The sequence below is a fragment of the Rhinoderma darwinii genome, chromosome 3 (assembly GCF_050947455.1).
Source record: "Rhinoderma darwinii isolate aRhiDar2 chromosome 3, aRhiDar2.hap1, whole genome shotgun sequence".
Classification (NCBI taxonomy): Eukaryota; Metazoa; Chordata; class Amphibia; order Anura; family Rhinodermatidae; genus Rhinoderma; species Rhinoderma darwinii.
In genome coordinates this window covers 369,933,288-370,005,376 of record NC_134689.1, presented here as the reverse complement: position 1 = coordinate 370,005,376, position 72,089 = coordinate 369,933,288, and the positions used below count along the sequence as shown (strand labels likewise).

The window sequence follows — 72,089 nt, the reverse complement described above, 5'->3', positions numbered from 1 at the left end:
TCCTGCACTTCTTTTGACGAGGCTGTATTTTTACGCGTCGTCGATTGACAGCTGTCAAACGACGACGCGTAAATGACAGGTTGTCTGCACAATACGTCGGCAAACCCATTCAAATGAATGGGCAGATGTTTGCCGACGTATTGTAGCCCTATTTTCAGACGTAAAACGAGGCATAATACGCCTCATTTACGTCTGAAAATAGGTCGTGTGAACCCAGCCTCATATTGTGATTTATCTATTGCAAGCTTTGAGTTCAATAAAACGAGTTTAAAAAAAAAATCTCTAGCCCAATGCTCGATAAGTGTGCGCCAGCACTCCTGTGCAGACCTTTACAACAAACTCCATCTTTCTGTCGGATACCGCCAAAAAATCAACCCCTTTCACAATATTTGCCAGGCCTTGCTAACTTTGCTACTCACCCTTTGTACCGCCCTTGGGAATGCTGCATGGCCAGGACTTCTGTTTTATCATTTCAGTTTAGCCCAGTATAATCCCGGGCTGCCTGGTCTTCTATCCTAAAAATCAGCCTTCATGCTTGCAACCAATACTAGCTGTTTCGAGGTCATGCCCCCCAGCATGCCCTATTAAGGTGTCCGAGTTGTTCCCACCCAGCGCTGCACAGTCTACTCAGCGTTGGCAACCTCAGGTCTTTTCTTCTAATCCCACTTAACCTTTGCAACCCTTCTTAACATAGCCTTTTTTGGACCTCAGGATGCGTCAAATTTGTAATTCCTTCTATGCATTCTGAAAGCCGTAACTTTTTTATTTTTCTGTTGACGTAGTCGTAAGAGGAAAGGACTTGTTTTATGGCACCATGGGTTACATAAAATGTCTTAGAAAACCTATTTAAGAGGTACAAAAAAAAAACAGCAATTCCGGTATAGTTTTTGGGGTTTTGCTTTTACAACGTTCACCGTGTAGTATAAATGACATGTAAACTTTTAGTACGCTGGTTGGAGAGAAGAATCAAGGACTGCACATCCACAATATTAATCAATGAACATAAACAGGAGGCTCTTAGTTAACATTTTGATCAAATTGTATAAGCCCACTTGCTACTTCACGGCGACCTCCGATAAGTAGGTGCCTATTCTATATAATGCAGCACCGGACGGCGGCGCCTGCCACCACATCACCGCAACCACAGAGCGAGCAACCCAGGAGGTCCAGCAGCACCCTTGCTACCAGGCCAAGCCGCCTTGGCTCTGGGCTACGCCCCCCGCAAGTGCAGCGCCATTGTAACGTCCAGGACCGCGGACCGTCGTTCCTACTCACTCCCCGACGGCCGCGGCCATGAACTTTGGAGTGCTGACCGGCATCTCCTTCCTAGGAGATCCCAGCACTCACTTCCGCTCCGCTCTGCAGTGTCCAGTAGGGTGCGTGCGAGCGCTTGTGCCCGACCTTAAAGGGCACATATAAAATATTGTTTATTAGCCAAAATCACTATGGACTATAAAAAGGGCTTTGCCCTTTCACTCCTTGCCTGAGTGTTGTTTGTATTCCTATGTTATTCTTGCAAATGGTCCCTTAGTCGTATCCTATTCCCAGTGTTCCCGTGCCCTGCTACCTGTATCCTGTATCCCGTGCTGTATTTGTTCCTGTACGCTCCCTAGTGTTGGAGTCGTGTTGTGCCGTCTGTTACTCCTGCTGTCATACACCATATCTAATGTCATTTGCCACGCCTGATACTTCCTGACACGTTTTGCATCACCTGCCATCAAAGTGCTATCTGTGCCTACGCCTCTGCTACTGTCTGGACTATTAAAGGTACCCTTGGGCTTGGACTTTGTATAGACTTGGTACACTGTTGTTGGCTAGCTCCTACTCCGCTAAGGTGGTGCGGCCTAGTGGGTCCACATACCCACAGATCGTGACAACCACAGCAACAGACACCACCACACAGCACCACAAAAAGTGAACAGATGGAATGAACTCACCTTTAGATGTGCCCCCAGTGGCCAACTGAGGGCACAAGAGCAGAAACACTTAGGGTATGTGCACACGAGGGAATTACGTCCGTAATTGACGGACGTATTTCGGCCGCAAGTACCGGACCGAACACAGGGCAGGGAGCCGGGCTCCTAGCATCATACTTATGTACCACGCTAGGAGTCCCTGCCTCGCTGCAGGACAACTGTCCCGTACTGTAATCATGTTTTCAGTACGGGACAGTTGTCCTGCAGCGAGGCAGGGACTCCTAGCGTCGTACATAAGTATGATGCTAGGAGCCCGGCTCCCTGCACTGTGTTCGGTCCGGTACTTGCGGCCGAAATACATCCGTCAATTACGGACGTAATTAGTGTGTGTGCACATACCCTTATGAGGTCATTCCTTAATTAAAATCAGCTGGGTTAAAAGCGTGGAGTGCTGGTACCAGAAATTGCAAAAAAGGGAAAGAATTAATAAATAAGCTGCAACCAGTAGAGTAGGGACCTACTTATCGGAGGTCGTCGTGAAGTGGCAAGTGGGCTTATACAATTTGATCAAAATGTTAACTAAGAGCCTCTTATACTTTTAGTACTATTACGGTGATACGAAATGTATATATTTTTTCTGTTTTACTACTTTTGCACAAAAAAAAAACGGTAAAGAAAAAATTGTTTTTGTGTCACCATGTTCTGAGAGCCATTATTTTTTACATTTTCCATCGATGGAGCTGTGTGAGGGTTTGTATTTTTGGCAGGATTTGTTGGTGTTTTTATTGGTATAATTTTGGGGTACACATCTCTATTTTATCGCTTTTTATTCTGTTTTTCTTGCAAAGCGGGATATACAAAACACGGCAATTCTGGCATTGTGGTTTTTTTACGCCATTAAGCATGCAGGTTGAAGGGGTTCCCTGGGTATTTTATATTGATGGCCTATCCTTGGGATAGGTCATCAATATCAGATTGTGAAGGTCCGATTACCGGAACCCGTGCCAATCAGCTGACTGAAGGGGCCACAGCATTCATCGCTGTGCCTGGGAATTGCAGCTCAGTCCTGTTCATTTGAATGAGACCGGAATTGCAATCCCAGGCATTGCCGCTATGGATATGTACAGTGCTTTGGATGTACACTGTGAAAAAGAGGTGGCAACAAATGCCGTGGCCCCATCAATCAGCTGATTGGTGGGGGTGTTGGGAGTAGGACCCCCATTGATCTGATATTCATGGCCGATCCTAAAGACATATGGATACCAAGTTTTTATAATAAATCTATATTTTTTTATGCTTGAACACAGACCGAAACAGAAAAAATACACTTTGCAAGCAATGGTTCCCGATCCCCATCTACCCCATCCGATTAATCCCCTTGAAATGGAAGAAAAAGCAATAATTTTACTCTTTTGACACACCCCATTTTCATTGAAAATTCAAAAAATGCGTCCCTATATACTGTAAAACATAGCCCAGACCTATACCCGCACTCAGTTGTGAGTAATTCCATTCACGCCTGATGTGGCCCCGCCACCTCTCCAATATTAATCAGTTTTGGATCTTGGTATAAAACCAGGGGCATAACTAGGAAAGACTGGGCCCCATAGCAAACTCTTGACTGGGGGACCCCCAGGTGCCATAAGCAGCCCCCTTATAGATAGTGCCCCCTGCAGATTGTGCCATACAGCCCCCTGTAGACAGTGCTATAGAGCCCCACCTATAGACAGTGTCACACCCCACTTGTAGATAGTGCCATAGAGCCCCCCTGTAGCTATCGCCATCAAGCCCCCCTGTATATAGCGCTATACAGCTCCCACTGTATACAGTGCCACACAGCCCTCCTCCCTTGTATATAGTGCCACACAGCCCCCCCTTAGTAGATAGTGCCGCACAGCCCCCCTTAATAGATAGTGCCACACACAGACCACTGTAGATTGCACCACATGCAGCCCCCTGTAGATAGAGCCATAGCCCTCCCCCTTGTAAATGGCGCCATACAGCACCCCTAGTAGTGTCACACAGCCCCCCCACCTTAGTAGTGCCACACAGCCCCTTATATACAGTGGCACACAGCTCCCCCATGTGTATAGTGCCACACAGCTCCCCCTTGTGTATAGTGCCACACAGTTCCCCCTTGTGTTTAGTGCCACACAGCCCCCCACTTGTGTATAGTGCCACACAGCTCCCCCTTGTGTATAGTGCCACACAGCTCCCCCTTGTGTTTAGTGCCACACAGCCCCCCACTTGTGTATAGTGCCACACAGCTCCCCCTTGTGTATAGTGCCATAAAGCCCCCCTTGTGTATAGTGCCACACAGCCCCCCTTGTGTATAGTGCCACAAGACAATGGTGCATCCGAGAATGTTGTATCAGCCAGGGGGATGTCAATCAAACATGGAAAGTTGGTTTTGGAGGCAGGACTATGTGACTCTTCAGGATAGCGGCACCACCCCATGACCCTTTAATGAGTAATTAGCAAATAGTGTGCGCCGTCTTAAAAGTGGATTTTAAAGATTTTGCTGCATCTGAAAAAAACATACATTTGGAAATATTGTCAGGTCATGTATTACCGCATGGTGGCGGTTCAAGGGGTTAAAACTACCAGACAGGTTCCCATGAAATATACAATAAATTGAGAACAATTCTATCTGCCTGCAATATACTGACATTGCAATAGATCGTTCCATCTGAACTTTGACCTGCCGAAGTCTTTTCGCGGTTTTTTACCTAATTGTTTAGTCTGAACTGGCCATATATAAGATTATGTCTTTTTTTCTGTATCCCTATGCCTGATGAAAACGCCAGTTCGGCGTTGAAATGCGTTGCAATTAAACAGTTTATAAAACTCAAAACTGATCTTCTGGATCTGTACCTTGTCCACACTATGCAGCAGCGCCAACATAGATCCTAATTGTTTTTACCTGCATCTCCAGAACCAAGCTTAGTATATAAATACAGCACTAGAACCAAGCTCAGTACATAAATACAGCTCCACAACCAAGCTTACTACATATATACATCCCCAGAACCAAGCTCAGTGTAGCGTCCGTGGCCACTGGCCGTCGGGTTTACTCACCTCCTGACGCCCGCAGCCATGGATCTGTGAGCGCTGGCTCTCATCTCCTTCCTAGCAGACGCCAGCGCTCACTTCCGCTCCAGTCCGCTGTGTCCCGTAGGGTGCACGCGCGCGCGCACACTCGTGCCCGGTCTTAAAGGGCCAGCGTGCGCACATGTGAAACAATCATCATCATCAACTACACATGATTCCTGGACTATAAGAAGGGCCCTGCGCTTCTGATCCTTGCCTGATCATTGTTAGTGTATCCCAAGCCTGTCTTGCAAATGGTCCCTTAGTGTCTTCCCGTTCCAGTTGTTATCCGTGCCCTGTTACCCGTTTCCTGTATCCCGTGCTGTGTTCTCGTTTCTGAGCCTATTAGTGTTGGAGTCGTGTCCTACTGCACCTGCTGTCGTTTGCCACGTCCAGTGTCTTCTGCCACGTCCAGTGTTTTCTGCCACGTCCAGTGTCTTCTGCCTCATCCAGTGTCGTCTGCCTCATCCAGTGTCGTCTGCCACGTCTAGTACTGTCCACTACATCCGGCGCAACCTTCTGCACTTACCTCCATCCGTGCTGAAGCCACAGCCACTGTCTGAACTAGTTCAGGTATCCGTATGTTACGAACTGCTATAGACATTTGAGCAGACTGTGACTAGGCCAGTTGTCTCTCCGCTATGGCAGAGCGGCCTAATGGGTCCACATACCCTGTGATCGTGATGGTATGCTCAGGCCATGAAACCCATTGGCCAGCCCAAGACCGCAGTCCTGAAGATACACACGGAGATGCATGACCTACGCACATGTCAGGATCAACTCTTTGAGGTGGTAAATACTATCATGGTCCATCTGGATCAACTCACTGTTCCACCTCCGGTTCTTCCTCCAGAGGCTGTTGCTGTGCCACTGCCCGTTGCTCCCCTTGTTTGTTCTGGATCAGCAGTTCCTCTGCCTCTTCCTCCTCGCTATGACGGTGAGCCTGTAGAGGATTTATTAACCAATGCACGGTTCATTTTAGACTATGGGCTCGTCTCTTCCCCTTCGAGGAGGCCAAAGTAGCGTTTATCATCTCTCTCCTCGCTGGCAAGGCCCTCGCATGGGCGAACCCAATCTTGGAACAACAAGTGCTTTCATGCCATGTTCGAGGAGCCGGGCCGAACATCCTCTGCCGCAGCCACTCTGTTGACCCTCAAGCAAGAAGGTTCCACAGTAGGGGAGTATGTTATCTCCTTCCGTACCCTGGCAGCAGATCTGGCATGGAACAATGAGGCTCTTTTGGCGACCTGCTGGCAGGGACTGTCCACCCACATCAAGGACGAACTGGCGTCCCGCAACCTTCCTTTTACCTTGGATGCCCTCATCCTGTTAGCCACTCGGGTTGATATGAGAATCCTGGAGCGCATTCAAGAGGTTCGACAGGAGAGCCGGGGTCACAGACCAGCACCCTCTGTCCAGAGACCACTATTGCCTTCCTCTAGTGCGCTACCTGAAGAACCCATGCAGGTAGACAGAGTCCGGTTGTCCGAACAAGAGAAGCAGCGCAGACGCTCCTCTGGACTATGTATGTATTGTGGCCTTAAGGGTCATTTTGTGCGCCAATGCCCACAGAAACCAGGAAATTCCAGCACCTAGGGTTGGTTGGAGAGGCAACTCTAGGTGAGACGTCCCCAAACATTAAAACCTCTTCCAAATTATCGATTCCTGTGGCCATTGTCTTCAGGGAGATGTCACATCCCTCCTCTGCCTATCTTGACTCCGGAGCAGTTGCTAATTTCATCCATCAGGATCTAGTGAATCGTTTACATTTACCCACAGTTCTTCTGGAGGGACCCCTGGCTGTAGCCTCTGTGAATGGTCTACCATTGCCCGATCCAATTATGTTAATCACGGAGCTGTTGACACTACGGATCGGAGCTCTTCACTTGGAGCAGATCGCTTTCCTTGTACTACCTAAGGCTATCAATCCTATCCTGCTGGGTCTGCCATGGCTTCGCCTAAACGCCTCAGTTCTTGACTGGAGTTCCGTAGAGATTCTTCAATGGGGTCCCAGATGCCATAGTCATTGCCTGTCACAAGTTTGTCCTGTTATGCCCCCTCTGCCTCAGTCACTCTCCGATCTACCATCTCAGTATGCCAGTTTTGCGGATGTCTTTAGCAAGCGAGAGGCTGAGACGTTGCCTCCACATCGGAATTATGACTGTCCTATTGAACTGGTTCCAAATGCTTCTCTTCCCCATGGACGGGTGTATCCTCTCTCCTTGCCAGAGACTTTATCCATGTCAGCCTATATCAAGGAGAATTTGGAGAGGGGCTTTATATGAAAATCTTTCTCCCCGGCCGGGGCCGGGTTCTTCATCGTCGAGAAGAGAGACGGATCTCTTCGACCCTGTGTTGACTACCGTGGTCTCAACCAGATCACGGTCAAGAACAAATACCCGTTGCCACTTATATCAGAGCAGTTTGACCGTATACGAGGAGCCAGAATTTTTGCAAAATTAGAATTGCGTGGGGCTTATAATTTGATTTGAACCCGTCAAGGGGACGAGTGGAAGACGGCGTTCAATACCCGAGACGGGCACTACGAATACCTGGTGATGTCCTTCGGACTGTGTAACGCTCCCGCAGTCTTTCAGGAATTCGTCAATGATATCTCCTAAGATCTCCTCTATATCTGTGTTGTAGTCTATCTCTATGATATTTTGATTTTCTCCACAGATCGGATGACCCATCGGAGGTATGTCCGTCAGGCTCTACTGCGACTAAGGGAGTATCGCTTATATGCCAAGTTGGAGAAGTGCGCCTTTGAAAAGAAGTCTTTGCCCTTCCTGGACTACATCATCTCCGATCAAGGTCTCAAGATGGATCCTGAGAAACTAAAGTCTGTCCTGGAATGGCCACCTCCTCATGGCCTGAGGGCCATACAGCGTTTCCTGAGATTCGCCAATTTCTACAGGCAGTTTATTCCAAACTTCTCATCTCTGATAGCTCCCATCTCTACCCTTACCAAGAAGGGTGTGAACGCCAAGGTGTGGACTCCAGAGGCAGAGTCCACATTTATTAGCCTCAAGAAAGCCTTCACTTCAGCCTCAATCCTTCATCATCCAGACGTATCTCTGTAGTTTTAATTGTAGGTGGACGCTTCTTTTGTTGGTGCAGGTGCACTTCTGTTCCAGAGGAGCCCCAAAGGAAAGGCAGTAGTATGTAGCTATTACTCGAGACTTTTTTCTTCTGCAGAGCGCAATTACTCTATTGGCCATCAAATCTACTGGCCATCAAATTGGCTCTGGAGGAGTGGAGACATCTTCTAGAGGGCGCATGTCACCCCACCTTGATCTACACCGACCACACGAACCTCATCTATTTCCAGTCCGCTCAACAACTAAATCCCCGTCAAGCCAGGTGGTCGCTGTTCTTCACCCGTTTCAAAATTCGTGCTCCACTAACGTCCCGCTGACAAGAACGTGAGGGCCAATGCCCTGTCCAGGTCATTTGAGACGGATGACACGGTGGAGCCCCTTTAAAGTATCATAGACCCGTCCTGCATTGTTACTGCCAACCCTTTGCAGGTTAGAGACATCCCTCTAGGGAGGACTTTTGTTCAGTTGGCAGACAGGAGAAGAATTCTCTGCTGGGGACACAGCTCTAAACTGGCAGGGTACGTTGGTGTTCGTAAGACCCGGGACCTGATTGCGCGTCTCTTCTGGTGGCCCACGCTACCCAAAAATGTTGTGGACTTTGTCTCTTCCTGCATGGTATGTGATTCTAACAAGGTTACTCACTCCAGGCCTGCCGGCCTGCTCCAACCTCTGTCTGTACCCAATACCCCTGGCAGCAAATTGCGATGGACTTTGTCACAGACCTTCCTCCCTCAGCAGGATGCAACACTGTCTGGGTGGTGGTGGATCGGTTCTCGAAGATTGCACATTTTATCCCACTGACCGGCCTACCTTCTGTTCCCCGACTGGCGAGTCTCTTCATTCAGTACATCTTCCGCTTGCATGGCTTGCCCCTTCACATTGTGTCCGATCAGGGGGTTCAGTTTACCTCAAAGTTTTGGAGAGCCCTCTGTAAACTCCTGGATGTGAGATTGGACTTTTCCTCAGCCTATCACCCCCAAGTCTAGAGGATCAACCAGATCATGGAGAATTATCTCAGCCACTTTATCTCCTTGCAGCATGATAACTGGGTACAGCTTCTTCCATGGCCCGAGATCTCGTATAACAACCACACAAGCGAGTCTACTACTTCCACTCAGTTTTACATTGTGTACAGTCAACATCCTAGAGTCCCTATTCCTGTGTCGACTACATCTCAGGTACCCGCTGCTGACTCTGCATTTTGGGACTTTTTGCATATCTGGCAACAGACCCGGTCCTCTATTTTTCTGGCAGTCGATCGCATGAAGCGAAAAGCTTCAGTATCTTACAGGTACCAAAGTCTGACTGTCCTCACGGAACATTCGTTGGAAGGTGCCTTCATACAAGTTTGCTCCCAGGTTCTTCGGTACTTTTGATATCCTGCGACAGATAAACCCTGTCTCCTATAGGCTGCGGCTGCCTCCTACCCTCAGAATCCCCAAGTCCTTTCATGTGTCCCTCCTGAAACCAGTGGTCCTGAACCGCTACAGTAAGACTTCCAGTTCCACAATGGCTGCCAGCGGTTCTTCTGATGTGTTTGAGGAGAGGGAGATCCTGGACTGCAAAAGGGTAGGAGGAAGGACTTTCTATTTGGTGGACTGGAGAGGGTTTGGTCCTGAGGAAAGGTCCTGGAAGCCGGAAGAGAACCTCAGTGCCCCTTCTCTCATTAAGAAATTTCTCTCTCGCTCTGGTCCCAAGAAGAGGGGGCGTAAGATGGGGGATACCGTTGCGTCCATGGCCGCGGGCCATCAGGTTTAGTCACCTCCTGATTCCCGCAGCCATGGATCTGTGAGTGCTGGCTCGCATCTCCTTCCTAGGAGATGCCAGCGCTCACTTCCGCTCCGGTCTGCTGTGTCCCGTAGGGTGCGCGCGCACACTTGTGCTCGGTCTTAAAGGACTAGTTCAGGTACCCGTGTGTTATGAACTGCTATAGACTTTTGTATAGACTGTGACTAGGCCACCTGCCCCTCCGCTACGGCGGAGCGGCCTAGTGGGTCCACATACCCTGTGATCGTGACACTCAGTACATATACAGTATACAATACTAGAATCAACCTCAGTACATAAATACAGCACCAGAACCAAGCTCAGGACATATATACATCCCCAGAACAAAGCTCAGTAAATACACTACCGTTCAAAAGTTTGGGGTCACCCAGACAATTTTGTGTTTTCCATGAAAACTCACACTTATATTTATCAAATGAGTTGCAAAATGACTAGAAAATATTGTCAAGACATTGACAAGGTTAGAAATAATGATTTTTATTTGAAATAATAATTTTCTCCTTCAAACTTTGCTTTCGTCAAAGAATGCCCCATTTGGAGCAATTACAGCATTGCAGACCTTTGGCATTCTAGCTGTTAATTTGCTGAGGTAATCAGGAGAAATTTCACTCCATGCTTCCAGAAGCCCCTCCCACAAGTTGGATTGGCTTGATGGGCACTTCTTGCGTACCATACGGTCAAGCTGCTCCCACAACAGCTCTATGGGGTTGAGATCTGGTGACTGCGCTGGCTACTCCATTACAGATAGAATACCAGCTGCCTGCTTCTTCCCTAAGTAGTTCTTGCATAATTTGGAGGTGTGCTTTGGGTCATTGTCCTGTTGTAGGATGAAATTGGCTCCAATCAAACGCTGTCCACAGGGTATGGCATGGCGTTGCAAAATGGAGTGATAGCCTTCCTTATTCAAAATCCCTTTTACCTCGTACAAATCTCCCACTTTACCAGCACCAAAGCAACCCGAGACCATCACATTACCTCCACCATGCTTGACAGATGGCGTCAGGCACTCTTCCAGCATCTTTTCAGTTGTTCTGCGTCTCACAAATATTCTTCTGTGTGATCCAAACACCTCAAACTTCGATTCGTCTGTTCATAACACTTTTTTCCAATCTTCCTTTGTCCAATGTCTGTGTGCTTTTGCCCATATTAATCTTTTCCTTTTATTAGCCAGTCTCAGATATGGCTTTTTCTTTGCCACTCTGCCCTGAAGGCCAGCATCCCGGAGTCGCCTCTTCACTGTAGACGTTGACACTGGCGTTTTGCGGGTACTATTTAATGAAGCTGCCAGTTGAGGACCTGTGAGGCGTCTATTTCTCAAACTAGAGACTCTAATGTACTTGTCTTGTTGCTCAGTTGTGCAGCGGGGCCTCCCACTTCTCTTTCTACTCTGGTTAGAGCCTGTTTGTGCTGTCCTCTGAAGGGAGTAGTACACACCGTTGTAGGAAATCTTTAGTTTCTTGGCAATTTCTCGCATGGAATAGCCTTCATTTCTAAGAACAAGAATAGACTGTCGAGTTTCACATGAAAGCTCTCTTTTTCTAGCCTTTTGGAGAGTTTAATCAAACCCACAAATGTAATGCTCCAGATTCTCAACTAGCTCAAAGGAAGGTCAGTTTTATAGCTCCTCTAAACAGCAAAACTGTTTACAGCGGTGCTAACATAATTGCACAAGGGTTTTCAAGTGTTTTCTAATCATCCATTAGCCTTCTAACACAGTTAGCAAACACAATGTACCATTAGAACACTGGAGTGATGGTTGCTGGAAATGGGCCTCTATACACCTATGTAGATATTGCATTAAAAACCAGACGTTTGCAGCTAGAATAGTCATTTAGCACATTAACAATGTATATAGTGTATTTCTGATTAATTTAAGGAAATTTCTAAGTGACCCTAAACTTTTGAACGGTAGTGTATATACATCCCCAGAACCAAGCTCAGTACATATATACAGAACCAGAACCAAGCTCATATATATATATATATATATATATATATACACATACACAGCATATACAGCACCAGAACAAAGCTCGGTACTTAAATACAGCATCAGAACCAAGCTCAGTACATATATACAGCCCCAGAACCAAGCTCAGTACATATATACAACACCAGAACAAATACAGCTCAATTTAGTGCAAACCCTGCCATATAGCTTTGTACGGCGTAAAACTACAGCTCCCAGCATGGCCCGAACAATAGTAAGGATATGCTGGGAGATGCTGTTTCACAAAAAAAAATCATACCACCCATCATCTCGCTGCAGATCATACAGTGAATACAGTACTGATTAGAGGCAGAATAAAAATTTACATTAAGTGACTTCTCAGATTCTAGTTCTTTTCTTCTCCCTCCTTTCCATACCTCTATGATGGATTTCTTCCAGCCACGACCCATTTCTGCAGTTTTCTGCTGAGATGTCTTCAGCTTCTCACTTTTAAAACCTTTCTGCACATATTAACTATAATAGCGCCATACACTGTGTCCCTGATTATACTATATACCACCAATTTGTACGCATGCAGCACTAATAGGCTATCTCACTGAATGATAGTAAGAGTATCTATACCAGCAAATAATATCTGATAAATAAAAATAAGTACCAATTATATACCATTAAGAGATAGCCATATATATAAACCAAGTATAGCTTGGTGCTTTGACCAAAAACATACAGAAAAACCTATAGAAAAAGTGGTCAAATATTAACCCAGACGTAATAAGTAATAGAAATACAAATACAATTAAAAATTGAGTCATGCAATGTTTAAAAGGTGTCAACCTATGCAGGATATATTGTAGTACTAACAAGGTATGTATAGAACACCAATTACAAGGCGTCTCCCCTATGTGGGATTATGAACCTGGGTATGTACTTGTATTTATCTAGACATTTGGTTTAATCACTCCAGGGCCTGCTTTACTTGCTGCTCGTGTCCTGCATGCATGTTACATTCTTACACATTATAATTGGTGTTCTATACATAGGGAAGCACCTTATATTGCACATAGCACTTTATATTTGCACTGTATAATCTTTGCATGTCAGGCGTAGTGAGCATACATTTTGATATGTCTTTACCCCATACGTCTCTAGTACATTTGTTCATACCTTGTTAGTACTACAATATATCCTGCATAGGTTGACACCTTTTAAACATTGCATGACTCAATTTAATTGTATTTGTATCTGTCTGTTAATAAAATGTATTTCTATTACTTATTACGTGGGTTAATATTTGACCACTTTTTCTATAGGTTTTTCTGTTTTTTTTTGTGTCCCTGATTATAATAGTACCATACACTGTGTCCCACACACACAGACCGTGCCCCTTGTAGATAGTGCCCCCATGGCCCCCTGTAGATAGTGATGCCCATAGAGCCTCTGTAGATAGTGCCCTACATAGAAGCCCCTGTAGATAGTGCCCCACATACAGCACTTTGTAGATAGTGCCCACATATGGAATCCAGAGCTTCAAGGCAATAGTGCTAACCACTAAGCCACCGTGCTTCCCTACATATAGCTTGCCCTATACACAGTGCTCCACATATAGCCCACCCCTGTAGACAGTGCCCTACATATAGCCCCCTGTAGATAGTGCCCCACAGGTACCCCATCCCTGTATATAGTGTCCCGCATATAGCCCACACCTGTAGATAGTGCCCTACAAATAGCTCCCCCTATAGATAGTGCTCCACGTATAGCCCACCTCTGTAAATAGTACCTCACATATAGCTCCCCCTGTATATAGTGTCCCACATATAGCCCACCCCTGTAGACAGTGCTCTACATTTAGCCCCCTGTAGCTGGTGACCTACAGGTAACCCACCCCTGTATATAGTGTCCCACATAAAGCCCACCCCTATAGATAGTGCCCTACAAATAGCTCCCCTATAGATAGTGCTCTACATATAGCCCACCCCTGTATATAGTGTACCACATATAGCTCCCCCTGTATATAGTGCCCCATATATAGACCCCACTGTAGATAGTGCCCCACATCCCCACACATAGACCCCCCCTGTAGATAGTGCCCCACAAATAGACCCCCCTGTATATAGTGGCCCACATCCCCACATATAGACACCCCTGTATATAGTGCCCCACATCCCCACATAGACCCCCCCTGTATACAGTGACCCACATCCCCACATATAGACACCCCTGTAGATAATGCCCCTCACAGTTTTATTAGAAAAAAAGTTACATACTCACATGATCCCGTTCCCATGCCGTTCGATGACAATGGAGATCTGCTCTCTTCTGAGCAGGTCTGCTGGAGGTGAATGACGCGTCGTTCAAAGGCGCTGATTGGCAGGGCAGAATGACTTGCCCCGTCAATCAGCGCCTTTCAAGCACGGAAGCGGCGTGATAATATCATTGTGCCGCTAGCGTTGTTAAAAGGCGCTGATTGGCGGGGCATGTCATTTTGCCCCGCCAATCAGCGTCATTATAAGGCGCTGAATGGTTGGGCACGGAACATGCCTGGCCATTCAGCGCTAATGCATGTATTTGTACCTGCGTGCTATAGACACAGGTACAATTACTACAAGAGGGGGTGGCTGTCGATAGCACCGGGCCCTGAGGGGGCCCGTGTCAACCGGACCATAAATGTTAGAGGCTCGGCGGCGCGGGCACCATAGTAGCGTCGCTACAGGTGTAGCAGCCGTAACGGCTGCTACAAGGGGCACCGGACATATGGGGGGGCGTGTTGGCTAGCGGCACGGGCCCCCTCAAGCCGCGAGCCCCGTAGCAGCCGCTATGGCTGCTACTGCGGTTGCTACGCCACTGTATAAAACATTGCACACCCTTCTGATAGCAAACTTCCTCCCTTCCATTGTAACCCTGACCTACCTTTCTTCGATTCTCCAAACTAGTTCACTCACTCTAAATGCCCTTTCAAGAACTAGAACAAACACAGTCTTGATTGCCACCATAGCGCTTTCAACACTGCGTCCTCTGGATGTCCTTTCTAAAATTGTCTAACTTTGACCAAGCCCTTTTGTAGGCCACCCAGGTAGATGGGGCCATTAGTCCTTGATGAGTTGACCCAACTGCCGTTTCCTATGCCTCTCCTCCTAAGTTCCCACTTTGTACATTCAGGTCCTATGCTGCTTCTGATAAAGACCGCTCCTGTGCAAGAACAAAAAACAGTGGGCCAGCATCTGCAATTCTGTGCTCCATAAGGCCCCAATTTTGGGTCCCTACCCCTATGCCCAGATTTAATGACCTCCTTGTGCACATGCCTATATTACATCCCAAAGGCACCCTGCTGCAAAAGTCTAACACTGAGGTGACCCATTATCCCAAAATGGCTGCTAAAGCTCCTCACCATATGACTCCTTTGCCTATATTCACCTGGGGTGCACCCTTGTACTGCATCCCAATGTAGCATTGATGCGCCCATAACTCTGCCATTGCAGTCTTGATGTGCCCTTGACTATGAATCTTCCTTGCCAGCATGATTGAAATTACTGCTACCGGCTGTGCTCATGCTTCCCCGCTCCCAGAAAGTGCGCTAAGCAATATCTTCTGGGAAGGACAATTTTCCTCTTTGGTCTCCTGGAAATAGTGATAATGACTTCTCCACGATGAAACTTTTCCACACTGACCAGGAAACTTATCTCTAGAAGGAATTGACGAGGATGGCATATGAACCACTGCATGCAGACCACAATGGATTAGCAGTTCATCCTTAATACTGAATAGTTTTACGGTTAATCTTAATCTCGTGTGGTAAAGATTGTAATCGGGGCATCCCTGTTGGTCATGCAACGATATTGACACTATTCTATTATTCACTATTATTCTATTATTTAGGGCTTTTCACGCGCGTCGCACGGACCTATATTAGTCTATGGGGCCGTGCAGACAGGTGTGTGATTTTTACGCTGCGTGCGTCCGTAGCAAAAAACTCACGACATGTACTTTCTTTGAGCGTATTTCGCGCATCACACACCCATTGAAGTCAATGGGTGCGTGAAAACCATGCATGCCACACGGAAGCACTTCAGTGCGAACAGCGTGATTCGCGCAACAGCAGTGAAAAGGATGAATGAAAACAGAAAAGCACCACGTGCTTACAAGCATCCAAACGGAGTGTCATAATGATGGCGGCTGCGCGAAAACCACGCAGCCGCGCATCATATGGAGCTGACACAAAATGCACACGCTCGTGTGAATCCGGCCTTACTGTCATTATTAGATTAGGTGCTGCAGACACCTATTACACACTAGGGCAGCAGCTATTAAAACACCATGGGGCAGATTTAGGCCGGATTCACACGAGCGTGTGCGTTTTGCACACACAAAAAACGCGGCGTTTTGCGTGCGCAAAAGGCACTTAACAGCTCCGTGTGGCATCAGCATATGATGCGCGGCTGCGTGCTTTTCACGCAGCCGCCATCATTATGACACTCCGTTTAGATGTTTGTAAACAGAAAAGCACGTGGTGCTTTTCTGTTTTCATTCATCGTTTTACAACGATATTCACACTAGAGCAATCTATTCACATGCTACGTGATCTATTATTTAGGGCTGCAGGACAACTGTCCCGTACTGTAATCAGGTTTTCAGTAAGGGACAGTAGTTCCACGCAGAGGCAGGGACTCCTAGCGTCGTACATAACTATGATGCTAGGAGCCCGGCTCCCTGCACTGTGTTCGGTCCGGGACTTGCGGCCGAAATACGTCCGTCAATTACGGACGTAATGACCTCGTGTGAATCCAGCCTTAAAGTCAATGGGTTCCGTCAGCCGCCGGCTGTGTCCGTTGTGCAACGGAACCGTTGCTTCCGTTATTATCTTGTTCTGCTCCTGTGACAGAGCGGAATAACGGAATGTCACAACGCAGATGTGAATGAAGCTACGTTTAGACCAGACAGTCAGAAGATTTATCACAGTGGCTGTATGATAACTTTAGTGCATCTTCCTAGACACTTTTCTCTTTCCTGTATCATCTCATGTTTGGCTTAGTTTACGCCCGTCATTTGTGCCAAAAGCTTGGTGTACATCGTTGGAATAAAGCCACACCCTTTCTGGTAGACCACACCCCCTTTTCATTGAAGCCATTCTCTATTGTCTGCTGAGGCACATAAAGTGTCTAAAATCATTAATATATGTGCGCCAGAATTCTGGCTCAACATAAATAGTAAAACCGTCCGCATGTGTTCCACATCCCCTGAAGATGGCAATTCATTGGCGAAACATGTCGGCGGGAGAAGCGTTTTTAATGCACGTTTATTACGATAAGAGCACGGTACGCATGCTAAATTGCAGCCAAATTCGAGTCCTGTGATACAGGCCTAACCCTCGCGCACACGGCGGACTTGTATGCAAGAGAATGTACAACAGCACGCGGAGGCGCTGCGGCCCCTTACTGTGGATTCTTAATCAATCTATAAGGATATATTTAGGCTGTATAAACACATAACAAATTTGTTGCATTTCGTAAGAAACCCAATTCACAAACCCCTTTGTAAAGCATGCTGACTGCCATGTTGGATTTCACTTATTACAACATTGGTGAAATCGTACCAAAATTTGCAACAGAATCTGTGAAAAAATCCACACGTGACACATATGGATAACTTTGCAGATTTTAAAACTAGTTTCACAGCATATTTCAAATTCTTATGCGTTTCAGAGACTTTTCACGCCTACATGGACAGTTTTGAAAAGTGTCTAGAAAAAAGGGAGCGACTTATGGGAGTTGTAAAATGTGTATTTTTTGGGCATAAAATATCGGCGTATATGTCCGCAAGCCATGAGGTGTCTAAGGCCTTGTGTATATCTGCATTGCGGAATCCGTTAGTGGCCTCTGTCGCATATCCAGCCGAGAATACCGGAAACAACATGCTGTGCTATTGATAACGATAAAACCACAGCCCCCCACCCCCACCCCCCACGGAAACCCATTAAAGTCATTGGGTTCCTTCGACCGCCGGTGGTGTCCATCGTGCAACGGAACCGGCGCTTCCAGTTTTTCCGTTGTTCTGCTCCACTGACAGAGCAGAACAGCGGAAAGAGCAACGCAGGTGTGAACCCAGCCTTACATGTCTAGTGAGTTGCATCAAACTTATCATTCCATGTGCAGCATTTTGGCAAATTTGGTGCAGTTGGAGCCATTATCATTTCTCATCGGCTAAACTTACAAAAACATTTCTTGTATGCCTCCCCCCATTGTGATATAATCTTAAACTGTGTCAAAACACTCAGCTCTATTACCCGGACAAACTCAGCTCTGCTGCATCCGTATATATCTGTATCTATCATGTCAATGCAATAGAGAATTGATACTGTAAATGAATAATAACCTGAATTTTGCAATCTCTTTCCTATCAAATCGTTCTTTGAAACAAACTCCAAAGGTTCGAAGGCAGAATATTATCTCACAAAAAAAAACCATTGGCGACGTAGATTATGATGACAATAATGGGGATCGTTCCCTACTGATGCGTTACAGCATACTGCAATAAATATAATCCTACCTACTAAACTTACAGTGTGTCAGGATGCCACCTTGTTATTACAAGTCGTATCTTGTAATGGTTTTTATAACACTGTCTGAAGCACAGTTGGCACTTACTGATGCCCTTGCCCCAGTAGGCACTGTAGTTTTTTGACTCCCCTGTGTATTCGCAGTGGTTGACTCAGTGAGGACTGTGGAATAGGTGGAGCTACAAGATCAGGTCCAGCCCCATTCTTTGTATGTACAAGAGGAGCACACTGACAGGCAGCCTCTCATAGCTTCAGCTGCGCCCGCAGACATGTGGCTCTATGTAATAGCCGGGGTCATCCTCATCTTCATCATCCTGAAGTCATGGCTGGGAAATCGTGGTCCTAATCCATTTGCTGTGGACACCAGAAGACCCCCTGGACCTGTCGTGTTTGATAAGGCAATGAAGAGGAAAGTGATTAAGAATGGTAATGCAATGCAACCTGTGCCACTAATGATTGCAATGCAGGGTCAATAATCAGATGTAGCAGAGCTGAATTGTTTGATACTTTGAGGCTGCATTGGTTGTGCATCGTCATAACTTAGAGTTAAAGTAGGGCACACTCCTATGTAGAACCACAGATAACAAATCGTGCCACATGACAAACTCAACTCTGCTACATGTGTAAATTGTAGGTGTCATGTCTAATGCTGATATTGCAAACTCTGCCTCTAACTATGATAGATTGAAGGTAAATAAATTCAGCCGGCAACCTTCCTGTGAGCTGCACCTATGCTCTATTATTCACTGTATAAGGGTCACACGGTCATTTGACGGCATTTCCCTTATGCCAGTGCATTATGGGCTATGCTTGTATTACCTGTGTCTCACACAAGGGGGCGACAGGTCTCACTGATAATGTAGTAATGGATGCAGCATTTATATGTTAGGGTATGTTCACACGTAGTCAACCAAAACGTCTGAAAATCCAGAGCTGTTTTCAAGGGAAAACAGACCCTGCTTTTCAGACGTTTTTTTACCAACTCATTTTTTTACCAACTCGTTTTTGGAGCTGTTTTCATTGGAGTCTATGAGAAAACAGCTCCAAAAACGTCTGAAAGAAGTGTCCTGCACTTCTTTTGACTTGGCTGTATTTTTACGAGTCGTCGTTTGACAGCTGTCAAACGACGACGCGTAAATAACAGGTTGTCTGCACAGTACGTCGGCAAACCCATTCAAATGAATGGGCAGATGTTTGCCGACGTATTGTAGCCATATTTTCAGACGTAAAACGAGGCATAATACGCCTCGTATACGTCTGAAATTTGGCCGTGTGAACATACCCTTACCTGGTTGGGAAGTTGGATGAAGGTAAAGGACTTGTTACAAATGTGTCTTCGAAGGAATTCTGGGTTAATAATGCGGTCTGGAAGTTAAAGTCAACAGTAAATAGACGTATAGAAACACCAAAAAATAGACGTATAGTCTGCCTTGTTGAAAATTCTAATTGCCTTTTTTTCTTAGTTGCATCTGGGAAAGCTCGGCAATAATCAATATGGTCGCTATTCTAGTTAGGCCATGTTCACACACCGTTCTGCTTTCTTGCCGATTGAGCGTTGCTAAGGACAGGAAAAATAGAGCAGAATGCGGCGCTATTCTTGCCATCTGAACTACAGAAAAGTCTTGAAGTCAATGGGTGCGTGAAAATCACGCGCAGCACACGGAAGCACTTCCGCGTGATTCGCGCAACAGCAGTAAAAACTATGAATGAAAACAGAAAAGCACCACGTAACAGAGTGTCATAATAATTGCGGCTGCGCGAAAATCACGCAGCCACGCATCATATGCCTCTGACACACGGAGCTGTTATGGACCTTTTGCACGTGCAAAACGCACATGCTCGTGTGAATTCGGCCTTAATAAAAGTGGCCACGAACCAGAATTCTGGCGCATTTTGGTAGTAAATCTGCCCTAATAATGGATAACGGCGATCTCTACCACCAAAATAATCATGATTAGCCATCACTAACACAATCTGTACAGACAACACTGGTGAGGAAATGGAAGGAATGGTGGAAACATTTTATAAATCTTAGCAACATATTGTAGCACGTCTTTTAATAACAACCATGGTAATAAAGACAAGTATTCGTGAAGGTTCAGAGGGGAAAAATATTTACATCCATGACCATCTTAGGCCCCATTCACATCACATTTTGGCCTTCCGTCAAAGTCTTCGTGGGATACGCCGACCAGGGATTGCCCTAGAAAAACTCCTGCAGTCACTGTCTATATGGACAGTCACTGCAGATGCTTCCCTAGCACCAGAGTCCCTGTGCTCTCTTCCCGTGAACTCCGGCACTTCTCCTGACATCCCTGTTCATATATGGACAGTGACATCAGGAACTTTGCAAAGCTGGAGTGCCCGGCCATGTCGGTAGCTCTCTGGAAGGGGATTCCAGTTCTTGAGAAGTCCCTGACATCATTGCCCATATATGGACAGTGATGTTGGATGCTCCCTGGGGTAAATGTTTAATGTATACCTGTGACTGATGCCATACAGTGGCATCTGTAACCCATAGGCTCCCATGTTAAAAACATATAGCACGTGGTGTGTATGTATGTATAATGCAGCCCTATTTTTTTATCATGTAAGTCAGGAGCTTTCCCGACATACATGATAAACCTAAGACAATAACATGATGTGAATGGGGCCTTCGAGGGATTGTCTTCTTTTGATGACACCTTGTTATTTGCCCTATTAGGTCACATTGAAACGTATAGAAGGGTAGTCCTGCCATCTGAATGTTTCTTTTATACATATCCAATATGGCTTTTACCTTTTGAGAACCTCAGACAATAATACAGCCAAAAGGGGACACATCAGTATGTCTATGTGGAGTTATGGATATGGTGGCCAACCTTTATCTGATGTATCTGGCTAGCTTTAGTCTTCCAGGAGTCTGGGATCTATGGTGTTTGCAGATGCCTGGCTGTCCTTGTGTCTGCACAACTAACAACATGGTGGTCACGAGGAAATATCTCTCCTAACAATTCCGGCGGTGAAGCCAGCATTTTGATGGTGTGTAACATTCTCATTTCCATGTTACTGTCTTTGCTCTTTACAGTTTTCTCTCCTGAGAAAGTCCCGGAGAAGCTGGACGCCATAGTCATTGGTAGTGGAATTGGAGGACAGGGAGTAGCTGCACTCCTCGCCAGGGCTGGGAAACGGGTACTGGTCCTAGAAAAACTGGGAAAACTAGGTGGCTGCTGCCACACGTTCAATGAGAAGGGCTATGAGTTTGATGTGGGTGAGTATGATGATGGTATAGCTGAATGTAATGGGCACATGGAGCAGGATAACGGGTAATATATAGCATAACCATTATATTTTACTCTCAGGAATTCACTACATTGGTCAGCTGAATGAGCAGTCTCCATTTCGGATTTTGGTGGATCAGTTGACAGATGGACAGCTGCAGTGGTCCTTAATGGATAATCCATTTGATGTGGTGGTGCTGGGGGATCCCAAAAATGGCCGTCGGTATAACATGCTGTCTGGGACAAAAGCCTATACTGATGAATTGAAAAAGGCGTTTCCGGGAGAGGAGAAGGGTATTGAAAATTTTATGAAGCTGGTTAAGGTTAGTAGAGAAATCGAGTCTGTAAAGGGTAACTAAACTTTCAAAAAACTTTTGACATGTCAAAAGTTTTGATCAGGGGGGGTCTGAGCGCCGAGACCCCCACCGATCGCTGAAACAAAGCAGGAGAAGAGCTCAGGTGAGTGTTGTGCTGCTTCGTTTATGATCGTCTTTCCTCAGAAAGCCGAACGATCGGTGTTCAGACTCATACACTTTCCATTGAGGCCATACACCATTTGCTCAGCTTTTCGAGAAAAGCGATTAGAAACGAGGCGATGCAGCACTCACCCACGCGCTTCTGCAGCTTCGCTTTGGCGATTAGTGGGGTCTCAGTGTTTGGCACCCCACCAATCAAAACTTCTGACATGTCACTATGACATGTCAAAGGTTTTTTGAAAGTTTAGTTACCCTTTAAGTATTTTACAGTATATTATTAATTGCTATAGTTAAGCTACAAAGAGCTATCTCACTTTAATATTTTATTGAACATTGTATACAGTTCCTGCACTGTGTATATCGCATACATAGCACAAATCATACAGTCCGTTCCCATGTGGCAGGTCACCCAACCGTGAGCTGATGGTGGGTGTTATCCCTGGAGCATTGAAAACAATAGGCTGTCAGTGCCAGGTCCGCCAGAGAGAAAGCCGTTTTTTCCAGCAGTTCTAGATGGGGCCGAAGCACAATAGTTTATTATTGAGTCCAATGTGTAACCGTATTTAGTAATCTCCCAGGGGTGGTCACAGACAGCAGGATCCCCTGTTGTAGGACAGAGTATGGGATTTTTGTTCTCCATAAAGAACCCTCCTTTGTCTCTCTATTAATTTGACACTACTTGTGAGAAATAAAATTCATTAGCTCAGTCACTTACATGCAATCTAATAGACTGTAGCTAGCTGCCATCTGCTTTTAGGGTGGCAATGAGCCCCCTCACCTACTGGACCCCTGTGCAACGGCACAGGTTGCACATGTGGTATGTCTGCCCACTGTAGGCTCCTTTGCTCCCTCTAGTGGCGGCTACAGGCAGCCAGAACGTTATCTTTAAAATCTATGTAGCAGATTTGGATCTCGGTTTCAAAGAAAAGCCGTAAAGATGTATTATGAAATTAATCTGCACAGAATGTTTAGCCTTTTTAGATTAAATGAATAAAAAGTGTGTTTAAGGGTGCACATTCAATTTAAAGAAGTTCCTGTTGCTATATGATTGAGACAACCCTTTTAAGATCTTTCACAATGCGTCCGCCGAGGGCGATCAGCTGATTTTGCCGGTGGAAGCCGCAGCCGGTAGGGAGCCCTAATAGCGCATATGGACAGGGTATCATTTTGTGCTCACATACGGAATATGTGGTGGTTTATTTGGTATAAAAAGATGTGAGTGGATTTCAGTGTCAGATAAAACTAATAGCATTTTCGCCTTCCAGAAAGTAGCTGGCCGGACTACAGACATGGGCATCCTGAAGATGCTTCCTTTGCCGATTTCCCGCTTCTTGTGTCGCACTGGTCTGGTGTACTGGTTGTCCCCATTTTTCCGCTATGCTTCACGCAGTGTGACTGAGGTTGTCAGTGAATTCACCCAGAACAAAGAACTACAAACTGTACTAAGCTACATATTTGGGACATATGGTAAGTATACACAACCCCAGTGCTGTAAAGCAGAATCACTATGGTATTGTGACAGTTAAATCCTAATCTGAGCAGCAAATTTGGTTGTTCCTTGAAACAGTGCCACTCTTGTACACAGGCTGTGTTTGGTATTACAGCTCAGTATCATTTAAGTGAATAATGCTGAGCTGCAGTACCACAAACAGCCCATGTTCAACAGTGGTGCTATTTCTGGGGGCCAAAAGCAGAATTTTATTTTATTTTTTTCTAATTTCATGCATGGGGTTTGTGCTCATAGGAAATATGAATGATGGCATTGTTAGGGTTTGCTGATATCGGTAAGGGTGTGTGTATGGTTAAACAAGAACTTAAGCACACAGTCAGCACTGTGGCATTGGGAGTCCGGAGTGTATCATATTTGTCAGTTTTCCAAGTTCTTTTCGCGAGCAGGAATTTCCGAGTCCTAGAGATACCTGCTGCGTGATTATGTGAACTGAATTCTTCATAGTCCATACCATGTTATGGTCGACAAGAGTCGGCTATAGCCAATCAGAAGCGGAAGAAATTCTATGTTTGGGTTCCTGAATCTGTGAAAGCTTGGTGACATATGATATGGTCACATTACAGTTGCCAGAATTGCCATTCATCTATCTAAGAACCGCTATCTGCAGTGTAAATGAATGGAGAGAAGTGTATGACGCTGATTGGTCACTGATTGGTCAGCGTCATACACTCCTCTGAACAACCCCCACTCGGTCATATAGTAAAACACGCCCATTTGTCCATTGAGAAACTCATTAGCATAAAGCCAATATAGGTCATAACTCCGTCAAAAATGATCGTTTTTCTAAATAAAAAACACTGCTGTAATCTACATTACAGCGCCGATCACATGTACAAGATAGGCCACTTATAATGTGGTGACAGAGTCTCTTTAAATTCGAACCAATACATTGAGCTGTATTTAATCTTGTGGACTGCAGCTGTCACTAGACTGTCCAGGATAAAAAAAAAACATGGCTGCTTTCTTCCAGAAACAGTGCCACACCTGTCCATGAGTTGTGTCTGGTATTGCAGCTCCATTAAAGTAAATGGGGCTGTACAACATTGCAATACCACACACAACCTGTGGACAGAGGTGGCACTGTTTCTCGAAGAAAGCAGCCATGTTTTCCTTTCCTTCGACAACCCCTTTAAAATCAATCAGTAGGGCTACAAAAACTCTACGTGTAGTCACAGGACAGTTCTTTATGCAAGAACACACTGAGCCTGTGGGTGCTACAGCACCCCACCCACTTGAATACCTCCTGTTCAGGGAGGCGTTCAAAGGCACGCTGTATACTAATCCGTACGTCTCTCTTCATGCAGAAGTGTCCGAAAGTTGACAACATAAACCCTTTCAACCAATGAACCGAGAGCGACGCACTGATCAGCGTCTTTGAATGTCCCCCGTTAAAAGATGGTCACTTTTTAAGTACAGCATCTAATAAGACCGATCCTCTGTAAGATTCCGTTACATAAAACCCCTTTACTATCTGACAGAGAAGGACGACTCCAAAAAATTTGGTTTACAGATTTATTTTTTTAGGTGGAAATGCTCGTTGAGGTGTGTTCAGTGGCAAGTGGAGCCTTCTGATCTGATTTGACATGAGATTGGGTGTTGATTTTAAACTGTCAGACTCAATTATCTCCGATTCATAAGATTCTTATTTGGGGTTCTCACTACAAGATGTTTTTCATTTTAAGAATCTGTTTAACCCCTAACATGAGTCATTGCTACTCTTGCCCCAATTAATTAAGGTGGCCATACACATTTGAGTAAGGGTATGTGCACACACACTAATTACGTCCGTAATTGACGGACGTATTTCGGCCGCAAGTACCGGACCGAACTCAGTGCAGGGAGCCGGGCTCCTAGCATCATACTTATGTACGATGCTAGGAGTCCCTGCCTCTCTGTGGAACTACTGTCCCGTACTGAAAACATGATTACAGTACGGGACAGTTGTCCCGCAGCGAGGCAGGGACTCCTAGCATCGTACATAAGTATGATGCTAGGAGCCCGGCTCCCTGCAGTGTGTTCGGTCCGGGACTTGCGGCCGAAATACGTCCGTCAATTACGGACGTAATTAGTGTGTGTGCACATACCCTAAGTCTGACCGAACTCACCGATTTTGGGCGAGACCAGCTAACCATCTAATGTGCATTAGATGTTCTGCAGACATTCATTCATAGATGTCAAGGGAAAAAAGGGATCGGGCATGTTCAAATTTTAACATACCCGATCCTTCTGTTGTCAGAGAGAGAACCCGCCGCCAGAGGAGTCTTATTCCCCTCTCCCCATGGAGAACGCATGCACGCTCGGCTGAACACCGCGTGCATGTGTATGGGGAAGTCGGGATAAATAGCTGTCGGGTGAACAAGCATTTGGCTGACAACTATAGAAGGTGTATGGCAATCTTAAGGAACGGCGAGTCTTCTGTCTCCTCAGGTGTGTTCCCAGACAAGGCCAGCTTTTCTCTACATGCCATTCTGATTGATCATTTCCTGCGGGGAGCCTGGTATCCAACGGGTGGTGCCAGTGAAATCACATACCACCTCGTGCCCACAATAGTAAAGGCTGGCGGAGCTCTTCTATCAAGAGCAACTGTAGAGCAGATATTGGTGAACAGCGATAAAAGAGCTTGTGGTAAGTACAGGCCAAGGAGACTTAAGAATATCATGTACTGGGTTTATTAGTTTCCATCTTTTTCTGAACATGGAAAGCTCAATATTCTGTAATTGAATTCATTTTTTGTGAATTTCTGTAGGTGTTGTTGTCAGAGGGAAGGGGATGGACCCCGTCAATATTTTTGCTCCTATTGTGATAACAGATGCTGGGATCTTTAACACCTATGAGAAGCTTCTACCTCCTGAGATTAGGTCAATGCCAGGTAAGGGGAATCTGATCATTTAATCCTAGAAGTTGCATAGGTCCTGAGCATAGTATTGCTACCTACAGCAAAGCTTTTCATGCTCTTTCTACTGGGACCTCACTGGCCAGAACATGGTGACATCTTGGCGTCTTTAAGAACACATGTAGAAGAATTATTTTATATATTTCTATAAAAAAAAAAACAAAAAAAAAAAACAGCGCCACTCTTGCCCACGGGCTGTGTCTGGTATTGCAGACGGGTGTTGTACCTTGGGTTTTTCTCCGACAACCATCAGCTCCTTACGTTTATATGGCCACTACCTCAGATCTATCTAGACACTAGTGTACATACCTGCATAAGATCTGTAATCGCCCTCTGGCACAGGCAGATTTTCTGCCCGTAACGACCGCATATCAGTGATATTGCAAGTCAATCGCCGTTCTTTTTAGTTCCATTTACGTGGAGCAATCACCGGTACTATATGTGCCTGAATGATCATTAGTGCGATTGTTCGGGCACATACAGTTTATTGTTGGCAGCACATCCCTGTTTACACGGGATGATGTGCTGCCGACAACTGACGATATTTATGCCGCATAAAAGTTTCCTGTTGCGTTTGTTGGCTGATTGCTGGACATGGTTACCCGGGCCAATAGGGAATGAGCATATGAAAGTGCACTCGTTCGCGCAATCATCGACCCGTGTTAAAGGGACAGTGTCATGATTTATTTATTTTTACGTTAATTTATGTGTTTTTATTCAATAAAATTGATTTTATTTAATTTTTCACACACAAAGTTTTTTTTTATTGACACTTTCTTACTGTACTGGGGGCTGCCATGTTTGATTTCATTTGTGTATGTGTCTGTTAACAACACATACAGAGATGGAATACGGCAGCACAACGTATAGGACACAATGAACGGGAGCTGTTCATTGCTTTTGCTCTCTGGCTCTGTACTGCGCAGACGCAGGTCAGTCACACAGCAGAGAAGCTGCTTTGTAGGGAGATAGCAGGCGCCATTATGAAGACCGGCTGCACTGCAGGCAAGGTGTTTGTCTCTGTCTGTCCCTCTCTCTCACAGACCCCCGCTCTCGTGACCCCCCCCCCCCCGGCGGGCCCCCCCCCTTCGCTAGATGTATTGTCAGTTTGGACGGTGTGCGGACTGTGATCGGGTGAGGAAGTGAGGTATCCGTCAGCAGGAGGTCGGGGAGGAGACTGTCAGCAGCAGATAGTTATCCCTATCACAGAGTGGTGTGACCATCTCCTCTACTGCGGAGGAGACTGTCAGCAGGATTGTATGGGGACGCTGGAGGAGACTGTCAGCAAGATTGTATGGTGATGCATCCCCACCCAATCTTGCTGAGAGTCTCCTCCAGCGTCGCCATACAATCTTGCTGACCGTATCCTCCATCATCACCACCCAATCTTGCTGAGAGTCTCCTCAAGCGTCACCATACAATCCTGCTGACAGTGATGCTGGAGGAGACTGTCAGCAGGATTGTATGGTGACGCTGGAGGAGACTGTCAGCAGTATTGAGCGGTGATGCTAGAGGAGACTGTCAACAGGATGGAGGGATAAAGACATTTAGCAGGAGAGGCATGTAAAATGCGCAAAAAAAACGTGTCATACATGCCGTGTGAACCTGTCAACTGAAAAGTCATTCACTTAACTTTCATCATTCTAAGGGTATGTTCACACGTAGTGTTTTCAGCCGTTTTTCGGGCCGTAAACGTCCTGAAAAACAGCTGGAAAAATCGGAAGCAGAACGTCTCCAAACATCTGCCCATTGGTTTTAATGGGAAATACGGTGTTCTGTTCCGACGGGGCGTTTTTTTACGCGGCCATTTTCCAAAAACGGCACGTAAAAAGACGCCTGCCAAAAAGAAGTGCATATCACTTCTTGGGACATTTTTGGAGCCGTTTTTCATTGACTCTATAGAAAAACAGCTCCAAAAACAGCCATAAAAAACGCCACCAAAAACACGAGTTTGATTAAAAAATGGCTGAAAATCAGGAGCTGTTTTCCCTTTGTTTAGTAAGCGTGTGAACATACCCTTAGCCTTTTGGTGTGTCCTATAGCTTCTGCCAGCTGCATTTCAACAATCACACCCAAAAAGGCAGCCGGACACTGCTTAGCAATTTCAAGACACCTTTTCCTGGCTTGTAGGAGGGAGGGGGGTGAGATTCCCTCCCACATTTACGGCAGCTGTGAGTCAGGTTGCTTTGCCTTATTCTCCTTGCTGTAAGGGCGGATTCAGACTAACGTGTTTTGCGTCCGTGCCGGCCGCGTGGTTTTCACGCGGCTCGCGCGGACCTAGAGAAGTCTATGGGGCAGTGCAGACAGTCCACGAGTTTTGCGCAGAATTAGTGCGCTGCGTAAAACTCGCGACATGTTCTATGTGTCGGCGTTTTTCGCGCATCACGCACCCATTGAAGTCAATGGGTGCGTGAAAATCACGCATGCCCCACGGAAGCACTTTCGTGGGACAAGCGTTATTCGCGCAATAACAGTAAAAGAATGAATGTAAACAGAAAAGCACCACATGCTTTTCTGTTTACAAACATCCAAACGGAGTGTCATAATGATGGCGGCTGCGCGAAAAGCACGCAGCCACGCATCCATATGAACAGGGCACACGGAGCTGTCAAGTGCCTTTTGCGCACGCAAAACGCAGCGGTTTTTGCGTGTGCAAAAACGACACGTTCGTCTGAATCAGCCCTATTTCTGGGAAGTGCTCCCTCTGGTGGCCAACATAGGAAAACATTTCAAATTATTTAATTATTTTTTTTATACATTTTTTTTATTTATCAATTTTTACAAACATAACACGTTAATGCCTAAAGAATATGCAACCGTATAGTACGTCGGCACGCAGGCCAGTGTATGTGTACACCCTGAATGGTAAGTGTACAGACAGAGTTATGCTTAAACAATAATTGGGACTCACCCCATGCATCCTGAACCTGCAGACATGCACTAAGGCCCACAGGAAAACATATCCTAAGAAGAGGTCAGAAAAAGAAAAGAGGAGCGACAGAGGAGGGAAAGAAAGGGACGAGTTCCGTTGTTATATGTCATGCAGTAAGGACAAATCAAGAGTCTACGATGCTCCAGAACTCCAGTGAGGATTGAAACCGGACCCAATGATACCAAGTCTTGATGAACTTGGCGTGAGTACCTCTCATGGATGCCGTGAGATCCTCCATCCTCATGATCTCCTGTATCTTATCAAACCACAAGCTGCGCGACGGCGCACAAGATTGTCTCCACAGCGCTGGCATGCAGGCCCTGGTAGCATTCACCAGATGGCGGACCACAGAGCGACGATATGAGAACAGCGGAACCTCGCACAGATGGAGCAAGAAGAAGGCCGGTGTGCACGGGAGCGGGAAGTCCGTGAATTTGGAGGTGATACGCCACACTTCTGACCAAAAGGATTATTTAATTTTTAATGCTTTCCAGCATGTGGAAGAAGAAAAAATAGAGCAAAAAACGTAAAAAATATAATAGAAATAAGTAACTTAAAATAAAAAAAGTTTAATTTGCGACACATTCCCTTTAAGGGAATATAGCTATGAGAAAATGTCATTGGCAGTGCAAGTATAAACCGCTGAAATCTAAACATCCTCTTATCACTATGAACTGTGCAGATGAATGTTATCTATTGTTATCTGGGAGCAGCCATATCAGGCCGGGAACAGGCTGACTCCATGCTTTTATGATTGCTACGTTATCTCGTATTTCTCCAGTGCTGAGACTCTCTGTAGACATTTATATACATACGTGTGAATGACGGTAGCAGTTCTCTCTATATGCTTCATATTAACCACTGACTTTATTTCGTATTCCTTAAAATGTTGTATTGTATTATTATAGAATATTGTCAATGTAGGGTTACATTCAGGATGGATTTACCTATGTGCAAAGATGGCCTGTGCCTACAGATGGCCTTAGGGAAGTGCGCCTGCTGAAAGGAACATTTACCTATGAATATACAGAACGGTGTGTATTCATATGTACATTATGTGTATTTATATGTTATTTATGCAGTCCTCGTGCTGGGGGAATTAGAGGACGACAACCAAGGAGGGAAGGCGGCAGAGCGTGATGAATGACAGTAGTGGGACGCGCACCACGTTGTTATACTTTTTTTTTTTTTTTTTTTTTTTTTTTTTTAGAGCGGACAGTCATATATAAGCCTACACGATGGACTGAGATTGTCTGAGGTGCCAGACAATCTGTGCCTACAGGCTTCTGACACTGGTTACATTTAAAGAGTCTCTGTCACCACATTATAAGTACCCTATATTGTACATAATGTGATTGGCGCTGTAATGTAGATTACAGCAGTGTTTTTTATTTAGAAAAAAGGATCATTTTTGACGGAGTTATGACCTATATTAGCTTTATGCTAATGACTTTCTCAATGGACAACTGGGCGTGTTTTACTATATGACCAAGTGGGCATTGTACAGAGGAGTGTATGACGCTGACCAATCAGCGTCATGCACTTCTCTCTATTCATTTACACTGCAGATAGCGATATAGCTATATCACCATGTGCAGCCACATAAACACACTATAACGCTACTCATGTGTCATGACAATGAATATACATTACCTCCATCCAGGACGTGATGTGTATTCATTCTCCTGACCACTTCTGTAGCATCTCTGTGAGTTACAGCATAGCAGGCGTAGTCTCACGAGATTGCGCTGTAAGCTGTCATTCACAGCGAGATCTCGCTGTGCTGTGCTGTAAATCACACAGACGCTACAGAAGTGGTCAGGAGAATGAATACACATCACGTCCTGGCTGGAGGTAATGTATATTCATTGTCATGACACATGAGCAGCGTTATAGTGTGTTTATGTGACTGCACATAACGATATAGCTATATCGCTATCTGCAGTGTAAATGAATGGAGAGAAGTGTATGACGCTGATTGGTCACTGATTGGTCAGCGTCATACACTCCTCTGTACAACGCCCACTTGGTCATATAGTAAAACACGCCCAGTTGTCCATTGAGAAACTCATTAGCATAAAGCTAATATAGGTCATAACTCCATAAAAAATGATAGTTTTTCTAAATAAAAAAACACTGGTGTAATCTACATTACAGCGCCGATCACATGTACAAGATAGGCCACTTATAATGTGGTGACAGAGCCTCTTTAAAGAGCACCTTTCATAAACTTCTGACGAGTGACGGTGTTTAATACAAAACAGACAATATGACTATGGATCATGTGCCATATGCAATATGTTCCCTTTCTCTCGCTTTAAAGCTCACTTCCACATTTGCAAATAGTATTTATTATTAACCCTGTATTTTCCTCCTTAGAAATCCAGTCTCAGCTGGGCATGATGCGGCATGGAAACGGGGGCTTCAGTCTCTTTGTTGGCCTTAAAGGCACAAAAGAAGAACTCAATCTTCCTGCCTCCAACTTCATTTACATGCCAGATACAGATCTGCAGAAACTGTACGTAGCAGCTATACTTGCCTCTATACACCATGGGCAACTCTGGGGTATACTTGTCAACAGTCTCTCAAAAAGGGTGGGGTATATAAACATTTTCATAACAGTTTTGGGGCATTCCTGGGTGGAATCGGTTGTGGATTAAAATATCCTATTTACAAACCTACAAATGTTGGTAAGTATGGTCTGGGGTAGAATAAACTGGTGCTTTCCCAGGATATTAATCTCTTAACGACATACAACGTTCATGTACGTTGAAGCAGTTAAGGGGAAGTATGGAGCGGGCTCACGGGCTGAGCTTGCTCCATACTTAGCGAGTGACGGCTGTGTAATACAGCTGACATCTCACTGCCACGGGCGGAATCAAAGACCACTTTGATTACGCTAGTTTAACCCCTTAAATGGCGCTGTCAATCGTGATTGCAGCATTTAAATTGTTAAAATCAGGGGGCGGTCCTTTCCGATGAGCCATCGCCCCCCCAACCCTGATGGTCGTCATGGCGCCCTGGGGGCCCCCACATCTGCCATCTTTGTACTGCTTTGTCAGTGAAGCGACACATACTGCAATACATTAGTATTGCAGTATATCATGCAAGCGATCCAATAGTATGCAGTACATAATGCAAGCGTTCGATTGCTGGTGCAAGTCCCCTAGGGGGTCTAATAAAAAAGTAAAAGACCGTTTAAATTTTTTATTTTTTTTGTTTTTGTTTTTTTTAATGTTCCCCAAAAAAATAATAATAAAAAAAAAAATATATATATATATATATATATAAATTAATATTTATTTTTTTCCCTAAAGCAATGTTAAAAAAAATAGAAGTTGCCATAACTGGTATTGCCGCATCTGTAAAAGTCAGAACTATCCTAATTTAGCATTATTTAAGCCGCTCGGTGAACGCTCTAAAAAAAATATAAATAAAACTCCCAAATTGCTGTTTTTTGGTCACCATATCTCTCCAAAAAAAATAAAAATAAATAGATCAAAAAGATCACAAAATGGTATCCGTAAAAACTACAGCTCGCCCCGCAAAAAATAAAAGCCCTCACATCGCCAGGAAAATAAAAAAGTTATGGCTCTCAGAATATGGTGACACAGAACAATATTTTATTTTTATTCATTTTTTAAATATAGTTTTAGTAAAACCTAAAAAAATATGCATTTATTATCGCCATAATCGTATCAACCCATAGAATAAGGTGAACATGTAGTTTTTACCACCTGACAACGCGCCGTAAAAACAAACCCCCCCCCCCCCCAAAAATTATTTTTTTTAACAATCGCTGTTTTTTGCCAGTTTTCCCCCCCCAAATAACTTTTTTTTACAGTTTGCCGGTACATTATGCGGTACAATAAATGGTGCCATGAAAAACTACATCTTGTCCCACAAAAAACATTTTTTCATAGGGCTATGTCGATGAAAAAATAAAAAAGTTATGTTTTTTTTTTTTTTTGAAGGCAGCGAGGAAAAAAATGAAAATGAAAAAACAAGGGTTGGCCGTGTCCTTAAGGGTTTAACCCGCCGTGAAAAGGCGTATCGGCGGTCATTAATGGGCTTTATTCTAGTCCGCCACCTTTTCACGGCGGCCTAATCAACGTCCTGCATGGGTCGCCCTTGCAGGCTGGAGCCGGGGCTCGGCTGTCTGATGACAGCCGGGTTCCTGCTCCAACGGTAGCGATCGAAGTTTACTTTGACAGTGGCCATTTAACCCCTCAAATGCCGTGGGCACTAGCGACCGCTGCATTTGAGTTGTTTACAGAGGGAGGGAGCTCCCTCTGTCACCCATCGGCGGCCTGCAAATGCAATTGCGGGCATCCGATGTGGTGCCATGGCAGCCGGGGGCCTAACAAGGGGCACGTCCCAATAGATGCCTGTCAGTTTTATACTGACCGGCAATAATGCTTTGGCATACGAAGTGTATCAAAGCATTATATCTGCGATCTAAAGATTGCATAGTGAAGTCTCCTAGTGAAAATGAAAAAAAAAATTAATGTGAAATAAAAAATAATAAAGGTGCACATTAAAAAAAAATTATTGTATTCAGTAAAAATAAAATCCACACATATATGGTATCCCCACAATCGTAATGACCCAAAAAATAAAGTTACCATATTATTAAACCGCAAGGTGAACCCCGTAAAAAAACAAAAACACAAAAAACAACGGCAAAATTGCTATTTTTTTCCATTCCCCCCAAAAAAGATAATAATAAAAGGTTAATCAATAAGTCCCATGTACCCCAAAATAGTAGCAATGAAGTCCCGCAAAAACAAGCCCTCATATGGCGACGTAGACGGAAAAATAAAAAAGTTATGGCTCTTGTAAAGCGGAGATGCAAAATAAAATGATTTTAGTTCAAAAGTGTTTTTATTCCTCAAGTAGTAAAACATAAAAATCCTATACATATTTGGTATCGCTGTAAACGTACTGACCCACAGAATAAAGGTAGCATGTTATTTACGCCGCACAGTAAATGCCATAAATGTAAAATGCATAGAACAATGGCTAAAGTTTTTTTTTGTTTTTTTTATATCACTCCCCGAAAAAAAGTTAATAAAATTCTACATACCCCAAAATGGTGCCATTGAAAAATACAACTCATCCCGCAAAAAACAAGTCCTCATACAGCCATGTCCACGTGAAAATAAAAAAGTTATAGTTCTTTGAATGTGACGATGGAAAAACGAAAAAAATTCCTTGGTCATTAAGGCCCAGAATGCAAGCAGAGGGAAGGGGTTAAAGAATCTGCAACCTAGTAAAGCATATCGTTTTACTTAACCCCTTGATGCATTATCACATACATGTACGTGATAAGTGTCAGGGTATGTTCACACGCCCTATTTACGGACGTAATTCAGGCGTTTTATGCCTCGAATTACGTGTGAAAAAACGCCCCTAATACGCCTACAAACATCTGCCCATTGCTTTCAATGGGAATTACGATGTTCTGTTCCCACGAGCCTTTATTTTACACGTCGCTGTAAAAAAACAGAGTGTAAAAAGGCGTTTTTTGGAGCTGATTTTCCATTGAACACTGTGATAAACGCCTCAAAAAACGTCTGAAAAGAAGCTCCAAATTTCAGTTTCGAAAACGCCTGAAAATCAGAGGCTGTTTTCTCTGACATCAGCTCCGCATTTTCAGACGTTTTTTGTTAAGCGTGTGAACATACCCTCCTAGGGAAGTATGGAGGCCGATCACGGGCTGAGCGCCCCCCATACTGTGTTTTACAGCAGACAGCCCAGACTAACGGCCGGGAACAGCGATCATGCTGTTTCTGGCCGTTTAGCCCCTCAAATGCTGCGGTCAATCGTGACCGCAGCATCTGAGTCGTTGAAAAGAGGGGGCGGCCCCCTCCGACAGACACCTGTGGTTGTCATGGCAGCCCGGGGGCCTACTGAAGGCCCCCAGGTCTGCCTTTTGTCTGCCTCTGTTAAGCCGTGTCTCTGGCACGGCTTAACAGAAACCTGTGAAAATGACTATATACTGCAATACATTAGTATTGCAGTATATTGTACCAGTGATCTAAAGATTGCTGGTTCAAGTCCCCTAGGGTGACTAGTAAATGGTGTAAAATAAAAAAGTTTAATAAAGTTATTAGTAGTGAAAATAAAATAAAAATTAAAAGTTAAAAAAAAAAAAACCTTTCCCATTTTTCCTCTAAAGTAATGTAAGACCTCAACAAAATTGGTATTGCTGCATCCGTAAAAGTCTGAACTATTACATTATACCATTATTTAACTTTGCACCGTGAACGCAGTAAAACGCTACGAATTGTCACCTTAGCCTGCAAAATGTTTTCAATAAAAAGTGAGCAAAAAGTTGTACGTACCAATAAAAACTACAGCTTAATAAAATAATCCCTCACACCGCTGAATCCACGGAAAAATAAAGTTATGGCTCTCAGAATGTGGTGAAACAAAACAATTTTTATTGACACAAAGGTTTTTTGTTTTTTTTTAAAGTAATAAAATATAAAAAACTATATAGATTTTGTATCACCATAATCTTATTGAGCTGCAGAATAAAGTTAAGTTGTCGTTTTTACCGCACGGTGTAAGCCGTAAAAACGAAAACCAAACGATGTAAGAATCGCAGTTTTTTTTTCCAATTTCAACCCGCAAAAAATGTTTTTTTCAGTTTCTCAGTACATTATATGCTACTTTAAATGGTGCCATTAGAAACTACAACTCCTCCTCCCGCAAACAATAAAATCTCACACCGCTCCATTGACGGAAAAATAAAGTTATGGCTCTTGGAAAGCGGGGAGTGAAAAATGAAAAAATTAAAAATGGCTCGGTCCTTAAGGGGTTAAAGAGAATATTAAAGAGCACTGTTTTTTTTAAATTACTTTAGAGTAATTATTTAGCCATTTCTCAATTATATCTGTTTCTGAGAAATTTGGGTGGCAACCCATAGAGCCACCATTACAGCTCCTACATGCCCGGATTTCTGAGTGGTTACTCAAGCAGAAGATTATTGCTGTATAACTAGGAAAAATTGCTGTTCAGGATCCTGGGAAAGCTGGTATGTGTTCTCAATACTAACTGTAATGGTGGCTATATTGGCAGAAAAAAACGCCTGAATAAAAGTTTAATAACTTGACAAAAGGGGGCAGTAACTTATTTTCTTTCTTTTTGTGCTTACAATTGTTTAGGTCGGCCATGTTAGCCAAATGTCTTATCTCTATTGTAATTGTTGTTTTACCATTTCTTTAGGTAAATGCTATTCTTTTTTTACTTCCCAAGCACCAATTGATTATTAAAACTCCTTCCCAACGTATGATCTATACTTGCATCATAGCCAGGTAGGGGAAGTATGAAGTGGACGCACTGGCTGGGCCCGCTCCATACAACGCGAGTATCAGCTGTATGATACAGCCGACACTTCACTGTAAGGGTATGTGCACACACACTAATTACGTCCGTAATTGACGGACGTATTTCGGCCGCAAGTACAGGACCGAACACAGTGCAGGGAGCCGGGCTCCTAGCATCATACTTATGTACGATGCTAGGAGTCCCTGCCTCTCCGTGGAACTACTGTCCCGCACTGAAAACATGATTACAGTACGGGACAGTTGTCCTGCAGCGAGGCAGGGACTCCTAGCATCGTACATAAGTATAATGCTAGGAGCCCGGCTCCCTGCACTGTGTTCGGTCCGGTACTTGCGGCCGAAATACGTCCGTCAATTACGGACGTAATTAGTGTGTGTGCACATACCCTAAGTGTATGTTCACACGCAGTGACCAGAAACGTCTGAAAATACAGAGCTGTTTTCAGGCGGAAACGGCTCCTGATTTTCAGACGTTTTTGTAGCAACTCGCGTTTTTCGTTGCGTTTTTTACGGATGTTTTTGGAGCCGTTTTTCAATGGAGTCAATGAAAAACGCCTCCAAAATCGTCCCAAGAAGTGTCCTGCACTTCTTTTGACGAGCACCTATCTCTAGAACGGGGCTCTCTAAACCCTGTTCTATCTTTTGCGGTCCAGGCTCATAGAAATGAATGCACGCGGCCATGTGCATGGCCCGCGATTTGCTGTCGGCCCGCGGGTGACACTCCGTGACCATCCGAGCTGAAAATCACGGACGTGCACACCACTACGGTCATGTGCATGAGGCCTTAGGTGGTCGGGAGTTACGGAAACAGCCAAGTGCTCGCTGAGTTACGATGTTTCCGTAACTCTCATAGAAGTGAATGGGAATTACGGAAAAAGCGCAGCACCGCAAGCTACGCTGTATCCAGAACGCTGTAGCTAAGAAAAGAGCGAACATGGTCGAGTTACGGAAACAGCGTAACTTGCTGAGCTACGCTGTTTCCGTAACTCCCATAAGAACTGAATAGTACTTACGAAGTGTATTGTACCAGCGATCTAATGATCGCTGGTTCAAGTCTCCTAGGGGAACTAATAAAATGTGTCAAAAATTTTAAATTAAGAAATAAAAAGTTAGATACATTTTCAGGAAGTGTAAAACAATATTAAAAGTTTAAAAAAAACAACTTTTTCCCCCAAGCACAATGTAAAAATAAAACAAAATTGGTATCGGTAAAGTTCGAAACGATTACAATATAACATTATTTGACTCGCACGGTGAACGGCGTAAAAAGAACAAAAAGGAAAACCCCAGAAACTTTGTTTTTTGATCAACATAGCGCTAAAGAGAATGAAATAAAAAGTGATAAAAAAATCGTATGTACCAAAAAATGGTGCTAATAAAATCTACAGCTCGTCCTGCAAAAAATAAGCCCTCGCATTGCTTAAATGCTGAAAATATATAAAAGTTACGACTCTCAGAATGTTGTGAAAGCAAACAAAAATGGGGGTTTTTTTAACCAATTTTTTTCTTTGGAAAAGTAGTAAAATATGATTATTTTTTCTTCCTATTTTTTTTGTTGTCTAAAACCTGGGTGCGTCTTATAGTCCGAGAAATACGGTACATGTGAACGGCATAAAAAAAAAAAGTAAACCGCCAGAATTGCTATTTTGTTTTTTTTTGTCACCTCATCTCCCACAAAAATTTAATAAATAGTGATTGAAAACTTGCCTGTACCCCAAAATGGTAGCATTAAAAACTACAGCTCGCCCCGCAAAAAATAAGCCCTCATACCACTCCAACAAAAAAATAAGAAAAAGTTATGGCTCTCAGAATTTGGCGACACAAAAAAGACATTTTACTTTTTACAGTTATTTTTTTTTCCTGGGAAAAGTAGTAAAATATAGAAGAACCTATACAAATTTCGTATTGCCCTAATTGTATTGACGCGCAGAATAAAGTTAATATGTAGTTTTAATTGCACGGGGAACGCCGTAAATACAAAGCGCAAAAACAATGAAAATATCGCTGTTTTGTTTTTTCATTTTCCACCCCACAAAGATTTTTTTTCCCTATTACATTAAATGGTGCCATGAAATCTCTCAACTCGTCCTGAAAAAAATCAAGCCCTCATAGGGCTATATCGACGGAAAAATAAAAAAGTTATGACTTTTGGAGGGTGGGGAGGAAAAAATGAAAAATTAAAAGGGCTGCGACGGGAAGGGGTTAATATATGTAATTTCTGTGTATCAGGATTAGGTGTGTTATATGGTTTTTAATAATTTTTTGTATGTCATTTAAAATATAACTTATTTGTAATCAGATCTTATTTGCTCTTCATCACATTTCTACACTAGTGCCAGTGTCTCCAGTGGCACATATATAGTTTTTTTCATATGGCGGCACACAGAGTTTAGACAAAATACCTCCATACAAACATATACCAACAAATGGAGGTACGAAAACATCCATAGGATAACATTATTAGTATTATGGTTTCAGACCACTTCCAAGTGGTACAGTTATGGGCATAAGCACTAAGTGACTACAGGTGGGAGCCCCAGTTGTATGGATTGCCAGTCATGTTCAGCCCACTAGCAAATAAAGCTAAGGCGGGGCTCTCCATGAACAAATAGATTATTTTTAAGTACTAATCCCATCAATGTTAACCAGCGTTCACACTGCCCAGCATTGTCACCTTATTTATGTCTGACTGATTTTTGTAATATATGAATTTCCCTTACAGGGAGAAAAACTTTTATACTGCTTCCCCCACTGATGCTCCACAACACATTCCGATGTTATATATCTCCTCCCCTTCTGCTAAGGATCCAACCCACGAGGAACGCTGTCCAGGTAGGTTCCTGCAGAACATGCTATAATCTTCCCATCTCTCTGGAGTATGCTCGCTGAGTTATCTTTATTATTTCATTGTATGAATACTCTGAAAACATCTGAAAATGAACCGCGCCACACCGTGACCGGTAAATCCAGGACAATAGCAAAATAGTAAGACACTTCGGTCAGATCCTCTCTGTAACACATGACTCAGAGGGGGTTTCCGAGGCTAGGACCCCACTCTGTGACTTCCATATGCCCTAATAGTTATAAGAATACCCATTTTTTTATTACTTTAAATGCTAATAATTTATATTTGAGTTTCCGCTTATAACGGTACAAAAAAAAGTGTAAAAAACTTCTCCCGGTGTAAACCGGGAGACGCGCTGCCGACATGATAATAATGTATGGGGACGAGCCGTTGGAGTAATGGCCGCTCGTCCCCATCCATAGGTCTGTGTTGCAGGAGCAAACGAGCACCGATCAACGATGTCTCGTTGATCGGTGCTCGCTACATTGGCCTCTTATCGGCCGGTGTAAACGGGCCTTTAGAGCATTGGCATGTAGAAGTGGTGCAACCGTGTGGTGCAGTCTTGGTAGCCAGTCCTGGGGTAGTAAATTAGGGGGCCAATTGTATTTTAAATTTAGAGTAGGCTCATCTTTTTTAATATATTGCTTTTTTCATAAAACAAATACAATGAAAAGCTCAAATCCCTTCAATGACAAATGTGTATATTCTTGCAACCGGGCTACAGCAGATGATCCATAGATAGGAAGGTTTGCCATTCAGGAGTCTAAGGCCCTGTTCACACAGAGTTTTTTTGCAGGCAGAGAAAATCCGCCTCTGAATTCTTTCAGGAATTTTGAGACCGATTTTGAACTCTGCGTTTTTACGGGGGTTTTTTTGCACCGTTTTTCGCCCACGGCCATTGAAGCTAATGCAAGGATTACGGGCAAAAAAATGCAGTGAAAAAATCTCAAACAAGTGCCCAGGTTTTTATTCTGATTAATTTCAGTGGGAGGTCAGAGATAGAAACCACAGCAAGAAAGAATATGACACTTTTTTTTTTTTTGCCGCAAGTGGCCAAAAGCCGCCCGGGGAGAAAACGCGTCTGCCTCCCATTAAAATCTATGGTTGTGGGGGTGATATCGGCCGTTTTTTCCGACGCAGTTTCCGCGTCCAAAATCTGCCTAAAAAAAACTGTGTGAACTGACCCTAAGAAAGTTGGGTGAGAACCGTTTGGGATCTGTAATGTTGACCATAATGGTAGACATCCATCTTTCCTAGAAAGAGAAAGTAAGTTTTCTGTTCTAGGTGGTAATCTACATTATACAGTAAAACTCCTTTTTAATCTGGGATCCAATAGTCCAGAAAAGTAGTTAAGTCCAGCCTTGATGTCTAAAATGATCTGGAATCTCACAAGACCAGGAGTAAAAGATTGCACAGAATATTTTATGTTAGCATCTGAGGTGTGTATTATATTGTTTTGCAGCAAGTGGGATGCAAATCTATAAAAAGAGCTTCTGCAGCAGCTGTTTATTATAAAGAGAGAGGGAGCACAATCAATGTCCGTCAATCGGTGGATGGCACAGAAGTAAATTCCTACAAAAGAGATCTTAGACCGACTGTTTCTACAGGAAGAGATAAGCAGTCTATGTAGCGCTACTCATCTGTTTTATCGTCGGGCTCTGACATTATTTACAGACACGTCAATGTCAAATTTTCATTGATGTGTATCATATTATCTTATATTACACACCTCCGTTACTGCAGAACCTCTTTTTAAAGAATAAATGGGAGTTTAATGTCAGTCATTCATCCAAATATATGAATTAGCTGTACTCCGTTACATTTAAAGATCCTGTTAGCGGCCAGATGTCGGTAATGAAGCAGTAACTTCATACAGAAGCGATACCTTCTGCATGAAGAGATCAGCGCCATATATCGCCGCTCTTCTCTGTGTAATTGCTATGTTCCATTGATGTATCATAAAAAATATGACATTGACATGAAGAACTGATCATTGCTAGGCTCTCAGCCAGATTGACAAAACCTGTAACTTGGATTTATAAAGCTATTGAAATCCTCCTGCAGGAAAATCCACTCTGACTGCTCTGTGTTTCACCCCCTATGAGTGGTTTGAGGAGTGGAAGGATAAGAAGGTGCAGAAACGAGGACAAGACTATGATAGTGTGAAGAATGCATTCGCTGAGGCCATGTTGGACACCTTGATTCAGCTCTTACCTCAAATTAAAGACCGGGTGAGTGAAATAACAGAGAGGAAAGAAAGAGCCGGGGCTATTAGGTTTGGAGTAAATGACAGAGAAGGAATTGGGGCTCCAAAAATCTGGATAATAAGAGACACTCCAATAAAATAGCAACAAGATGGGAACCACCACAGGGTAAATTAAGCATGACGCAGTGCCCAATGAGGTCAAGGGTCTGTCATTGTAATGCATGGACATGTCGGGTCCTCCAGAGCAAGAGACGCTCTTTGTGCTGGCTAATGAGGCTCCTAGTGGAGGAGAGGGTCCTACAAATTTATTTCTTTTTCTACGGCTACATGGCGGCTTTGGCTGCAGTACAGGTCGCACGACCAAAGATCGCTGTGTCGCGCTGACTGCTTCTCAGGTAATGAAAGTAAATGTGGTCGCTTTGTGAACTGCAGGTTGATGTGACCGCGATACTATAGTCGCAAGGAATCCAAACCCTCTGGATTTCTTGAGACTGGCGTAAACTTGCGGTTCGCAAAGCGACCACATTTACTTTCATTGCCTGCAGGCATGGCATCACAGCGATCTTTGGCCGTGCTACCTGACATCCCCTTTATATTCTTTCCTACATATCCAATACAGCGAAGAAGGTAGGACATCACACAATGTAGTGACGCAATAAAGTGATTTGGGCAGGTTTACTCATGTTTGCATCTAGAATGTGTTGGCCCATTTTAAATTAGACTAATTTAAAACATGTTTGCAAATCGCTAGATACTTTTTTAAAAGGTGTCTAGAAAAAAAGTGTGTGGCTTAGCTGGAAGGGGGCTTAGCTTAAAATGCGCCAAATGATCCAGCCAAGAGTTGGTATAAGGAAGAGAAAAATGTCTAGCAAGACGAGCCAAATTTATCATACAGTTTGTGCACCTCTATGTTAAATTGGGCACATCTTCAGACTGCCTGGTCTAAGTTTAAGCTGTCTAAATCTCAGATGCTTAGTAAATATGCCCCATTGTTTTATTGGAACTCCATAGTCACAATTGTCACAGCGAGACATTCTGCGTTCCCAAGACATAGTTCCTAACAGTTTAATAAAGGACGCCTTATGTCTAGAACATCGGAGTTCTAATCGAGCAATCTTGTTATTACGTGACTACATTGTGTGCTGTTTTGCCCTCTGTGATGTATTGGATATTATTTAGCCCTGTGACAGTGGGTATGGAGGAGACATGCACCTACTTTCACCACACTACCAAGGAGGGTGCTGTATTAATTAAAAACCTTCTTTACTACATATCTACCCGTTAAAAGTATAAACCCAAACTTCACCATTTTTGTGACTGGTTCTGAATGTCACCACGTTGTTGTTTTCTTCTTGGGCGCAACATTGAAACTCATGGTGGTGAGTCAACCAAATGCCTGGCAGCCGGAAAGGCTTAGGGTTGGGTATTTACCTCCTTTCTGGGTTGACTTTTTCACCTCTTAGGGCATTTGTTTCATCGCAGCTGCCTAGTATAAATCTGAGGGGAAAGGTATGAATTCCTTGATGCCCTCATTGCTTGATGCCCTCATATAATTCTCTTCCACAGATTGACTGCTATACAAGTGGATCCCCTGTCACAAATGAACATTACATTGGTGCCTCCCGAGGAGCGTTTTATGGAGCAGATCATGATATTGCCAGGATGAGCCCTGAAACTGTGATGTCTATCAGACCTCAAACTCCCATCAAGGGACTTTACTTGACAGGTGAGATGAGGTGTAAATAACATTGATTAGATTGTCGTAATAGATGAGAATGCAATTCATTTCATTGACTAAAATCACTAGTGTATGGCTAACTTGAGGTATGCTGTCATGATCCAGAATGTAAAGAATGCTATTCCTCCCACTAAATGGCCGCCCAACACCGATTTAAGAGGCTCTATGGTAATGTATATTTCCCTCCTAGCTGATTGGCCAAGATCTATCACATGGCCAAAAACATACAGCCATGGCAGGCCCGGGGGCCTGTGTTAGGTGACAGAGGGCTCCTCCCTCTGTAAACCACTTAGATGCAGCGGTAACTCCGATCTCGGAGGTTAAAGCAGGAGCCCGGCTGTCATCAGAATGCCAAGCACCTGGTCCTCGTGATGAGCTTATTCGTAAAATGGCTAATTCATCGGAATAAGCCCCCTGAGTGACCACTGTGAAAAGGCATATTTGGGGTTTCTAAGGGGTTAAGAAGGGAAATGGAGAATTTGGAGATCTGTAAAAGAAAAATGGAGATTTGATCCCCTATAAAGATATAGTCATTTTGTTTTTGTAATACCAGGCAAGTCCCAGTATACTCCCTTTAAATGAAATTAAATTCCTGAAAAAGCGAATTAAAGCTTTTACTTAACGTTAAAAAAAAAAAACTGTTTCGTGGATGGTAAGCGGCCCGTCTTTTAATTTAAAATATGTTTCATTTCCACCCTTCTCAGGTCAAGATCTCTTTGTGTGTGGATTTGCTGGGGCTCTGAATGCAGCAGTCGTATGTGCCTCTGAAATCTTAAATCGTACCCTCTTCATAGATCTCATGAGACTGCGACGACAGATCCAGAAAGACAAAGCTAAAAAGACTGAGTGATCGATGCCCCCCCCCCCCCCCACCAACTTGCAGGAAAGAAAAGCGTTAAAAGGGACTTCAAACCGTGAATTGGACTAATTGAGAATAAGATAGGCACGGCTTGGGCATGTCCATTGTAATGTCATGTTATGGGACATGTGTTACCTGTGCTGTGGTACTCTCAAGCATTGTCTTTACTGTATTCCACATACCAGCTGTGCTGCCCTGATTCTCTATGGACTATCCATACAGAATCTAAAGGACGGTGTAAACTAGGATAGATAGATTAGATAGATAGATAGATAGATAGATAGATACAAGAAGTGCCATTATTAACTGGACACTTCTTGTATTGTTTTTATAACTGGACATGTTTGTCAGACTGAACAAATATTGAAATATTGATTGCAGCCATCAGCATTTAACAGGTTAATGATAAGACATATTGTGACGGTGTAAATTACACAAATAACTCTGTTTGGGATCATCCTTTAAAGACCCGATTCAGCCTGTGTTAGATGACAACTTTTGAGTCCGAAAACTTGATCAATTTGACGGTGATATTGGGTCGTTCTAAAGCTGCCGCTTTGGTGCATCTCCGAACAGTTGCACTCCAGTTTAAGAGAATAGGAACCTGGGCATTGCAAGATTTTTGCATTAAGTACTACAAGAGTGCAACTCTGCCTTGTGCCGTTCCTCTGTTTATTCCTCCTGGGCGTTGCCATTCCCCTTGTCAATAGGGTGTGTCCCTACACAGTCTGACACTGCCCAATCCGTGCTTAAAGTGTGAGAGTTTGTAAGTACACACTATTCAGAAGGGGAATGGTAACGTCCAGTTGTCAATTTATTTATACATTTGCAGGAGGAATAACAGAGGAATAGCACAATGCAGAATTAAGAACTCGGGAAAGATCCTCCAGAATTGTTATGGGGAATATAAGTATTTACTAAAACAGACGTGACAGGAGAGCAGACGTGGGACATAAATTGTGGGTCGTGTGAAGGACATGTTTCTCTAGGCTATAATCACGGTCTACCCCAGGCCTATGTAAATTCAATATATTCAGAAGTGCCTTACTGTTATGCAGAACATTTTATTTGCCTACAAATTATTTTTTTCTCCCCATAGAAATAAATGGAAATGTCATATCACATCTCAATGTTTTCACTGACTTTTATGGATCCTGGCTGCCTCCAATGCAAAATCCATGGCCCCACAACTATATTGTATCATTTATAATACTGGTCTCCTCATATGGGACATATACCTTTTGGGTCGTTAGGCTGTTGTGACATTTCTGTTAATATTAACCCAAAAAGTGCACTGGGTGTATTTTGCTCTAACTGGTAAGTAATGACTATATGTGGTCATTAGAAACATGTAAAGAAATACAGCTTATGAGAGCTGTCTGATCCCCAATGGGAAATGTCCTACTGACTTACAATAATTTACTGATATAAATAAAAATTATGGCATAAACATGTGTACATTGTGTGTTCTTCCCTATAGAGATATATATATATATATATATATATATATATATATATATATATATTAGTGCAGGTTCTTGTTCCACTGTGAATGTACTCTAGGTTACACAGGAGGAGCTCAATTACCTATTCACCTCCCTGACTGAGGGGGTGCTGTGGTCAAGTGATCATGTATGTGATGTTAATTGCTTGCACCTATCTCATGGTGGGGTTGATGGTAGTGTTTAGTGAGATATCCTGGTTGTTGGTCTCTAATAAGCCCCTAGTGGACACTGTAATCAATATGAAATATTGTTGTATAATAAATATAAACCTTGTCAATTTTGTTTAAAGAACATTAAATTGATATATTTCTGTACCACAAATACTTCTTATAACCATGTGGTATTTTAAAACATGTGACTTCAATTTGTGATCTCCTGTTCCACTGAAGAATAGTGAAGCATGCAGCGCCTCAGGCCACCACTAATTTTAAAAGGTTATGCAAAAGCTTAAAAATATCTATATAATGAGTCAACGATGATATTGTCACTTCAAAAAAAGCTCCTGTTTGAAAAAGAAATTAAAGAGGTAGACCACGATTAAATATTACCATACTGTTGTAAAGGGAAGTGTTTATATATATATATATATATATATATATAAATAATACACACACATATAAAATAAGTGTGTGTGTATATTGTCCCATTAGACATGAGTTTGTATTTACGCATATGACCAAGGTAATGAGACAAGACAGTTGTCTCCAGCCGGCTGCATTGTCTTGTTTACAATCTGAATATTTCCTTTTACCGTCTTGTTTCCTACCCTCCGAGGGAAGCCATAGACAATGGACACATCCTGTATTGTATCCCATGTCACAGGAGGTTCCCACGGCCTGCCACCCCCCCCCCCCTGCACATGCTTGAGTTTGGCACAGTGATGTCATACAGAAGTGCATGGAGAAGGTTTGAAAAGACAAGCAGGTCCGCTGAGCTTTCTTCTTGCCTCACCACACCCCAACGGACCTCGCTCCCTCCGGATCCCTCACCGCTCAACCAACGGATCTCTCCCTTACCGATCTCGCTCCACTAACGAAGCCTAAGTGTCACCTTCCCCCCTCTCCACGTGCAGCAGCTGCTGCACTTAACCCTTTCTCCCCCTATACAACGAGCACTAACCCTTACCGCCTGTATACTACCTATACATTATGTGGTAACCCTTGCCACCCCTGGCCTACATACAGAGTTTGGCGCCCCCCCCCCCCCTCACCTCTTTCCCGACATATCCTTCCCTCTTGCCATGTTTGTTTCCTCTACCAATCAATGACGTGTCGAGCATAAAAACATTTGTACATTTTACAGGCAATATAATTCTATACACAACACCAGAACCAAGCTCATTACATATATACAGCACCAGAACTAAGCTCATTACATATACACAGCACCAGTTCTGGTGCTGTATATATGTAATGAGCTTAGTTCTGGTGCTGTATATATGTAATGAGCTTGGTTCTGGTGTTGTGTATAGTAATGAGCTTAGTTCTGGTGCTGTATATATGTAATGAGCTTGGTTCTGGTGTTGTGTATAGAATTATATTGCTCAGTACATAAATACAGCATCAGAACCAAGCTCAATACATATATACATCCCAAGAACCAAGCTCAGTACATATATACAGCTCCAGTACCAAGCTCTGTACATATATACAGCACCAGAACAAAGCTCATACAGCACCAGAACCCAGCTCATTACATATATATACAGTACCAGAACAAAGCTCCGTACATAAATACAGCTCCAGAACCAAGCTCAGTACATAAATACAGCCCCTGAACCAAGCTCAGTACATATATATAGTACCAGAACCAAGCTCAGTACATATATACAGCACCAGAACCCAGCTCATTACATATATACAACACCAGCACAAATACAGCTCAATTTAGTGCAACCCCTGCCATATAGGTTTGCACTAAATTGTTTCTAGCTCCCAGCATGGCCCGAACAATGGTGAGGATATGCTGGGAGTTGCTCTTTCACAAAAAAAAAATCATATCATAATCATACCACCCATCATCTCGCTGCAGATCATACAGTCACTGCATTACTGATTTAGAGGCAGAATAAACATTTAAATTAAGTGACTCACCGGTGACGTCTCAGATTCTAGTTATTTTTCTCCATCCGGTCCAGACATCGATGATGACTTCTCCCGGTCACAGCCCATTTCTGCAGTTTGCCGCTCAGATGTCTTCAGCTTCTCACTTTTCAAACATTTCTACACATATAAACAAAGATAAATTTCTCATTATACCACATACTACGCCCCTAAATATAATAGTGCCATACACTGCACCTCTAATTATAATAGCACCATACACTGTATCCCACACACACACAGTGCCCCCTGTAGATAGTGCCCCCCATATAGCCCACCCCACAGTGCCCATGTAGATAGAGCCCCTATATAGTGCCACAGTTTCCATGTTGATAGTGCCACCCCCCTGTAGGTAGCGCTACCCCCGCCCTGTAGATAGCGTCACTGGGTCTCCCTCTAGGTGCGGAATCCCCAGCCAGAGCATAGGCCGGGTGTAATGGCAGGAAGGAGGTGAAGGGAAAGTGAGCCCTAATCTACCCACCGCCCTGTCCCTGCCTACTTGCAACGACCCGCCCTAGGCGACGAGGTACAACTGGGCGGCGGTCCCTACGCTGGCTAAGTGCACAGGAAGACAAACAGGGAACACGCAAGGGAAGGGGCAGTAGCCACGGAACGCCACGAGGAAACGGGGCGGCGAACGAACAGTCAGGACCAGGACGAAGTGAGTACACCCGAGCAGGCACGGAGACAGAAGCAAGCCAGGGCAAGCAAGCAGGTCAAGCAGAACTGCAGCAAGGCAGAAGCACGGCAGAAGCAGGCTGGAGCAAGCAGCAGTGGGGCCAGGAATCCAAAAGAATTACAAGCACTGAGGGAGAGCACAGGGCAGGTAATAAAGGGCAGGGGGCGGAGCTAACTCCGAGAGACCAGGCCGCGATAGGCTCTCCCACTCCTGAGCCTGCCACCCTGGTTGGTGGGAGATGGTGTCAGTCGAGCAGGTCTGGCCTCAGGTGTGGATTGATTAATCCCAGGAGTATAGCTAGATGAAGTACCTGGCAGATCCCTAACAGTACTCCCCCTTTTATGAGGGGCCACCGGACCCTTACTAAGGGGACCCGGTTTAGTGGGGAAGAGGAGGTGGAACCTCCTGATCAATACCCCAGCGTGAACATCACGGGCAGGTACCCAAGTCCTCTCCTCCGGCCCGTATCCTCTCCAATGGACCAGGTACTGGAGGGAGCCCTGGACCATCCTACTGTCCATAATCTTGGCCACCTCGAATTCCACCCCCTCAGGGGTGAGAACGGGAACAGGAGGTATCCTCGAGGGGGACCAGGACGGGGAGCAGCGTTTAAGGAGGGAGGCATGGAAGACGTCATGTATGCGAAAGGATGGGGGGAGCTCCAGACGGAAGGATACAGGGTTGAGGACTTCAATGATCTTATAAGGTCCAATAAATCGGGGAGCAAACTTCCTGGACGGGACCTTAAGGCGCAAGTTCCTGGACGACAACCAGACCAAATCCCGACGACAAACCGGGGGTTAGCAGAACGTCTACTATCCGCCTGAATCTTTTGTGCGCTCTGGGACGCCTCTAGGTTCTTCTGAACCTGGGCCCAGACAGTGCACAGTTCCCGATGAACCTCCTCTACCTCAGGATTATTGGAACAACCAGGGGAGACGGAGGAGAACCTTGGGTTAAACCCGAAATTACAGAAAAACGGGGAGACCCCTGACGAGTTACTGACCCGGTTATTCAGGGAAAATTCAGCAAGGGGAAGGAATGAGACCCAATCGAATTGACAGTCAGAGATGAAACACCTTAAATATTGTTCCAGGGATTGGTTGGTCCTTTCCGTTTGGCCATTAGTTTCGGGATGGAAGGCGGAGGAGAAGGACAGATCAATCTCCAACTTTTTACAAAAAGCTCTCCAAAATAAGGAAACAAATTGTACCCCTCTGTCAGAAACGATATTGACTGGGGCCCCATGGAGACGCAGGATGTGTTTCACAAACAAAGAAGCTAACGTCTTGGCGTTAGGTAGCTTCTTAAGGGGCACAAAGTGGCACATCTTGCTGAAGCGGTCGACTACCACCCACACCACCGACTTGCCCTGAGATGGAGGCAAATCGGTGATAAAATCCATGGAGATATGGGTCCAAGGTCTCTGGGGAATGGGCAAGGAACGTAGTAGGCCCGCAGGTCGGGACCTAGGGGTTTTGGACCTAGCGCAAACCTCACAAGCGGCGACGTAAGCCCTAACATCTTTAGGCAACCCAGGCCACCAATAGTTTCTGGTAATGAGGTGTTTGGTGCCCAAGATGCCAGGATGACCAGATAGAGCGGAGTCATGGTTTTCCCTGAGTACCCTCAGCCGGTATTGCAGGGGAACAAACAGTTTGTCCCCAGGGACGTTCCCGGGAGCTGCACCCTGATCAGCCGCGATATCAGAAGCTAAATCAGAATCCGTGGCAGAGACGATTATACCAGGGGGTAAAATACAAGCGGGATCCTTCTCGGAAGGAGGATTGGCCATGAAACTACGTGACAGAGCGTCAGCCTTAATATTCTTGGACCCAGCCCTATAGGTAACCAAGAAATTAAATCTGGTAAAGAATAGTGCCCACCGAGCTTGTCTAGGATTAAGCCTCCGGGCCGATTCTAGGAAAACCAGATTCTTGTGATCCGTAAGGACCGTTACCTGGTGTCTGGCCCCCTCCAGGAAGTGCCGCCACTCCTCAAAAGCCCATTTAATGGCTAGAAGTTCGCGGTTACCAATATCATAGTTACTCTCCGTGGGCGAAAACTTCCTAGAGAAGTAAGCACAGGGGCGGAGATGGGTGAGGGAGCTGGTACCCTGGGACAAGACGGCCCCCACTCCCACCTCGGAAGCGTCAACCTCCACAATAAATGGCTCCTCTTGGTTGGGCTGAATCAGCACGGGGGCCGAGATAAAGCACTTCTTGAGAGTCTCAAAGGCCTGGACGGCCTCAGGGGGCCAATGGAGGACATCGGCACCCTTGCGGGTAAGGTCCGTAAGAGGCTTAGCGACGACCGAGAAGTTGGCAATAAATCTCCTGTAATAGTTGGCGAACCCTAAAAAACACTGTAACGCCTTAAGGGAGGCAGGTTGGACCCATTCCGCCACAGCTTGAACCTTGGCAGGGTCCATGCGGAATTCATGAGGAGTGAGGATTTGCCCTAAAAATGGTATCTCCTGTACCCCAAAGACACATTTTTCAGTCTTAGCAAACAGATTATTCTCCCGAAGGACCTGGAGCACCTTCCTGACATGCTCCACGTGGGAGGACCAGTCCTTGGAAAACACCAGTATGTCATCAAGGTACACCACAAGAAAATTACCCAGGTACTCTCTCAGGATTTCATTAATAAAATTCTGGAAGACAGCAGGGGCATTACACAACCCAAAGGGCATGACCAGGTATTCGAAATGACCCTCGGGTGTGTTGAACGCAGTTTTCCACTCATCCCCCTCTTTGATGCGGATAAGGTTATATGCCCCCCGTAGATCGAACTTAGAAAACCATTGGGCTCCCTGAACCTGATTAAAAAGATCCGGAATCAAAGGAAGTGGGTACTGGTTCCTTACGGTGACCTTATTCAGGTTACGATAATCAATGCACGGCCTAAGACCACCATCCTTCTTCCCCACGAAGAAGAAGCCAGCACCTACAGGAGAAGTCGAGGGGCGAATGAAACCCTTGGCCAGGCATTCTTGGATATACACCCCCATCGCTTCACGTTCAGGACATGAAAGATTAAATATCCTACCCTTAGGAAGCTTGGCACCAGGCACCAAATCGATAGCGCAATCGTAATCTCTATGGGGGGGCAACACCTCGGAGGCCTCCTTAGAAAACACATCGGCGAAGTCCTGAACAAACTCAGGAAGCGTGTTTACCTCCTCCCGGGGAGAAATAGAGTTAACAGAAAGACATGACATAAGACATTCATTACCCCATTTGGTGAGATCCCCAGTATTCCAATCAAATGTGGGATTATGCAACTGCAACCAGGGAAGACCTAATACCAGATCAGACGATAATCCCTGCATCACCAGTACAGAGCACTGCTCCAAATGCATGGAGCCAACCAGGAGTTCAAAAACAGGAGTATGCTGAGTAAAATAACCATTAGCAAGGGGGGTTGAGTCGATTCCTACTACAGGGATGGGATAAGGTAAATCAATACAAGGCATCTTTAGAGACATAGCAAAATCCACAGACATGATATTAGCAGATGAGCCAGAATCCACGAAAGCACTGCCCGTGGCAGACCGGCCAGCAAACGAGACCTGAAAGGGAAGCAAAATTTTATTGCGTTTCACATTAACGGGAAATACCTGTGCGCCCAAGTGACCTCCCCGATGATCACTTAGGCGCGGAAGTTTTCCGGCTTCTTATTCTTGCGCCTGGGGCAGGTGTTCAGTAGATGCTTGTCGTCCACACAGTAGAAGCAGAGACCATTCATTCTGCGAAACTCTCTACGTTGTCGAGGGGACATGGAGGCCCCGAGTTGCATAGGTACCTCCGAGTCCTCCGTGGAGGGGCGAGGAGACGGGACCTCGGGGGGAATCGCAGAAAAGTCAGAGGGGAGCACACTGAAGCGTTCTAGCTGACGTTCCCTGAGACGTCGGTCAAGTCGTACTGCTAGGGCCATAACCTGGTCAAGGGAGTCAGGCGAGGGGTAGCTAACCAGCAGATCCTTCAGGGCGTCAGATAATCCTAACCTAAACTGGCACCTTAGGGCCGGATCGTTCCACTGAGAAGCTACGCACCACTTCCTAAAATCAGAACAGTATTCCTCAACCGGTCTCCTACCCTGACGTAAGGTCACCAGCTGACTCTCGGCTAAAGCAGTCCTGTCAGTCTCGTCGTAAATGAGTCCGAGGGCAGAGAAAAAACGATCAACAGAGGAAAGTTCAGGGGCGTCAGGAGCCAAGGAGAAGGCCCACTCTTGGGGCCCTTCCTGGAGTCGGGATATGATGATACCCACCCGCTGGTTCTCGGAACCTGAGGAGTGGGGCTTTAGGCGGAAATACAGTCTGCAACTCTCCCGGAAGGAGAGAAACGTCTTACGGTCCCCTGAAAACCGGTCAGGTAACTTGAGGTCGGGTTCTAGAGGTGAGGTGAGGGGTACTACTAAAGCAGCGTCACCCTGATTGACCCTTTGGGCCAGGGCCTGGACCTGTAGGGAGAGGCCCTGCATCTGCTGGGTCAGGGTCTCAAGGGGGTCCATGATAGCGTCAGCGTAGGAGAAATGGTAGACTAGGTAAGGGCTTGTAATTATGTAATGGCAGGAAGGAGGTGAAGGGAAAGTGAGCCCTAATCTACCCACCGCCCTGTCCCTGCCTACTTGCAACGACCCGCCCTAGGCGACGAGGTACAACTGGGCGGCGGTCCCTATGCTGGCTAAGTGCACAGGAAGACAAACAGGGAACACGCAAGGGAAGGGGCAGTAGCCACGGAACGCCACGAGGAAACGGGGCGGCGAACGAACAGTCAGGACCAGGACGAAGTGAGTACACCCGAGCAGGCACGGAGACAGAAGCAAGCCAGGGCAAGCAAGCAGGTCAAGCAGAACTGCAGCAAGGCAGAAGCACGGCAGAAGCAGGCTGGAGCAAGCAGCAGTGGGGCCAGGAATCCAAAAGAATTACAAGCACTGAGGGAGAGCACAGGGCAGGTAATAAAGGGCAGGGGGCGGAGCTAACTCCGAGAGACCAGGCCGCGATAGGCTCTCCCACTCCTGAGCCTGCCACCCTGGTTGGTGGGAGATGGTGTCAGTCGAGCAGGTCTGGCCTCAGGTGTGGATTGATTAATCCCAGGAGTATAGCTAGATGAAGTACCTGGCAGATCCCTAACACCGGGGATTCCGTTCCCAGAGGGAAGCCCCGATGTCACTGTCCATATATGGACAGTGACGTCAGTGGCTACTTCTTGAGCGAATCCCCGTTGCGACTCTGACCGGGAATTCCGCTTCAGGAGGAGCCACTGACGTTAATGTCCATATATGGACAGTGACCTCAGGGGTTTCCTCTAGGAAAGGAATCCCCGAACTATGCTCTGGCCGGGGATTCCGCTCCTAGAGGGAGTCCCAATGACGTCTCAAGGAGTAGCCACTAATTCTGAAGCAGGGAACTATCAGCTCCCTGCTTCAGGATATGAGATAGATATAGGAAAGATATATATGAGATAGATAGATAGATAGATAGATAGATAGATAGATAGATAGATAGATAGATAGATAGATAGATAGATAGATAGATAGATAGAAAAAGTAAGAGCAGCACATATAAACGCAAAGTATGCGTAGTTGCGTGTGCACAATCTTCGGACCTCAGACTCCAGTCCCACATATATATTTCCAAACGAATAGGCCGCACAGCACAGGTTCCAATTCAATGAAAAAAGGTTTATTCAACCATACGTCAGTGCAACGTTTCAGCCCACAAGGGCCTTTCTCAATCATGCTTGGGTGAATAAACCTATTTTCACTGAATTGGAACCTGTGTTGTGCTGCCTATTCGTTTGGAGATAGATAGAAAGAAATGTTTAATGGAGAAATGTGTTTTTTTTTATTACCACTATTACTATTCTCCCTCTCCTTCCAGGAGAATGTGCCTGGAGACCCAAGAGTTTCTAAAATCATAAAATAATGTTTAATAATTTTATGATTTTAGAAACGCTAGTGTTCCCAGGCACTAGATTGTTTAAACTGTGTACTCGCCACTTTCCTGTGGCTTCTTTTGCTCTGCAGTGCTCCGCTCTAGTGTGTCTGCTCCCTCGCTCCAGGCAGACTGCTGCGTCATGGACGGTGCGGCCCTGGCGCCCCCCTCTAAGTTGCGCCCGGGGCACATGCCCCTGCCTACATATACCCTGACCCGCACATCCCCTGGAAAACCTTTACAGTCTGCACCTTCCACTTGTCCTGGTCGCCTTGTAAACCCTTAGCCCCTAGTAACCCTTTACTGCCTACACATCCGCTGGTAACCCTTTCCTTCACCACAACCTGCATATTCCTGTGGCTTAACCCTTTACCTCATACAGTTTTCCCCTGGTGTTTAACCCTTTAGTTACAGGAACAGTTAGAGCCAGTTGGGGGTGGGACATAGAAGTTAGCATGAGTTTACTGTATTGTGTATGTTTAGGTACGTAGGTCGGTGTTAACCCCTTCCCTCTTTGGCCACTTTTGACCTTCCTGAAAGAGCCTCATTTTTCAAATCTGACATGTTTCAATTTATGTGGTAATAACTTCGGAATGCATTTACCTATCCAAGCAATTCTGAGATTGTTTTCTCGTGACACATTGGACTTTATGTTACTGGCAAAATTTGCTAGACACATTCAGTATTTAATGGTGAAAAGCACTAAAATTTAGCGAAAAATTGCAAAAATTAGCATTTTTGTAAATTTTAAATGTATCTGCTTGTAAGACAGGCAGTTAAACCACACAAAATTGTTAATTAACATCTCCATATGTCTACTTTAGATTGCCATCATTTTTTTGAACATCCTTTTTATTTTTCTAGGACGTTACAAGACTTTGAACTTTAGCAGCAATTTCTCACATTTTCAAGAACATTTCCAAAGGCTATTTTTACAGGGACCAGTTCAGTTGTGAAGTGGCTTTGAGGGCCTTATATATTAGAAACCCCCAATAAGTCACCCTATTTTAACATCACCCCTCAAAGTATTCAATCCACCATTTAGAAAGTTTCTTAACCCTTTAGACGTTTCACAGGAATTAAAGCAAATTAGAGGTGAAATTTACAAATTAATATTTTTTTGGCAGAAATTCATTTTTAATACATTTTTTGTAACACAGAAAGTTTTACCAGAGAAATACAACTCAATATTTATTGCCCAGGTTCTGCAGTTTTAGTAAATATCCCACATGTGGCCCTAGCGTGCTACTGGACTGAAGTACCGGCCCCAGAAGCAAAGGAGCACCTACTGGATTTTGGGGCCTTATTTTTACTAGAATATAATTTAGGCACCATGTCAGGTTTGAAGGGCTCTTGCAGTGCCAAAACAGTGGAAATCCCCCAAAAGTGACCCCATTTGGGAAACTACACCCCACAAGGAAATTATCTAGTGGTATAGTGAGCATTTTGACCCCACAAGTTTATTGCAGAAATTATTGGAAGTAGGCCGTGAAAATGAAAATTTTAATTTTTTCAAAGAAAATGTAGGTTTAGCAAATTTTTTCTCATTTCCACAAGGGCTAGAGGGGGAAAAGCACTGCAAAATTTATAAAGCAAGTTTTCCCGAGTAAAACAATGCCCCACATGTGGTCATAAACGGCTGTTTGGGTACAGGGCACGGCTTAGAAGGTAAAGAGTGCCATTTGGCTTTTGGTGCTCAAATTTAGCAGGAATGGTTTGCAGAGCCAATGTCACATTTGCAAAGCCCCCGAGGGGACAAAACAGTGGAAACCCCCCACAAGTGACCCATTTTGTAAACTACACCCATTGAGGAATTCATCTAGAGGTACAGTGAGCATTTTGACACCACAGATTATAGTTTTATAGAATTTATTAGAATTGGGCACTGAAAATAAAAAACAATCCCTTTTCTTCAATAAGACATAGCTTTAGCTCAAAATTTTTCATTTTCTGAACAAATAAAGGAAAAAAAGAACCCCAACATTTGTAAAGCAATTTCTCCCGAGTACGGCAATACCCCATTTGTGGTCAGAAACTGCTGTTTGGGCACAGAGTAGGGCTCAGAGTAAAAGGAGCGGCATTTGGCTTTTGGAGTACAGATTTTGCTGGATTGGTTTCTGGGCGCTATGTTGCATTTGCAAAGCCCCTGTGGGACCAAAACAGTGGAAACCCCAGAAGTGACCCCATTTTGGAAACTACACGCCTCAAGGTATTCACCTAGGGGTGTAGTGAGCATGTTAACCCTGCAGGTGTTTTGCAGAAATGAGTGTGCACTCGATGTTGCAGAGTGAAAATTTGATTTTTTTCCCCATAGATATGCCAATATTTGATGCCCAGCTTGTGCCACCATAACAAGACAGCTCTCTAATTATTATGCTATGTTTCCCGGTTTTAGAATCACCGTACATGTGGCCCTAATCTTTTGCCTGGACATTCGACAGCGCTCAGGAGTGAAAGAGTACCTTTCGAAATTGAGGCCTAATTTGGTGATTTACAAAGTATTGGTTCAAAATTGCAGGGCTCTGATGTGAAATAATAAAAGACAACCCCTGACAAGTGACCCCATTTTGGAAACTGCACCCCTCTATCCATTTATTAAGGGGTGTGGTGAGCATTTTCACCCAATAGGTCTTTTCCATAAATGATTGCACTGTGGATGGTGCAAAGTAAAAATTTAAATTTTTCCCTAGATATGCCATTTTAGTGGCAAATATGTCATGCCCAGCTTATGCCACTGGAGACACACACCCCAAAAACTGTTAAAAGGGTTTTCACGGGTATGACGATGTCATATATGTGGAAGTAAACTGCTATTTGGGTACACTGTAGGGCTCAGAAGGGAGGGATCACCATTTGGCTTTTGGAGCGTGGATTTTGCTTGGTAGTAGTTTTGTTTGGAGTCTTACTGGTATTTCAGTTTATAATGTGGGGGCACATGTAAGCTGGGCAGAGGACCTCAGGGGTATAGTCATGTGGTATTATAATGGGGTAAAATAATCCATAGATGTGTGTTACGCTGTGAAGCAATCCTTTCAGCACAGGCCAGTGTCGCACTGATAAATGTCCTTCCTTATCCCCCTTTGGTCCACACTCCTTTGCAGTTTGGGGTATTTTGCTCGGAAGTGTTGTCCTGGTATATGTAACGTCCGCGGCTGCAAATTCCTCTCATCCTGCCGACACCTTCCTTTCCGGAGATGCCAGCACGTGCGGCCGTCCTGGCCTGCTGTGACCACTAGGGTGTGCGCGCGAGCGCAGTCCCGTCCTTAAAGGGCCAGCGCACACATGTTTAAAATTGTCTAATCATCCTGGACCTTTAAGAAGAGCCCTGCCCCTTCACGCATTGCCTGAGCGTTGTTGTGTTTTCCCGTGTCAGTCTAGCAAATGGTCCCTTAGTGTTTTCCTGTTCCTAGTGTTCCCGTTCCTGCTAACTGTATCCTGTATCCCGTGCTACCTTGTTCCTGTGCATTAAAAGAGTTGGAGTCGAGTTGTGTTACACCACGTCTGGTGTCTGCTGCCAAGGTCCCATCTGAGCCTAGCTACTGCTACTGTCTGTACTACCACAGGTACCCTTGCTCGGACTATAGACTTTACTTGGTACACTGTTTGGCCAGTTGCTATTGCAGTATGGTCCAGTGGATCCACATACACACAGATCGCTTCCAGCAGATATGTTTGGGCCCTACCCTTCCAGGTTCCCTAATTTTATGACCTTGGTAATTCGCCTCTTGAAACAGAAAAAAGTTCCCCTCAGGACTGCACAACTCCATATTGTAATGTCCGTGGCTGCAGGCTGTCAGCTCCAACCTCCACGTGACAGCCGCAGCCACGAGTCGGCAAGCGATGGCCCCAGCCTCCTCCTCAGGAGATGCCGGCGCTCGCATCCACTCACCTCTGCCGGATCCCGGAGGATGCGTGCGCACGCTCGTCCCCGCTCTTAAAGGGGCAGCTCGCGCACCGGACCTCATGGACGAACTTTGACCCATGAGTACCCTGGACTATAAGAGGGGTCCAGCCCCCTAGTTCTATGCCTGAGCGTTGTTGTGTCCCCTAAGTTTGTCTATGTGATGGCCTCCTAGTTGTTTCCTGTTCCAGTCCCAGACCCTGTTCCAGTCCCATTCCCTGTTCCAGTCCCTGTCCCTGTACTTGTTTCCAGTTCCTGTTCCTAGCAATCCATACCTTCCTGGTTTAGCACGGAGCCGTGCCAAAGTCGTGTCGTGCTGCATCCACGTCTGACCTGCTTCACATCGCCTGACGTCCGCCTGCTACTTAGTCCAAGCCGAGCCTGCCCTGCCGCTGTCTGAGCTGCCACAGGTACCTATAAGAACTAAAGACTATCACCTGCTCCCTGTTGGCCAGCTGCCTTAACGCCACGGCGGTACGGCCCAGTGGGTCCACAGACCCTTCGTGACAGTACGCTCAGCCCATGTACCCCACTGGTCGATCCAAGACTATGACGACGTCACAGGAGATGCGAGCGGATATGCTGGACCTCTGGTCTCGACAGGACCAACTCCTCCAGGCTTTGAACATTCTTGCACGTCGGCAGGAGGCACAAGCTGCTGTTCCTCCTACTACACCTCTTGGCATTGTGGATCCTCAGTCTACACCTCTTGGCAGTATTGATCCACGTGTTTCTTTGCCACTTCCTGATCGCTATGATGGAGAAGCAAGTACCTGTCATGGTTTTCTTAATCAATGCCAGATCCACTTCAGTCTATATTCAGTATAGGACTTTTTCGTCTGATGGTGCCAGGGTCGCTTTCATAATTTCTCTCCTCACCGGCAAGGCTCTTGCATGGGCGAACCCTATCTGGGAGAGACAAGGACCAGAGACCCGTGACTTCCCTGCCTTACTCCGGACTTTTCGCATGGTGTTTGAGGAGCCGGGACGGGTCTCATCTGCAGCGGCCTCTTTGATTAACCTGCGACAAGGAGACACCTCCGTGAGTGAGTACTCCATCCACTTCCACACCATGGCGGGAGAGCTCTTGTGGAACAATGAGTCTCTGGTGGCCGCATTCTGGCATGGACTATCTTCCAGAGTTAAAGATGAACTTGCCGCCCGGGATCTGCCGTCTACACTGGATGACCTCATCCTTCTGTCTGCCCGGATTGATATACGGATCCGTGAACGCCTCCAAGAGATTCAACGGGAGAGGGTCCTTCCTAGTCTGGTTCCTACTTTGCAGCAACCCCTGCTGCCCCCCGATGTCGATCCTCCTAAAAAGTCGGTAATAACAGACCAGTGTAAGTTATCTACCCAAGAGAGACAAGGCAGACGCACATCTGGACTCTGTCTTTATTGCGGCCTCGATGGCCATCTTATGCACCTGTGCCCCCAAAGATCCCAAAATCTAGGGTTGCTTGGAGTGACGACCTTGGGTAAAGATGGACTTCTGTCTAAATTGTCCATACCCGTGACCATAGTGTCCAGTGACAGAACGCATCAGGTCTCGTATCTAGACTCTGGATCCACTGCTAACTTCATCCGCAGAGATCTGGTGGACCTTCTGCAATTGCCCACCACCCCTCTGGAGAGCCCGTTGGCAGTTACTTCAGTAAATGGACTACTCCTGCCAGACCCAGTTATAGCCATGACCAAGCTGCTGAGGCTCCAACTGGGAGCCCTTCACTCCGAACTTCTGTCGTTCTATGTCCTGCTCAAAGCTGTTAACCCCGTGCTGCTGGGCCTGCCTTGGCTCAGACTGCATGCCCCAGTTCTGGACTGGAATTCTGGAGAGGTTCTCCAGTGGGGCCCTGAGTGTCAAGGTCGATGCCTGGTGCGGATTCGTTCAGCTCAGCTTTCTCTGCCTCGGACATTGGCAGGATTGCCGGGTCATTATGCTACCTTTTCGGACATCTTCAGCAAGAGGCAGGCGGAGACATTGCCTCCACATCGGGCGTATGACTTCCCTATTGAACTGATCCCTGGTGCATCCCTTCCCCGTGGTAGGGTGTACCCTCTCTCCTTGCCAGAGACTCTGTCCATGTCCTCCTATGTGAAAGCGAACTTAGAAAGGGGCTTCATGCGAAAGTCTTCCTCCCCGGCAGGAGCCGGGTTCTTCTTCGTCAAAAAGAAGGATGGCTCTCTTTGTCCTTGCATCGACTGCCGTGGCCTCAACCAGATCGCGGTGAAGAATAAATATCCGTTGCCACTGATCTCCGAACTATTTGATCGTATACGTGGTGCAAATTTTTTTTCTAAACTAGAACTGCGTAGGACTTACAACCTAGTCCGGATTCGCCAGGGTGATGAATGGAAGACTGCATTTAACACCTGTGATGGACACTATGAGTATCTAGTAATGCCCTTCGGCCTGTGTAATGCTCCCGCTGTCTTCCAGGAGTTTGTGAATTACATTTTCAGTGACCTCCTCTATGTTTGTGTAGTAGTCTACCTTGATGACATCTTGATTTTCTCCCCAGATCCTATCACGCACCAGAGACATGTCCGTCAGGTTCTGCTACGGTTAAGGGAGAATCGTCTCTACGCCAAGCTGGAGAAGTGCGTATTTGACAAGGATGCTCTACTCTTCCTGGGTTACATCGTCTCGAATCGAGGTCTCGAGATGGACCCTGAGAAGGTAAAGTCTGTCCTGGAGTGGCCACGCCCTGAAGGCTTGAGGGCCATACAGCGATTTTTGGGATTTGCTAATTTTTACAGGCAGTTTATTCCGAACTTCTCCTCACTAACTTCTCCCATCTCTAACCTTGCTAAGAAGGGTATGAACGCCAAGGTGTGGACTCCTGAGGCCGAGTCCACATTCAATGGCCTGAAGAGTGCCTTCACGTCAGCCTCTATCCTCCATCCGGATGTCTCTCTGCAGTTCTCGTTGGAGGTGGACGTATCCTCTGTAGGTGCTGGTGCACTCCTGTTCCAGAGAGGTACCAAAGGCAAGTCAAGGGTATTTGGATACTTTTCCAAGCTCTTCTCTTCCGCAGAACGCAACTACTCGATTAGGGATCGGGAGTTACTGGCCATTAAATTGGCTCTGGAGGAGTGGAGACATCTACTAGAGGGCGCAGCTCATCCGATCTTGATTTTTACAGACCACAAGAATCTGACCTACCTCCAGATGGCCCAACGGCTGAACCCTCGTCAGGCCAGGTGGTCACTGTTCTTTACAAGGTTCCAGTTTGAGATTCATTATTGCCCGGCCGACAAGAATGTGAGGGCCGATGCCTTGTCCAGGTCTTTCGAGACAGAAGACACCATTGAGAGTCCACAGAACATTATCGATCCATCTTGCATTGTCTCGGTCAATCCCCTGCAAATTGGGGACATTCCCCCTGGGAGGACTTTTGTGTGCCTGGCTGATCGTGGAAGAATCCTCCGCTGGGGTCACTCCTCTAGACTGGCAGGTCACGCGGGGTTACGTAAGACCCAGGATTTGATTGCTCGTCATTTCTGGTGGCCCACTCTGCCCAAGGATATTGTGGACTTCGCTTCTTCCTGTGCTGTATGTGCAGCTAACAAGGCCACCCACTCCAGACCTGCTGGCCTGCTCCAGCCATTGCCTGTGCCCAATGCTCCCTGGCAGCATATAGCGATGGACTTTATCACGGACCTGCCTCTCTCTGCTGGATGCAGTGCTGTCTGGGTGGTGGTGGACCGATTTTCGAATATGCCCCACTTCGTTCCTCTGACCGGTCTTCCTTCTGCTCCTCAGTTGGCCAAGTTATTTATCCAACACATCTTCCGCCTGCATGGCTTGCCGCAGCATATTGTGTCTGATCGGGGGGTTCAGTTTACTTCGAGGTTCTGTAGAGCCCTCTGCGGACTTCTTGGCGTGAAGTTGGACTTTTCTTCTGCCTACCATCCTCAGTCTAATGGTCAGGTCAAGAGGATAAACCAGATTTTGGAGAATTACCTACGCCACTTCATCTCCAAGCAGCATGATGACTGGGTGCAGCTGCTCCCATGGGCGGAGTTCTCCTACAATAATCACACCAGCGAGTCTACTAGGAATACACCGTTCTGCATTGTCTACGGCCAGCACCCACAAATTCCTCTTCCGTTGCCTGATACTTCCGAAGTACCCACAGCTGACTCCACGTTTAGAGACTTTTTTAAGATCTGGCAGCAGACTCGATCCTCCATCCTAATGGCAGTGGACCGCATGAAACGGAAGGCTGACTCAAGGAGGAGACAGCCTCCTCGGTTTCTTCCTGGCACTAAGGTCTGGCTGTTGTCCAGGTATATCCGACTGAGCGTGCCATCATGTAAATTTGCCCCCAGGTTCCTCGGACCATTCAAGGTTCTGCAGCAGATCAACCCTGTCTTCTACAAGCTTCAGCTGCCTCCTACCCTCAGGATTCCCAACTCCTTCCATGTCTCCCTCCTGAAACCGGTGATCCTAAACCGCTATTTCAAGACTCCCAGCCCTGCGGTTGCCTCCAGCGGCCCTTCGGACATCTTCGAGGTCAAGGAGATCTTGGACACCAAGAGAGTGAGAGGAAAGACTTTTTATTTGGTGGATTGGAGGGGGTTTGGTCCAGAAGAGAGGTCCTGTGAGCCAGAGGAGAACCTCAATGCCCCTACTCTTCTGAAGAAGTTTCTCTCTCGCTCTGGTCCCAAGAAGAGGGGGCATAAGAGGGGGGATACTATAATGTCCGTGGCTGCGGGCTGTCAGCTCCAACCTCCCCATGACAGCCGCAGCCACGAGTCGGCAAGTGCTGGCCGCCGAATCCCGGAGGGTGCGCACGCACGCTCGTCCCCGCTCTTAAAGGGGCAGCACGGGCACCGGACCTCATGAACGAACTTTGACCCATGAGTACCCTGGACTACAAGAGGGATCCAGCCCCCTAGTTCTATGCCTGAGCATTGTTGTGTCCCCTAAGTTGTCTATGTGATGGCCTCCTAGTTGTTTCCTGTTCCAGTCCCAGTCCCTGTTCCAGTACCAGTCCCTGTTCCAGTTCCAGTCCCTGTCCCTGTACCTATACTTGTTTCCAGTTCCTGTTCCTAGCAATCCATACCTACCTGGTTTAGCACGGAGCCGTGCCAAAGTCGTGTCGTGCTGCATACACGTCTGACCTGCTTCACATCGCCTGACGTCCGCCTACTACTTAGTCCAAGCCGAGCCTGCCCTGCCGCTGTCTGAGCTGCCACAGGTACGTATAAGAACTATAGACTATCACCTGCTCCCTGTTGGCCAGCTGCCTTACCGCCACGGCGGTACGGCCCAGTGGGTCCACAGACCCTTCGTGACACATATTTTTTATTTCCTGAGTTATTGGAGCCTTAACTAATTTTATTTTTTCATAGTCGTAGTGGTATGAGGGCTGTTTTTTTGCGGGACAAGCTGTAGTTATTATTGAGACTATTTTGGGGTACATGCGACTTCTTGATCACTTTTTATTCTATTTTTTGGGAGGCCAGGTGACCAAAAAACTGCAATTCTCGCATAGTTTTTTCATATTTTTTTTATACAGCATTCACCATGCGTTATAAATTACATGTTAACTTTATTCTGCGGGTCAGTCAGATTCCGACGATACCTAATTTATAGCACTTTTTTATGTTTTACAACTTTTTGCACAATAAAATTACTTTTGTAAAAAGAATGTATTTTGTGGGAACCATAATGTTTTAGTTTTTTCGTCGACAGAGCTGTATGAGGGCTTGTTTTTTGGCGAGACGTGCTATAGTTTTTATAGGTACCATTTTAGGATTAAATGCGACTTTTTGATCACTTTTTTTATTCCAATATTTTTAGAGCAAAGTGACCAAAAAACAGAAATTCTGGTATAGATTCTTACGTTTAGTTTTTTTTACGCCGTTCACCGCATTTATTAAATAACATAATATGTTTATAGATCAGGCTGTAACGGTCGCGGTGGCACCAAATATGTATGGTTTATTTATTTTTTTCAATAATAAAGGACTTGATAAGGGAAAAGGGCGATTGTGTTTTATTTTATTACTTGAAACTTTTATTATATGTTTTAAAACTTTTTTCACTTTTTTTTACATTTACTGGGGGACTTGAAGGTCCAACTGTCTGATTTTTGTTTTCTAATACATTGCACTACCTATGTATTAGATCTGTCAGTTATTCACTGACAGCAAGCCAATTAGGCTTCGCCTCCCAGCGGGGCCTAATTGGCTTCCGTAATGGCAGAGAAGGAGGCCATTGTTAGGCCTCCTGTTGCCATAGCAGCAGACGGCATCCCTACGATTGCAGGGCAGAGCTGCGAATCTGTTAGCAACCTCTAAAATGCAGCGATCGCTTTTGACCGCTGCATTTAAGGGATTAATGGCGGGGATCGAAGCTAATTTCCGGCGATGATCGGACCGACTCAGCTTCCGAGCCAGTGCCATTCATTTGTCGTATGGATACCGCAAAATACGGGAAGCACTGGCTTTCCATGACGTATCCATACGACAGATGTCGGGAAGGAGTTAAGATAGTACTGTTAATATCTTGTTGTTATACTATACCACGTGTAGTATTAGCATATTTAGTACATATTAAGTTATACTATGTATTGAGGTATACTGATACTGATACTATACCGTGAATATTTACTGTGTTGTGTATTTCATGTACGGATTGTGATTTGTGTTGGTAATTAACCTATCTTTACTATACACTTATGTCGTAAATCACCGGGAACACACACTCTTGGTAGCAAGGCAAGTATGTAAGCGTAATACAAAGAAAAGGTAGGGGAGCTAAGCATAACCCTAGTGATCCTAATATACAGTTAAATAGTTAGTACGGTTAAAAAAAGACACATGTCCATCAAGTTCAACCACGGAATGGGAAAGGGAAGGGATGAAACAAAAATTCGACACATTGACATAGGAGCTGATAATTTTATTCGTTCTAGGAAATTATCTAAGTCTTTTTTAAAGCCATCTACTGTCCCTGTTGTGACCGGCTCCTGCGGTCGGCTTGACCGTGGTATAAACAGAGTGCGGTTCTGTTACCCTTAATCCCAACTCCCTTAAGCTACCCCTTACCTTCCCCACTAATGATGACGCTGAGACTTAGATCTGGAATTAATTGGCCACAGCAGCCATTTTATTAACAAAAACAGAAAAACAACACAATAATAAATACCAATAAAAAACACCAAATAAATAACCATAACTTAATAACCTTTTCACGCAAACCCTCTATACAAACATTGACGTGGAAAACCATACACCCTATCCGAAAAGAATGCGGCGCAAAATCCTTCTCATCTAGACCAACGTACGACAAACATTTTCGGAACACCATAGTGAATTGAAAACGCAACAAAAACTTTCCATCTTCATGACACAACGAGGGCCCAAATGCACCACATCATCTGCCAACAACCCCCCCAGCCGCACCCCACTGGGTGACACCAATTCCCCTACCCGTAGCGCCCCAAAAAAGGCCCAAGAAAATGTTAATTGAAACAACACAGATTCATACTCCGATATGCACACCACATTCGCCGCAAGCCCCAATTTTTCCAACAACGCAAACTATACCGGGCGCCGCCTATCAGGCACCACCCGTCCCCTTCTAAACCCTTCAGAGCCTGGCCTACCAAAAGTTCCTTTGTGGCGTCCCTTACACCTCTCCATTTAAAACCAAATGCTAGGGCGACCACAAAACAATTAATCTTCGCAACCAACCAGCCCGCAGCCGAACCAAAAAATCCAACAACGCCACCACTTGATCCCCATAAGAAACAACTCCATCCAACACATTCAGCCAAGCCTCCCACTCTCGCCATGCTGCCTCATAAGCAGTCCACGTCCCCGAAGCCAATGAAGATCGGATCAGTCGATTCGCTCCTTCTAGACCAGCTCCCACAGGTGCTGAGGGCATTGGAGCTCTATCGCATCTGCCTCCGGGACCAACTGCTGAAACCGATCCCACTGCAAGCGAGAAAGAGAATCCACAAATGAGTTATCCACTCCCGGGACGTGAACAGCAGTAACCCAAGCATTCAGTGGCAGACAAAGTAGGAACAAATGCCTTAACAAACGAACAACAGGGGGAGATGACGCCGAAACATTATTAATTGCCATCACCACCCCCATGTTGTCGCAATGGAAACGCACCTTCTTAATCTGTCCCCCCAAATAGACACCGCTACCGCAATAGGGAACAACTCCAAAAATGCCAGGTTACGCACCAAGCCCACCTCCACCCACTTAGCAGGCCATTGACCTAAAGACCATTGTTCCCTGCAATAGGCCCCCGAAGCCCACACCCAACCAACGCATCCGTGAATAAATCCCAATCAACGTTCTCAACCACTGGTGCCATGATAATCGACCTCCCATTATATTGACCCAGGAAGTCCCACCATACTTTCATATCCTCCCGATGTTCCTCACCCACCCAACCTACTGAAATGATGTGGGGCCCTTGCTCCCGTCGTAGCCCTCGCCAAACGCCTACAGAATACCCGCCCCATAGGCATGATACGGCAAGCGAAGTTAAGCTTCCCCAGGAGGGATTGCAAGTCATGCAACGTAATCTTCCACAAATGGCACGCCCTGCCTAACAATAACTTCAAATTCTCCAATTTCTCCTGGGGGAGCCTGCATTCCCTGCTCTCCGAATCAATCGTGATTCCCAAAAACACCAGGACTGACCTCGGACCCTCCGTTTTTTCAGGCGCAAGGGGCACTCCAAACGACCAGCCACCCACTCCGCCATTGCCAACAGGTTTCTGCAAATGGGTGAACCCGCGCGGATTTTAAATTAAGTAACGAAAAGGGGATAACATGAGAAGGGGGATACGGAAACCGTCACAAAACCTCCCCTCCAACAAACTGGCCTTCTCCCTATCCGGGTACCTATTTAGATACGGCAGCATCCCAACTTCACCGGCGTCACTCCCATGGCTACCTGCTGCGCTTCCTCTCCCCTTTCCTTTCTTAAAACATCTCGACACGCCATGTGATGCCCCACTACAGACCGAACAGTGTTTAAATTTGCAGCCCGCTCCAAACATACACTGCCCCTCATTGAATTGCCAACAAAGGCCCGACTTTCCACCTGAGGGATTCCCTGACTGTCCCCCAGCCCCCTGCTGACCATATTGGCCAGACCCCCGGCCGCCCCTGGAAAGGACTCCCTCCCGAAACGCACTGGGGTCATAACCCTCAACCACAACCCTATATGTTTCTGATCCCACAGTATATTCGGGCGGACCGCCTTCCTTTGCCAGAACTGCTCATCATATCTGAGCCACTCATACTCCCATATACCCTATAAGCCTCCCCAATGGCGTCCATACAGCAAAGCAGGCCCAAGCAAATATCCGGTGCCTTCTCCCCAATAGTGCTCGCCAGGATGGCAAATGCCTGCAGCCAATTGGGGCTGTGTGGCACTACCTGGGAGGAGGGGGCTGTGTAGCACTACCTGGGAGGGGGGGGGCTGCGTGGCACTATCTACAGAGGGCACTAAATTAATGGGGGTACAAACTGGGGGCGTAACTTCTATATGGGGGCATAAACAGGGCCTAACGTCTATATGGGGGCACAAAGTGACGATTTTTGTCATTTTACTTACTCCGTAAAGGGGCCCACTAAGTCTGTGTCGCTCATGAGTGCACATAAACCTGTAGCCGGCCCTGCCCTCCGTCACTACAGATGGTCGGGTACTGACTCTTCCAGGTACCCCTGGTGGCGGTGGGTACCAAAGTAATAAAGGAGGTTAGTGTTAGCCTTATCATGTCTAACATTAAGCCTCGCCTTAGTAATGGACGTTGTCAATCAAACAGCCGCCATTACTAAGGTGGTAGTAATAAAGTTTAAAAAAAATACAAAGACATAGATCAAATATTTTATTGAAATAAAAATCCCACACACAACCCTCATTAACCATTTCATTGAGAATTTAAAAAAACGCTGTTATCGAAGTAGTCCTCGAATCTGAATTAGTCCAACAACCGAACGCATAAAAAAAACACAAACACAAAAATAATTAGTAGCACATACCTTTCCTGGGTCCAGCGATGGAGTCGCAATGTCAGCGAGCTGGGCCCTAATCTAATCCTATAATGCGTGATACTGTCTGCTGAGCCACTGTATCTAATCCTATAATGCGTGATACTGTCTGCTGAGCCGCTGTATCTAATCCTATCCATATCTATAGGGTCGTATTGCTATAGATATGCTGTCTCATATATATATATATATATATATATATATATATATATATATATATATATATATATATATTCACATATACACACACATATACATACATGCAAACATCTTTTTTGGGGGGGACACATATGTATTGGGGCTATTCCCCCTGATGTTGTAAGTCCTTAGTGAGGCCCCTGGCTGCTAGTGCTGCATGGTTGGATCACTTGGGAGACTCAGTGATGGAGCTGAAGGCTGCGGGCCATCGGCCATGAGAAGTTTGGGGGGGGCCTAAGAAGAACCTTTGCATCGGGGCCCATGAGCCTTTAGCTACACCCATGCTTTCAACTATGACAAAGAGGGACAATCGACAATTTTTTTATTTTAAGCCACTCCTCTAATCCCACCCAATCCCCGCCCATACACACCCGGTTCAATCCACACAGTATAATGCCCCATACAGTATAATGCCCACACAGATGCCCCACACAGTATAATGCCCACACAGATGCCCCATACAGTATGATGCCCACACAGATGCCCGATACAGTATAATGCCCACAGATGCCCCCATGCAGTACAATGCCCAAACAAATTCCTCCATACAGTATAATGCCCCTTAGCTGCCCCCATGCAGCATAATACCCCCATAGCTGCCCCCATAGCTGCCCCCACAGTATAATGCTTCCCTTAGCTGCCCCACACAGTATAATGCCCCCATAGCTGCCCCCACACAGTATGCTCTCCATAGCTGCCCCCACAAATTATAATGCCTCCCATAGCTGCCCCCACAGTATATTGCCGCCATAGCAGCCACACAGTATAATGCCCCACGCAGTATAATGCCCCCATAGCTGCTCCACACAGTATAATGCCCCCATAGCTGCCCCCACAGTATAATGCCCCCGATAGCTGCCCCCACAATATAATGCCCCCCATAGCAGCCCCCACAGTATAATGCCCCTCATAGCTTCCCCACAGTATAACGCCATCCATAGTTGTCCCCCCAGTATAATGCCACTCATAGCTGTCCCCACAGTATAATTCCCCCACAGTATAATGCCGCCCATACAGTATAATACCCCTCATATAGTGAAATGCCCCTATATCTGCCACCATATCAGCCCCCCTTCCCTCCCCAGTATAGTGCTTAATAGAAAAATAATAACATAATGACTTACCTATCCCCGTTCCCACGACGGGTGGAGGATCCTTCTCCTCCGGTCTGTGCTGTGAGTGACTAGGCGCAGAAAGGCGCGATGACGTCACAACATTGCGCCTGCCTGCGCCGAGCCGCTCACGGCAGAGTGAATGCGCAAGCAGACGTCAGCTCCTTGCTCCAGCAATTGCGACCGTTGCGACCCCTAGAGCTACGCCAATACAGTAGCCAATGGGAGAGCAGGGAGTTACCTCCCTGCTCTATCATAGTGTTCAATAACATCTGCGTCCGAATGTGGCGTCGCTACCGCTGTAGCAGCCATAGCGGCTGCTAACGGCGCCTCTTGGCAAGGGGCGGCTGTGTCAGCTGAAGGCACGGGCCCCCATCATGCCGCGGGCCCTGTAGCAGCCGCTTTGGGGTCCTACATGTTCAGGTATTTTTGCATTTATATACTTGAAGATTTTTTGGGGATTTGTTTTACTATCCTTGGCCACCTGCCTTTCATTTTGTATTTTTGCTGATTTTATTACATTTTTACAGATTTTATTAAGCTCTTTATAATTTACAAAGGCTACAGCTGTACCCTCAGATTTGTATTTTTCAAATGCCCTTTTTTTGTCATGTATTGCCCTTTTTACAGAAAGTATAAGCCATGTGGGGTTTCATTTTAGTTGTTTATACTATAAATTTTGCACTATAATTATACAAAGTCGATTTTAAGATCTCCCATTTATCATTTGTCCCATTATTTGACATTAGTTCTTCCCAGTCTATATCCTGAATTGCAGCCCTCATCCTGGGGAAATTGGCCTTCTTAAAATTAAGTGTTTTTGCCCTCCCAGCCTGTGTTTGTTTTTTACAGTATAGGTAAAATGTAACTATATTGTGATCACTGTTACCGAGGTTTTTTTTACGAACATTGACGTTTCCAAGAAGCTCTGCATGATTAGAAATGACCAGATCCAACAGAGCTTCACCTCTAGACGAACTGTCCCATAAAATTTTCCTGCAACAGGTTGAGGAAATTTCTCCCCTTGGCAGTTGTAGCCGAACCAATATAAAGGAGGTAGTAAAAGTGGGTGACACTAGCGAGTGAACTCCACTAAATACGACCCCTTTAACAACTGTGTTGCACAAAACATTATAATTCCTCAATTGGAATAAACAAAAAAAAATATTCCTGTGTCTAGACATTGCTGTTACATATTTGTTATGGCGCCCCTGGTGTTCTTTTCGATTTCCCTCTCAGAAAGTGCGCACATTCTGATTCTAATTGGAAATTAGATTGCCAGATCTAAAAGATTAATTCAATATTTCATAGCGGCACAATCCCTTTAAATGATTCCTGGATTGCATTTTCTCTTTTACTATAGAAAAAAAAGTCATTAGAAAATGCCCTGTGTGAACCTGGACTAAGGCATTTTTTGGGTTTATTTTTTTGATTTTGATTTTTAAATTAAAAAGGAATGTAAATTTAAGATAGGCCATCAATGTTTGACTGCTGTGGGGCCATTATTAAACTCAGTCCTACATAAAGGTATTAAATGTCGACGATCACTGCCATGTTTCGGAGCGGAAAAGTGGCAGTATTTTCTTTTAAGTGGAGGCCCATCTACACGGGTCAATAATCGCTAAGAATACTCGATCGGCTGATTATTGGAACGTGTAAAACAGCTCATGTGCTGCCGGATGCAAACTGATGGGGACCGAACTATTGTATTAATGATTGTTCGTACCAATACAGAAAGCATCGGCCCGTGTAAAAGGGGCTGTTAACGGGCGACGTTCAACTTGTTATATCGTTGATCAGCACCCATTATTGGCAGAACAGGGTTGTAATATGGCTATATTTTAGTGTCCTTATTAGGGTATGTTCACACGCTGTGTTTTCAAGCATATTTCATGGCGTAAATGCCTCGAAATACGCCTGATAAAACGGTAGCTAAATGCCTACAAACATCTGCCCATTGAAATCAATGGGAAAAAAACATTGTTTCTTTCAGACGGGGCGTTTTTTTATGCTGCCGTTTAAAAAAAAACGTGGCATAAAAAAACGCTGCGTAAAAAGAAGTAGCATGTCAGTTATTGAGCTGTTTTTGGAGCTGTTTTTCATTGTGTCAATAGAAAAACAACTCCAAAAACGTCTA

The 72,089-nt window shown here is 45.3% G+C and overlaps 1 protein-coding gene across 1 annotated transcript; it reads left to right on the top strand.

The window, feature by feature from the left end:
• The first annotated feature begins 18,610 nt into the window (after nucleotides 1–18,610).
• Nucleotides 18,611–45,917, top strand: RETSAT (retinol saturase). The gene is made up of 11 exons (XM_075858678.1): nucleotides 18,611–18,822; nucleotides 21,464–21,646; nucleotides 21,738–21,979; nucleotides 23,398–23,599; nucleotides 26,070–26,267; nucleotides 26,389–26,511; nucleotides 31,847–31,985; nucleotides 39,542–39,651; nucleotides 41,729–41,895; nucleotides 43,437–43,596; nucleotides 44,313–45,917. The coding sequence occupies exons 1-11, from the start codon at nucleotides 18,666–18,668 to the stop codon at nucleotides 44,456–44,458; spliced, it is 1,827 nt and encodes a 608-aa protein (XP_075714793.1). The 5' UTR covers nucleotides 18,611–18,665; the 3' UTR covers nucleotides 44,459–45,917.
• The last annotated feature ends 26,172 nt before the right edge of the window (nucleotides 45,918–72,089 follow it).

What these genes read in the sequence shown, in the direction of transcription:
- RETSAT (XM_075858678.1), top strand. Translation starts at nt 18,666, where the DNA reads ATGTGGCTCTATGTAATAGCCGGGGTCATCCTCATCTTCATCATCCTG. An exon ending in ATTTTATGAAGCTGGTTAAG is followed by an intron (nt 21,980 to 23,397) that starts GTTAGTAGAGAA and finishes TTCGCCTTCCAG; the next exon opens with AAAGTAGCTGGCCGGACTAC. An exon ending in CAAGGGACTTTACTTGACAG is followed by an intron (nt 43,597 to 44,312) that starts GTGAGATGAGGT and finishes CACCCTTCTCAG; the next exon opens with GTCAAGATCTCTTTGTGTGT.